The following is a 72,089-nucleotide window of genomic DNA, read 5'->3' as shown; positions in this document are numbered from 1 at the left end:
TTATAATAACTGACCCACTGGGTGCTTGCACACCCAGACTTTATTGAGATTATATTTTAATGCCATGAAAAATTCTGACTGATCAATTTAATATTTGCATTTAAGTGATTTTTTTCAAACCTTATTTAACATGCATGTATTTTAACCAGGGCAGTACTTTTCTTATATAGGAGGATTTAGTTACATCTCTTTTTATTTGGTTGCCCTAACTGTACACACAAAAGCTAAATTGTTTACCATTGACATTTTACATTAATCTAATTAAAACAAAAATGTATGCTGCCATGCTTTTGAATAACAGAGCAGGAAATCAAACTGTATGGTATCTGGGCTTTGCATTTTCACCAGAAGACTTGTATCTGGAGAGACACATCAACAGCTGCAGATTCTGTCCTGTTTCTCAGAAGAGCCTTCAACAGAATAAATTATGAAGCTGCAGCCTGCTCTCTATAGGGTAATGGTTGATCTTTGACCATGCTGACAGCCAGACTTCTTGTCATCCTGCTGAGCAGCAAGTCAAATTGGGCTTTAATTACTGTTCAGAGAACAGTGTGCAATTAAACATGCATGTCACAGAATCTGGTATGGGGGAAAGAAGGGACAAGGGATGTCAAGGAGTCACAAGACAAACCTCTTTTTGATGCTTTTCATTAAAGACAATGTGAGCTCTATATATGAAGTAAAAAAAAACCTCATAAAGGTTCACAACATATCATATAATGCCTGGAAAGTGTAATGATTACTAACTGTCTTCCAATAATAAGTAGCTTAAACCATATTTTGATAAAAACTATACTAAATGCTAAGTTAAAGTGGATGATATAGCCCTGACCCAGTCCACCCAATTAAAATCTGTTGTTATTAGCACTCAGTCTACAAAGCACAATTACACTGAAAATTACCCTCTCTCCTAACCTCAGTTTCTGAAAAAAAATTGAAATGAAATGATTTTGTAGATCCTGTTGGCTAAATTTTCAAATATCTTTGTCTCAGTTGTCCCATAATAAATGTTCACACATGAACTATCCTGGGAGAAAACCTATTGGCACATGCAAGCTGGTATTTGTATTTTTGTCTATGCTAATATATAATTTCCACATGCAAATTGTAGGCATAAACAAGGCACCAACCTTGAATAATGTGGACCTGTTATAGAAATGAAGAGTTTTCCAGGAACTCCTAGTATGCACTGTGATTATGTAACCAAACTATAAAAAGCTGGAAAACTGGAAAATCACAAAATGCCAATCAGCTGTAATTAAGGGACAAAGCAGGCAAATTAATAGTAAGCACAAGGTCAAAGCAAGGTGCCCATTTGTAAACAAGATGCCAAATCCATCTCTGGTGTAACTCCATTGTGAGTAATTGAAGTGGAAAGGAAAGTGCTGCTTCACCAGAAATGGGAGAAACTCAAATTCAGAGATGGTGAAGTCACCTTTCTGTGGGAGAGAGGGCTTAAAATCTGAATAATTCCTAAGTAATCAGCAACTCTCAACCATTCAACAAGTGGCACGCCAATCTCATGATATTCAGGGGGCTACTATTGACTCCCAATACTGCTTCTCCATTCTGAGCCCTGACTGCTGCTAATTTCCTAAAAGAAAAGCCTCTGAAACCCACCGTCCCCACTTTAGCCACTACAGTAGCCGTGAGGTATACCCAGTCACCATGGCCTCCAGGACCTGATATGATATGAGCAACTGGAGGAACTGATCACAGAATGATACACCATGGCCTGACTTGTTAGTCCCCCAAAGGCACATGCATACTTAGAGAAGAGCTGGCTGAAGCTTCTAGTTTCTCAGACATTGTAAGCTATATTTCACCATCATACATTTGTGGTGAGACAATATAAGAGACAGATCTCTTATGCAGAAGAAAATACTCAAAGTCAAAACAATCATACCTGATACTTCTATAGCGCTTTTCATCCAAAGAAATCAAATAACTTTCCAAGCATTAATTGAGCTTTACAACACTTCCGGGAGGGACAGGAAAGTATTGCTATCCCCATTTCACAGATGGGGAAGTGGAGACAGAGAGAGAAGCAACTTGCCTGAGACACAGCAAGTCAGTGACAGACTGGAACCCAGGACTCCGGACTACTGCTCTTATAGTCTAAGAATGGTCCCTCTTGGAGCATTTCTGAACAGGGGTGTGGCCAGGCCTCGGACTATCCTGCACACTGAGGTCCCAGTGCACAAGCAGTAAGTCTACTCACAGGTGCAAAGATAAGAGCTTGCTTAAGTGCTTTGCTGGATCAGAGCCTGGAAAAGCTGCGCTGGATGGGTCACTGGCTACATCTCCTGTGGTGGTGAAACAAATCCTGCAGTCCACTTTCCTTGCCTCAGCACCCAGCAGTAAGACATAGTGCATCTCTTCCCCTTCTCCAACATCTCATAAAAGACATAACTGAGCTCTAATTTGGAAGGGATCAGTGGGATGCTCAATGATATTAAACATAGCTTTAAAATTCAACAATAAAGAGAATTAAAAGACAGCCAAGAAGTCAGTTTGACTAGAAAGACACCACCTGAAGTTAAAATGTAGCTGATAAAAAACAGGTTCTGATATCAGAATGCATTAAGGAAAAGTAACTCTCTTTTCAATTAATTAACTTTATAGCCTAAAATTTAGAATATTTACTAAAATCCAATAAAAATTAGACTGATAAATAAGGCTCTGGTAAAACTTGAAGTCAAACATATACATTAATTTTCTGTTTTAAGTCACCACTCAGGCTATGAACATTTGTTTTTATAATGAAGAAAATAAAGTGTTTGTTAATTAAATGCACCACTTAAACTTATTAATGTCTTATAATGCCTTTGAAGATAAAAAATGCTTTGTAAGAATTATTTTTACTACTAAAAGATTATATCTCACATTAAGAATTTGATCCCACAAATTCTTACTCCTGGGAGTAGCACTTTTGCAAGCCCAATCAAACACAATGGGATTATTGGCTTGACTAAGGACTATTCATGTACGGATTTGTAAGTTTAAGACTTTATACACTTACTATTTCCTGATCATTTAACAATGAAGCACAACATTTCTAGAATGTTTTTATTTACCTGACTTTTGCCTTGGAGTTTTCAGAGTAATAATACACAAAGTTGATATATGTCAGCCCTATATTTTCCCTCTCCCCTACGGGAAAGATTGAGAGAACAAGACATTAATGCAAATCCTGTGAAGGACCATAATACACCATAGAAAAAAAAATAAATAAAACTGGGTCTGCAAGTCAAACCATTAGAGTGTAGAACAAGAATCCCATTCAGTCTGATCAAATGCCATCTAAGACTCAAGACAGAGAACAGAGTCACATGATAAAGTGGCTTTTTAGATGAATGCATGAGACATGAAGAAAACTGAATGGATGATGATTAATATTCTCTAAACAATTTGCCAACTTCACAGACATTTGATATTACAGACTAATAATTTTGACCTAAAGGAGAATTCTTAAAAGATCTCTCTAAAGGAATTTTAAAGCTTATGCACACATATAAGATAAAAGTCCGTCTATATAAAAGATTTCATCGACAAATCAATAACTTCCAGAGGTTCTTTTAAAAAAAATGGCACACTAATAATATTAAAATAAATAAAAAACATTATTTAGGCCATTTGCATCATGGATGTCTAATGTTCAATGTTTTAATCAAATGTCAAGTGTTCTCAGGAACTTTGCAAAATCTCTAACTAGTGTAAAGAGATTATAGATTTGGTGAAAAATACATCAATGCAATAGATCCCAGTCTATGCCATAACTCTTTTGCCTCATCAAATTCTGGATATTGCCTCAGTGTCATGTGTTTACCTTATTTAGACTAGAACACACACACAGGAGCCCATTCAATCACAGTGATTCCAGATTCATTGAATATGGTCTTTGTATCTTCACAAGTACAGAATAAGTATGAGTCTATGGGATATAACAGCTGTAGAGGAACAAAATATCACAGCACTAAAGATTGCTTTTGGTGCTAAGCATGTAATAGTCGTAACACTTTCCTCCCTTGAAATAAAAACCAAATATCTTTTAAAGGCATGTTCTCTGTAATACTTTATTATCATAACCTGAAATACTGCAAAGAGAGGGTAAGTTATATGAACACTGGGACTTAATTTAAAGTATTATTTTGCTTTGTCTCTGCATAAAACCATAATGAATTTAATCCAATTTAATGTTATGTACTATCTTGGCATTCTTCTAGCTGGAAACTGCAAATCTTCAAATTTAGCAGAGAAAGGGGATGCTGTCTCACGGACTTGTGGTTCTTGTGGCATTCCCTTTAAATCACCCTCTTAGATTTCCTTTGTGTTTACCTCAGGAGGTGGTCCATTTTCTTTTTTGTTACATGTATGCAGGAGGAAATTAACATCTTCAGAAGAGAGGAGTTTAACAGGTTCTTCATAATGATTCTCTTAAGATCTGAAAAAGGAAGGAAGGGAGGAAGGAGAAAGGAACCAGGGAAGAAAGCTAATCTTCTAGTTAAGACACAGAACTAAGAGTCAGGAAAGCTGGGGACAAATTCATTGATGGACTCAATGATGCTACCATAGGTATGAAATCAACTTCCAGCTTCTATTCTTGGTTCTGACTTCGACTTCCTGAGAGATATTGGACAAGTCACTTAATCTCACTATGCCTCAATTTTCCCAGTTGGAAGTGATATTTACCTTACGGGGTATTGCAAAGCTAATTCCATTGATTAATGCTCATGAGGCACTTTAACAAAAACCCTTGCATGAAGGTACTCTCTAAAGGGAGGAAAAGCAGCTAACCATCTTCTTCCTGGATGTATGATAAAGTAGGCAGGAAGTATCTACCTTATCTTCCACTGTCTTGTCAGCTTTTTCCTTCCATCTTTTCTGCTTGTAAATTACACTCATTTTGCCCACCCACTGAATGCAAAATGAGTGCAAGGTACTCTACTTTATCACTTCAACACCTGTTTTCTGACCAATTTACAGCTGGGGTGAAATCCTGGCCTTATTCAAGTCAGTGAGACTTTTGCTACTGGTATCACTAGGGTAAGGCTTTCACCCTGGGTGCATAATTTATACAAACGTTTACATCACTGCTGAATTTGCCCAAGACATTTCCATGAGAGTTCCATCTGCTTAATCCAGGGTGAATTTACCCCTGTAAATTTCTTTCCCCTTCATATAGTCACAAATTAGTACAGAGTCTTCATCCCTTATTTTCTTCCCAGGAGGTGAAAATTATTTTTTATAGTTACCCAAAACAGGTCTTGTGGCTTCCAGGCTCATAAGTAAACATCTTACCATCAATAGTTCAGCAGACGTACATTTTGTATAACTAAGTATATTTTGTCATTTGATAAGATAGCAGGAAAGAAGCTATTTTCTGTATAACCTTCTATTTTGCCACACGCTGTCTTTTTTCAGTTGTGAAAAGTACAAAACAAACTAGCTGTTTTGTTTTGTCCCTTTTCAGCTGCATTGCAAAAATTCAGCCACACTGTTTTATTGAATTATTTTTTCAGAGAAAATAGAAATCAGCCCCTTATTAACTCCTGACTTCACACAAGCTCTGTATATCTATATTAAAGGTTTCAGAATATTAAGCTGTACAAAAGGCATCACAATCCTGATGGATTAGGCTTACACAATGCAATAGAGAATGGCATCTTTTCTATAGAATTTTTATACTAGCCTACAAACTTGGGAGTCCCACTGAAGTTATTAATCTAATAGGAGAAGGGAGAGGTAGTCACTTGTAAAAGTCTATATAAAACAACAAAATAATAATGACAGGGGAACAGGAAACCCTGTAGTTGGATATTGAGTGATGCCTTTATGAGCTTAAAACAGAAGCGCTAGATAAAATTGCCAAATAAATGTAACGAGTAGCAAGAGGAAAACAAAGTCACTATGCTGATCAGAAGGGTAGCCGATCACATCAGACTAGATTCTTCAGTGGGTGTTCACTGAAAATCTCAAGACTGTTGGACAGCTTGAAGAATCAGGTCAAAGGGATTCATTCAGCTGTTGTAAACTTGTCTTAATTAGGATTAAAAGGTGTGTTGTTAGAACATGTTGAGTTGAAGTCTAATCTCCCCCTCCAGCCTTCAGCCTGACCTTCAACTTGACCAACTTAAAAGTAAACACTGCCTTCTTTACACTAGAGCTTTAGAACATGTGTGTTAGAAACAGCTAGTTAATATATTCCAAAACTTTTAAAACCTAGTCAAGACAAAGCTAGTACCCTTAAGCACCAAATAAAGACCAGTTTATGAGAGGGTTATAAAGAAACTGCGACTGTGGAATCTGTAAATCAGGGCCAAGAACCCAGGACTGAAATTGTATAGCAGTTTAGAGGGAAAACACATGCTCAGCCTTATCCTTCTGCTACAGATTTTGAAGACACATTATGCAGGAAATGGTACCACTGTTTTAGATCAGCATTTTATCACAGCAGTTCAGGAACCCAGAGAATCTGGTTTTAAATGTTTTAGTTCCCCGATGGATCTGAGGCAACTTATTATCTCTGTATCAGGCTGAGTCATATCAGGACTGAAATATCATGTAAAACTGATCCAGAGCTTATTTTTACAGGCAATAAAGGCAAGCCTATGGAGATATTTGGAATAACCCCAAAGTTAATGACAGCGTGTTATTCCTTTTGTTACAATGGTGGAGACCCACGCTTTGGGGCTGAGGGTTCTATCCCTGCTGAGGTCCAAAAAGTCCAACCTTAATCAAGTTCCTTTACAATACTAGTATTTGTATAAAAGACTGTATGATGAGAAAATGCTCATATAAACTAATGCAGACTATATAAGGTCAATGTGAGAGGTACCGCATATTAAAACACAGCAGACTACAGGTATACTCATTTTGAACAGGAAGTGCCAAAGGAACTACATGACCCAGCTGCATTGTTCCAACTATCTCTGAAGCCTTCCACTTGGTGCAAGTTGGAGCTTGAAACAACTAACTGACCACATGGTAGAATCTCCACAGTAAAGATGAGGGGGCTAGTTCTCCACTTTGTTACATCAGTATTATGTTGGTGTGACACCTGAAGGCTCAAAGATGGGTTTCAGATATACTGTAGAATTCTACTTTAAATATACTCACAGTACTGTATATTAACTTAATAATGAAATCATCTTTGTTTGTATTATACTCCATATTCTTGCAATTGTGCTTAAGTTAATATTTCTTGTCATATTTAGAAATCTACAAAAAAAAACATACTAAAAGATCTCAAGACTCTGCTGCTCAGACAAGGTATAAATGCTAAGATTTTCCCCATAGAATAATGAAAGGTTCAAATGCACATTGCATGAAAAATATAAGCATACTTGTTTGCAAGAAATTTTAGAGCTACTCTCCACACATCACAAATCAAAAGGAGAAACCATTTGAAAACTCAGATGTTAGTCAAGACAACATGTATTTAGCAGGCATAATATGTATAGAAAACATCCTCCCTTGAGTAATAAAGGCTTTGGACAAAGACTATATTAGAAGGAAACTTGATATTTATTTGGTTAAGAGAAACGTCAAAGATAGAAATTTCTATGAAAGTTGACAGCCCTTAAAGTTTACAAATTCTTAATTATAAGAAATTAATCCCATACTATGAACTGTCGAATAGAATAAAGAAAATCTCAAATTAACTACAGTATTGGCTCCAGCAGATACAGGAACAAATAAGAGAAATGTGATTTACTATTCTGCTAATCTGACAGACTATGAAATTGAACCAGACAAGAAAACAAGATTTTTTTTTCTTCTGTTCATATTTCATTAAAAAGGAGAAGCTAGCTAGCACACACAGCCTATTTACAGGGCCCACAATGGAGATGAGAGAGGAGGTCACTGGATATTGAGAATTTATAGTTTACTCCCAATGCACATTCTTCTTTCTCTGAAACAATTGCAAATCACAATAGGCTAAATTCACTATGCTTTGGGGAAAGTCAGAAAATTCACAAAGAACATTTACCATGTTCCAATCCTCCAGTTACTTACTTTAGATGCCAACTGAAACACTGTTTGAAACAGTTTTTCATCTTTAATGAAGATTCTCTGTACAGAATGTTAGTAACAGTCTTAGTTCATACACTGTGAAGAACTGATTTCATAACCAAATAGGGGTTGTTCTACCCCTGCTTTTAGTCTGGGAGCCAAACTGTATTATCTGGTTTTTGCTTTACATTACTCTGTTTATATTAATTCATTATCATGGAAGAGTTTAGGAAAATATATTTGTGGACTTCTAAATTATGCTCCGAGAGGATCCCTTCCATGGTGATAAAAATCAAACAGAATGATCACAAATTAGGTGCAAAATAGAACTAAAAGGAGAGGCCAAAGTTGATGGTGCCGATCAGATACAGCCAAATTGCCATGACTGTTGTTAAAAGCAAAGGGGCCACAATTGGCCTTAGGAGATGCACCTACAGCTCCCAATGTCTTTCTTTGGAGCTGCACATGTATATCAGAGAACAGAATTTGGCTCAAGATTTGCAGTGACTTAAGATTAAATAAAAACTTGTTCTTGAGCCTTACGCAGCAGTGTCACAAACCACATTATGTAAATATGTAAATCTTTTTTCTCCTTCTCTAGAACACCTCAGAGTGAGCAGTGCTTCCTGTTATACAATTTGTCGAATCCTCAAGCATGTTTCTGGCTGACAATCAGATCAAAACAGAAAAGAAACTCCAGTTTTAAAGAAAGATGAGAGATTAATCAAGTCCAATATATTTATGCTGGAATGGACCTTAATATAGTTGTGTAACATGCATCTCGAGGAGAATTACTTTTAAAACAGGATGATCAGGATCAGTTTCCATGCCAGTCCTAGAAAAGGGACATCCCTGCTCAAAGGTAAATGCAAATGCATCCAGGGCCAGATCCTCAGCAGGCATAAATCAGTGTATATCCATTGAAGTTACCAGCAGAGAATGTGAGGCTTGGTCCAGCAAGGTGCTCATCCCATTCTGGAAAAGTGCTTATGTTACTAGCAGGATATTCAGTGACTATTCAGACACTTAAAGTTAAGCACTTTACTGGATCGGGGTGAGAGCATTCAGCACTCTTCTGGATTGAGCACCTAGCCACCCACGCTTATTAAGAACCTGTTTCTCCTTCACCGAACTTCAGAGAAGGGCTGTATCATCTGGCTACAGAAAGGTACAAGAGAAACTCCTTACCTTTATCCACAACTCAGTGGAATGCTTTGAAATGCCCTCATCCGCCAACTGAAGCAAGTGCACTTTTCTGAGAAAAGCAAACTCAAATAGAATTTAAATAATCATCATCTTTCATTTAAATGAGCCCCAGGTACAGTGTGTCATGCTTTAGACTGTGGCCATTATTTCCTGGAAAATACCCACTGACTGGCACAAGGGCTTGTTCTGAGAACATAAGAATGGTCATACTGGCTCAGCCCAATGGTCCAACTAGCCCAGTATCCTGTCTTCTGACAGCGGCCAGTGCCAAATGATTCAAAGGGAATGAACAAAACAGGCAATTATTGCGTAATCCATCCCCTGTTATCCAGTCCCAGCATCTCACAGTCAGAGACCAAGATCATGGGTTTGCATCTCAGACTATCATGGCCAATAGCCACTGATAGACCTATCATCCTTGAGGCATTGCTTGAAAAGGGAAGATTGTACATGAATAGAAAATACTCCAATTTAATGCATGAGCCAAACAGTCGTAAGTTTGTAGACAGTTTACTTCACAGGATGTTCTGTGTTTTTTATCCTTAGATATAACTGTTCTGGTCTCTAGCAGGTGAATGACCTAGCCGAAAAATGTCTGGGTCAGTAAATGCCCTTTGATGTTGTTAATTATTAAAAACTGCCAGAACAAATCATCAAAAATTTCTGATAATGCACAACGTACATCTCGTCCAGATAATGTTCTGTCTGCACACAATAGTTCAGAATGCGGGAACACTGCCCCTCCTAGTCTCTGCCTGTGGCACATAGTAGTCTACTTTCCTGTGCGCTGCAGTATTTTAGCTTAATTTCAGTTGTTGGGTTTAGTGAGCGGGTACTGGGCTGTGTTGGTGACCCATGATACACAAAAGAGGTCAGATTAGGTGATTTGGTGGCCTCTTCTGGCTTTAAACGTGGGCTCTTGAGCTCTCTGTATAATTTTCTAATAAGTATGGGTCAGATCAATCTCTTTTGTTGAAAGCCCACAGCAGAGGACAAGGGAGGGAGGGCGTTGTACCTCCTGCTTCCCCTCATGGGAAGACAGTTTTAAAATCTCCTGGGGAATCCCATTTAGTGAAAGATGCTACAAAGCTGCTATGAGTCAGCATGTCCCCCACATACTCCAGCCATGTCCCCTCACCAGCCAGGTTTTTCACTTGTGGCGCAACGAGCCCCAGCAGGGGGTTCTCCTACCAGAGGCCCAGCTCCTACAGTGCAGGCCACATAAACCAAAGATGAATTTAGCCCATTATCTCTTTTACCAGGAGTGAGAGACCTACTAGGAGAAACAGGTTTTCTAGCTGTGAGGTCAGGTTTGGGTATAATCATGTGGTTCTCTGTACTCTAGTAGAGACTGTACAGTGTAGCTTCCCCTTGCTGGTGGTCTGCAGGGAGCTGGCTGTTCATAAAGTGCTAGCTCCTCCTCCTTGATTCCAGCAATTCCAGCATTACAAGACAGCAAAAAGCCCACTAAATACTTGCCTAAAATCATAGAATAGCCACAGGGACGTTATATAGTTAAAATGGGGGGAGAGCTGGTCTCTGCAATTGTGAGTGAGAGGGCAGACGGACAATCACACTCCCTCTCTCTCTCTCAAACCCACCCCCCCAAAAATGATAGAGGTTTATATCCCAGCAACGTGATGAATAGTGGGAAGACAATGAATAATTGTTAGTCTCTTAAGGTTGCCTCAGAACTCAGAGCTACCATGCAGATAAACGACCACAAGGTCAGGAGGAGGTATCTAACTGGATAGGGCCAGTAATTGGAACATTATTGTACAGAGCCTGCCTGCACTGTGTCAGTCCTGTAGAAAAATAAAGGTTTCCTGTGTTGTCTTTCTCTGTGGGCTCAATTGTGCCCTGCATGGGGGTAGTGTGAGCTGTATTGCCCCAGGCAAAGCACTGGGAAGTTCAGAGAAGCAAAAAGACCCCCAGAGTGACCTGGTGTCCACTAAGAGAGCTCCCACTGCTACATACTGCAAAATACTGTGTGCCAGTTCCACTCCTGCTCCCTACCCTAATGCAACGGGGACTAGGGCAATGATCTTGCCCACTCCTCTTCTCTTTGGAAGCATTGGGTGCCCCTGGAGCATCCCCACCTCACTGCACACCCAAGTAAGGACCATGTTTTGTGAGCCTAAACAAAACACACACTATTCAGGATTGTATTCCACCTTCAAATTCTTGTGCATATGTTGCAAAACAGTTACTGCACCTTCGCATGTAAATACAGTACTTAGCAAGGGAAATCCACAGAGCTGCAGGCAAGATTAAGCCCGACAGCCAAATTCTTCTCTCAGCCGAGATTAGTGGAATTGTGCACATGTACCCAAATGCATAATTTGCCCCGCATTGTTAGAATGCGAGGGTTATTTACTGTGGGGACTGAGTCTGCTGCCACAGAGACAGAGTTGCACTAATTTAATTAAGGTATGATATTAATCCAATTAAACTAAACCAATTGGGTCAGCCTGCGCCAATATATATAGGGTTTAAACCAATGTAAGACTGTCCACACGCAAAGAGGCACTGTTTTAAAGTGTTGCCAACAAGCGCAGTTTTGTCAGGAGTCTCACAAAATGTGGAATTTTTCTTAAAGCCCCACCTAGTAGAGTCAAGTGATTTTCTGGGGAATGTCAGTTTTTATTCCAAAAATAAGGTAAGTTTCTAGACCCCATGATTGAAGAGAAAAGCTTGAAAATGTGACCCCAGTGTAACCCTAAAGATCCAAACACCTAAAGAAAATTAAAAAGAACCACATTTTACTATTTTGAAAATCATGAGATCTTTAAAGTCAAGTCTCATGTTGGGGGAGGGGGTGGCTCATCATTTTTTGAATGCTTGGGGTTGGCAAAGCTGGGTTTGGCCCCTGTAAACAGTGTCTTGCAGCATACCTGGCAAGCACAGAAACCTCATTCTGCCCACCATCTCTCCTGGGACTTGCACCATTCTTGGGGATTGATCCGACTAACCGTTACTCATCTGAATAATCCTCACACACACGAGCAGTTGCACTGATATCCATAGGATTATCCATGCAAATAGAGATTTGTGGGACTGGTCCTTTACTGTGCAAATTCTGAAGCCCATTTTGGATTTACACCTGGGAAAATCATTGTTCTGTGTGTTTAATGTTCACCTTTTTGCACATCCATCTCTGGATTTGACCCAATGGCTACATAATAAGCTCACGGCAGCAATAATTACAAATCCTGTTTACACTTACTTCACTTGTACTCAACACTGCTCCACCCAGCTTTCTTGGGAACAAAGATTAACCATTTTTCATAACCTACTTGACTCTCAGTAGTTCAGCTGGCAGAGCTCTTTCTATGACAGGCTAGACAGCAATTTGCCCTCTGCCTCCCTGTTACAAATTAAATATTTTATTCCCACCAGAAAACCGAAAGAGATACATTTATAGAAAAATAATTATCTCCTGTTGTCACCAAAAGGCAGAACAGATCTGAGCTGGCTGTAATTGAAGGTGGCTCTACGTTCCCTTATAAAGCTCCATCTTAAAAACAGTTCAGCCATTTGCTTCCACTACTCCTGTTGGGATTATATGACAGGGTTGCCTGTGATAGCAGTGGGCTGGACACAGTGTGCCAGGATGTCCCAGTTCTGTGTTTCTATGTTCCCCGTTTTGTTTATAGCTGGTTGACACATTTGGCCTAAACACAAATTCTTCTAAGCAATGAGACATCTCTCACATGAAAGCACAGAAATCAACAAATACCACAGACAGAGCTGGTCAGGGGGATATGCAGAGAGTACTGTCACTTACGTCACTCCTTGATCTGGGTTTCAGCTGCATGTGGAGCCAAAGTACTGGGATTGGGAATGGTGGTAATAAAGTGACTCTTTATCTGTTACACAGGAAGTAGATGGATGGTGTAAGGGTGATAGAAACTTTATCAAGGGATGGGAGGTGAAGGCAGGAGGCAGGAAGGGGTGGGGGAGCTGAAGAAATTGTCCCCATGAGCAGATGTCACACTGCCTTTAAAAATTGTGCAAGAGCAGCATTCCCTGTAGGAGATCTGATCCTGAAAGTTTCTCATACATACAAAGAGAAGGATTAGGAATTTATTGCATTTCATTTCATTTCAGCTGTTTTTCAGCAGAGCATTCTCGAGAGCAGCCATGCTTGGTTGGTGGTCAGTCTGAGCTGGGTGGCCATTTATTTTCACATCTGGATCTGGGCTATGTAAGTTTTATCTCTGAATGGCTTTCTAGCAGAATGACGTTTCATGTATCGGTTACTGGAATCAGTTCTGATTAAGCCCACTACTACACCACTCTGAAATATTCTAAAGGGTCAGTGAAGATATCTGCTTATTTCCAAAGATCTAGGAATACAGGGTAAAAAAGCACTGGGAGATTGTATATTTCAAACAATGTTACTATTTAACAAGGAATCTGGTTTTGGACAGTTGCTTCGGTATTCTTTATAGGAAGTGAAGAGAGAAAAACAACATACATTTTTCCTTACAAGTAGAGCTGGTTGAATATTTGTCAAATACAAATTTCAAGTACTTTTGCCTGTTTTTATGAAATAGTCTGACAATTAACTTTTTCAGTATTTAATCATATCTACTTATAAAGTGTCACACAAAGTGAAAGCAAACAAACAAAGTATTTCATTAAATACCATAGTTCGGCGCCAAGATTTAGGATCAAGAGGTGACATCAAGCAAAAGAACTGTAACTTAGTCTGGGCCTGATTCTGCAAGACTGACTCATACAAGTAGTCCTTACTCAAGTAAGGAGTCTTGCTGAATTCCAGGGGAGTGCAAAGGTGCCATTAAGCCTTGTGGATGCTTTCTTACGTCTCTGTGGCCTCAGCTTTCAGAGTTCAGCCATTTTCTCTGGCTCACCTTGAGCCTTACTATTGTTCCACATAGGGCAGCAAAGGAGAAAATACTGGCCAAAGTAAATAGAACAAAGCAAATATTACTAATAATGTATGGACCAGTACCAATGCAAGCCATAAATATATGTGTTTGGCAGCACATGAATGGAACTGCATGATCCAGGTGAACAGAAATGAGCATGTAAAATCAGGAGGTATTCCCACCCTATTCCTATCACAGTTCACATAGACTAGATATGGTACAATCTTACCCCTTCCTGGGGTTTCCTGTGTTGTTAATGCAGGAAACAAAACAAATTTCAACTTGAGCTTGGCTCCCTGCAGGACCAATCTGTCCCTGCCCCTGATATTCCTTCGAGTAGTAGAAATAAGCTATACTTCAAAACATTCTACAGAGCATAAAGATACTTTTGATATATGGAGGTATGATATTCAGTTAGCAGTGGCATTTCTGTAACACATTATACTCAAAACGCTTGAAGGATTATCTTAATGGGGGGGGGGGGGGTTGACAGCATCTGTTGATGTGTGTGCGCATGCACATACACACACACATACACACACAATCTAGCAATTAGAAACTCATTGGATCATACATACATACTTCATTTTCTAAAATAATTGGTGTTGGGTAAAAGATTTGTGCACACATATCTTCTCAAAGATGTCAAAGCCACATGAATATCGAAGGCATTATCAAACTGAGATGACAATGACCCCACATCATCCAATTCCCAATGCTGTGGCTCAGTGAAACCTTTTATATCATATGTCAGATATACTTAAGTAATCTGTGGAGCATAATATAGATGACATTCTTTCCTTCTAACACCAGACCTCCGTTGAGGTAGTGTTGGATTTACTAAGGCTATGCGAGCGGGTAGCTGAGAACGTGGTGCTCAGTGGATTTCACTGTGCCATATCTAGCCTCTGTTTATAAAAGCTTTCATATATTTGTTGCACCCCGGCTATCATTCAAGACGAACGTACATTTAGTATAGCAGATGATAGCAAACAACCATGTGTTGCCAGTGTCCCCAGTATCAATGCAAAATTAGTAGAGGAACTTGTTTTTTAATCAGTGCCAGATGACCATTAGAGAACTAAAATTTGGGATTGCCGTTTAATTTCATAGCCATAGGAATTCTATTAGCAGGCAGCAGTATTTGTTCACTTCCTGTGGCCCCACCAGAATTGCCAAAACAGCAATTAGTAAACAAGAAGAAAAGGGGGGGCACACGCACCAGTATACTCTGACTGTTTGGACCATTCAAGATATGCAAAGCAGCCATACATTTCATTTAGTTAGTCAGCCAGTTTACTGCTCTTTCACATCACCAGAGCAGCATAAAGCGGCCAGATGTACCAGGGAATCTAGTCCCAAATAGCATTTGAAATTTTAAGGTGACCATTTCCTTACACAAGCAAGCAATAACACTCCAAGACACATGGGGAAGATTTTACATAGCTTTTATTGCTTTTTGAGTATATAGAGGGCCAGATCCACCAGTGCTTTCTAGCTGTTTTGCACTGTTCCAACAAGGCAAAGCAGCATAAACTGAGCTCAGCTGACCGGTTAAACTGGATTGCTGTTTTGAATTGCCAAAGCAGTGCGTACAAGCTGGAATATACTGGTGAATATGGTCAAATGTATCTATTGTTTTTAAAGTTACTTCTGAAACGACTTCCTCTGGAAAATACTGCTTCTAGAATGAAATTCAGCACCTGTAACTCTGGTTTTATTAATGGCACTTACAGGAATTGCATCAAATCATGCTTGCAATAGGGTATAATTGGTCAAATGTCTTGGGTCATATTAATAGGGTCATATTTTCTTTTTCATTGTGCATTACAATGTATCTTTATTCTACTGTTTTACAGGAAAAGCAGAGCAGAAATACACAAGGAATAGCCAAGAAGATAAGGCATAGCATTTTCATGGTGCTAATTAAAATGATAAGTTAAAAGTTAAGAGCAGAGCAGGAAAACAGATGTGCGTAAGATGTGAATATTGGCTAATGAAATACACATCTTTAGCAACAGTCCCATGCAAACAGGGGAACATAGCAGTACTTGTTTATATAATGTCACTTTGAGAGCACATTCCTGGGTGATTATGCTTTGCCTCTGCAGCCAAACTTAAATGAAGTGGCAGTTGCTCATTAATTGTATTTGATAAGAATGTTGCTGTTGTAAGAAGCTTGTTTTCTTTCATGTTTCAATGTGTTCCCAAAGGAAATCATGACAGTGCGCTACTTGACAAAATTTCTTGAGACACTTGATAAGAACTAGAATTGTTCTGTGTAGAGGTCCATCTTTCTCTAGCTGTGACTGACTCTGAGGATGCAAGGTTTCACTTTTGTTCTTTTTCTTGGCTAGTAAAGCTTAAGACTACACAGAGAGTAGCCACTGTCTAATGCTTTAGCACGTATTCTGTTGCTGTTATTTCTTAGGAATTGTATTAATTGCATCATCATAGTGTTAACTTAATGGCATGAGACTTTTCCACAGACAAGTATGAGGGGGAAAGCAATAACATCAGTGGTGAAGGTGGGAGTGGGCGGGATTACAATTTAAGGCCCTGATCTTGCAAAGACCTAAGAACATGTTTAATTTTATGCTAGTAAAGTAGTTTCATTGATTGATTTTAATAAGACTGGGAAGGTATAAGGGATAGTATTCCTCTGGGGTGAGAGGCCTGCAGCTGGCTGGCTAATTAGCCCCACCCACTGCACCTGGGAAAATACCAGCAACTTAACTGGCTGATCCTCAGAAAAAGAGGAGCAGGGTGTCTGCACTATCTGCCAGAGGCTGGAGCAACTGCTGTGAAGAGCAGCTCCAAGAAACAGATGGACAAAAGGGAGACTGGGGAAAGTCCTGTAATATCACAAAAAAAGGCTCTGACGTATAAGCCTGGAACTTTTGGGGTGGTGAATTTGTGAGGTGAGGGACAGACTTGAGGGAAACAGACTTAACCTGTACAGACTTTATGGGGAGAGGCTGTGAAGCACTGGTCCTTGTTTACATTAAGAAGGCTTGAAATAAAATACACAGCAATTAATCTGACTGGAATCTACTCTCCCTGGATTCTGTGAGAAGGGCCCAGACAGGATTTTCCCAGGGCGGGAACTGGCTCCACAGGCACAAGCCTGGGTCCAGCCAGAAGAGGGTGATGTAACTTAGGCCCCAATCCTTTACAAGGACTATTTGCATACATAAAGTTAAGCACAGGCATAAATCTTTGCAGTTTCAGGGTCTGAGTCTATAACACCATATAAGTGTCCCTTGATCAGACAAGCAGTCTGTCCTATAAGAAGAATTCCTAAACATTATGGGTCTGATCCTGGATGTTAAGCATTCATATGGCTCAGGCAGTGCTCATGATCAGGCCCATGAGGACAAAGATAGATGATGGATTCCAGTTTAAAACATAGTCTGGTAGTAATTCAGAGGCAATTTCACATCCCTTGAAGGGGTTTTGGCCACAGAAAGTGGACAACTACTGTGCAGCAAATTTCCTCTGGTACTGCTCTTCCTCGTGTCTTCCAAAGTTTTTCTTTTTTTAATAGAAAGTATAACTTGGAACAGGCACAACAGTGTCTCAGTTGCTACTTAAAGTTGATGTGTCCCTGACAGGAGGCTTGAAAATAAACCTGCCTGAAAAATAAGACATGTAGAGGAAATATTTTATCCAATATCTGAATTTTCATTGTAGCTCAATAAATCATCATGTTATTTGCAAAGGATTTTTTTTTCAAAATGTGCACCTACAAGCATATTACCCATGCAATTACATGTTAATCATTACATAGTGCAAACTTCGTGCACGACTACCCAATCTGTTTGCACAGCAGAGAACAGAAGTTGGTCCAGGGTGCTCTTTTTCTAAAAAGTTCAATATGTCTATTTTAAATAAAACTATGTAGGGTTCACCATTGCAGGGTGAAGGACTCCCTCTACCACTTCTCCTGGCCAACATGCGGAAGTGTTTGCAGCAAGAGCTCTGGTACCTTTGACAAGGAAGGGTTGGCAAAAGAGTTAAATTATTAGCCACATCTCTCTTCAGAGCTTACCACCATGATTGCACTTGTCTCATATGGCAACCCATATGGCACGTCATTATCCTCCCTCCCTGCAGATCTCACCTCTCTCCTTCTTGTTATTCCCCTTGCTACATGGGCCAGCTCACTTCATGAAGACAAAACATCCACATGATTTTTGTACAGTAAAGAATATTTTAAAACAGAGATAGTAAAGTTGCAACATGTTGCAAGGAAAAGCCACTTACCTCTGGCCCTGTCGGCATTCTGTGGTGGCTCTAAGGTCATCAGGATAATATATGGCATGACATGTCCTGGAGCAGGAACTGGCAATATGTGACTGGAGATTTAAAATGAAAAAAAAAAGTCACAATCAATTGTGATAGGTACCAAATACCTTTCCCCTTGTTATTTAGGATCTCCCTAACTTGTTAGTTACCTTAAAAAAACTTCTAATCACCTTAAGTTAATTCTTTTGATAGACTTATTACAATTTCTTATCAAATACTTAAAATTCACTCCTATACTTCACAAGCTTCAAACCAAGTTATGTTTATTAAAAACAATGTTGTTATGAACTTGACAAGACAGTGGTGTTTAAAACCCACATGTTATTACAGAGTGATACTGTACTCTGGGGGTGTGCACTATTTGGCAGCTGGGTGCACTCTGCTTTGTCTACTGTGTTCTCTCTTGCCCTTAGACTCTGAAAGCACATGCTGGGAGCTTGCCTGCAGATTCCACTTTTGTTCATTTATAGGGTGCACTCCAAGATACACAACAGAATGCAGCTGGAGGCAACCGCCTGGAACAAACTGGAAGGAAAAACACTAATCCTTGGTGCATGTTGTGTCAGCTTAACTGCATCCAAGTAAAACAGTACTCTGAATGGGCAAATCCACTCATCTGCTATGTGGATGCACTAGTGGAGAAGAATATGTAAAGGACTGATGCCTGCCCTTGCTCCTGCCCATCCTAGGCAACAGAATGATAGATTGCAACTTAGGGTTTGTCTACACTGCAATTAGACACCCGCAGCTGGCCTGTGTCGGCTGATTTGGGCTCACAGGGCTCGGGCTGCCAGGCTGTTTAACTGCAGTGTAGACTTACCGGTTCAGGCTGCATCTCACAGGATCCTAGACCCCAGGCTCCAGCCCAAGTCCAGAAGTCTACACTGCAGTTAAACAGCTCGCTAGCCCAAGTTCTGCAAGCCTGAGTCAGCTGGCACAGACCAGCCACGGATGTGTAACTGCAGTGTAAGACATCCCTTCGTGTTCCCAGATAGCTAGGCAAGGGAACCAGATGCTGGAAAGCCCTCTGTGCTGGGAGTATTTTCCAGGTAGGCCACATGGATGCTTTGTGCCCACTTTGCACCAACATAGCTGACATAAAGTGTCCCAGTACCCATGGCAATCATGAACTGGCCACTTAAATACCACATTGGGCCTGATTCACCACTGCTTTGCATCTTTGCTAGTCATTCATACCTGTGTAAAGTCACATACACGTGTGTGTGTGTGTGTGTAAATAGTCACCAAATCAGTATGTAATTGACCTTTTACAAGGCTGTGGAGAATCAGGCCCATTGCATCATCTATAGCTCAAATGTAATAGTTTCAAGGGAGCGCCCACTCTGATTGCAAGACAACTGCAGATGGACTGAGACTAGCTAAGCAAGATAAAAGACATGGACTCACTTATGCTACATGTAGAAACACATGTTCAGGATGATGAGAGGATAATGATTTCTGAGTGACATGCCAAGTCTGTGTACTTACAACAGGACTGTACTGTTTTGGGAGTGGGATTACAACACAAACTTGTCAGTTGGATGCAGTCTCTGGGAAAAGGAACAGCTAGAAGAGCACTTTGTATGCTGTTTAACAAAAAATGCTCTCTTTTGCTCCGACTTTAGAAGTGAGTGGATATTTGGTGAACTTTGTTGCTGCTTGCACTGTTAATCCATCTTTACTCCGTAGGGTAATAAGCGATACGTGCACTAGGCTAAAACATGAAAATCTTAACACAGTTTTTCCTCAATCCTTATGCAGAACAATTCCATCAACTTTTCCTAGGATCTTTGTTTGAGTTTTGTGTAAAAACCGAGTAAAGGCCTCATGATTTGTACTATTCTTAATAAAAATGGACTAAGAAAGAATACACTGTATCTGTGTCCTTATTTGTCTCCTGTCAGTGAAATAGCCCATGCCAGAAATCCAAGTCCTTCTTGACCGCTTGGAAACCAGGACAATATCTACATAGAAAGAAAACAATAATCTAGCCTCTTAAAGGGAATAACCCTTGAAACAAAGAAATCAAACTGAAATACAATAAGTATAAAAATATATCTGTTACACCATTGCTTGCCTAACACAATACAACTGGCTCAAGCTGAGTTATGTAATCTAAAATAGTTTTGCTTTATTTCCTGTCCTAGGTCTTGAGTTTTGAAGTGCCCTTAATTCCCACTAAAACCAATCGGAGCTGAGGGTGCTCAGGACATGATCAGACCATTAGTTGGCCAATAGTTCTTTTGTTTGTCTGTCCACCCATTGGCTGAGACAGGATAACATGACTATGTGTCCACAAATGTTGCAAGCATCAGCACAAGTTATAACGAAGGGTTCGAACCTGCAAGGCGCCTAGCACTTTGACCCCAACCCAGCAAAACACTCATGCGCTCCAACTGAAGTACAGGCTTAAAAATGTGATAAGGGCCAAAGAACTCAGCACAGGCAAGATAAGCCCTAAAAATGCAGTACAGTTCCAGAGGGAAAACTTTATGTGGCACATGTAAACCTACTCCAGGCTTACTGATGTATCTGGGGCACATCTTGCTCTTCCACTGCTTTCAGGATTCTCAGCCATGCTGTCAGCAAAACAAAAATTGAGGGAAAAGTAGAATGAAAATGAAAGCGCAGTAAAATAAAATACTTTTAAACATTCCCAGAAACAGAAGGTGCCATGGCCAAACAAGGTTAGGCGTAATTACTTTTTTGCCTATGTTGTTGTATAAAATAATCTGGAGGGTGAGCATTAGCTATAAAAAAAATTTTTTTTTAAAAGTCCTGTAGATAACTGTACGTATCCTGTATCTATCTGTCTAGGCATTTATACTATGTTTTTTGGCATGATATCATAGCACTGTATCTGATGGCTGCTAAAATTATTGGTAGAACTGTGCTCTTAGCAGAAAGGGATGCATGATCCATTAGCTAAAATGGAGGTCTCAGCAGATATGGAAAAAAACCGAGTAGGTCATCTAAATTAATCCCTTGCCATTGTAAGATTTTCTCCCTACATCACATTTATTAGTACTACATACTTTTTTGTGGATTGGTCAACATCCCTTTGGTGCATTATTTCTGCAACTATGAAATAAACTGAGAACTATTAAACTGATTGTAATGTAGATGTGTGTGGCCTTCTCACCTGCACTCTGCCCACACATCTAAACTTGCTGAGAAGCTAATTCTAACTCCAGTCCTGGCAGCAGATTTCAGATCACCATCATAAAAAAAAAAAAAATCTTTGAGAGTTGTTTTCCATCTCCTTTCTCTGTTGCAGCCTGGATTCAAGAAGATCCATTTATAACCAGGACGCAGGAGAATTGTGACGCCAAGGAGGATGTGGGTTGCTTCAGCCCAACCTAGACCTCTCCTGAGCTTCCTTCAAACTAGCTGGAGAGAGAGCTGAACGCATGCTATTCCCTGAATCTCTTAAGCCAAGAGATGAAACAGGGCCTGTTGAGATAATGAACTTGGAAGGAAAGGTGATGAGGAACTGGGGGAGAGAGGAGAGAGAATGGTTGGGATGAAAAGTAGGTGATTTTGGTGGGTTCCTCATTTCATACTTTAAAGAAAAGACATAACATTTTATAGATCTTTTTAAGTTGTCCAATTCACCCTCTGTTATGCCAGAAGACTCCAAGAAAATTGAGTTACTAGCCTCTCTCCCTGTTCCTGACCATTTTGAATATGGAAGGAGAGAGAAGACAACCCAGCTGGTCTTTCCTTCGGTCAGAGAAGAAGAATCTGGTTCGTATACAGCAAATGTAGGTGAGGGAAAGAGAATGACTTCCTGCCTCAGTTCATTGGTGAGAGGCTGAAGAGATGGACCCAAGGGAGGAGAAAAGAATCCAGACCATTAGCGCTCATATAGATCCAAATTAAAAACCAAATGCAACCCAAACTCAAGTGTGAAAGAGTGATCACACTTATAAAATATCTACCTGTCAAAGATGTCAGTGGTATTGCCTATTGGATGTACTGGAAATCTCCCTCAAATCAGTGAAAACTTTCAAATCAAAAGATTTCAAGTGTGACCACTTTAGGGCCCTGTAGTGGTGTGATTCACCTCTCACTGTCAGGTACAGCTGCTGTCTCAGTTTCCCTCTTCTTGCGAGGGTAGCTTAGGCTTCTGCCTAAATCAAAGTTACTCCTTCCCCTTCCCAGGTAAATAAAGTTTCAAAACAGAGTTCAACAAAAATATAAAGCCTTCCTCTCAGTGAAGGGCTCACTCTTTTGGTCCAGGACCAACAAGAAGTTTTTATTGCTGGGCTTCTTTCATGGTCCTTTGGAGGAGATGTATGAGCAGCTCCTGTTCTCTCCAGGTTTTCTCCCAAGTCTCTGTCTTTCTTGCCCAGAACACCATTCTTGTGGTACTTTCTTCAGCCCTTTTGCTGTTCTTCTGGGCCTCTTCCTAAGCTCTTCCAAACCCCTTCCTGTGGAGAAGAAGAGAGATTCAACAACACATCAGATTTCTCACTGTTCTGAGGCAAGGCTACCTTTTATATCCCCTTGGCAGCCTTCCCATAATTCCTTGCTGTATCTACAGTGCCCAGGGTCCCTCTGGACTACAGCCACTAGAATCCCTCTAATCTGGGAACAGTCCAGTAACAGGAATGTGCTGCTGGATCTGGGACGGGCCTTAAAGCATCAACACACTCTGACAGAGTCCCAAATCCAAATTTATTTGACCAAATGACAACTGTTGCAACACAGACACATTGCTAGAAATTGGTTTATTGTTAGTTGGTTAGATATTTAAAATTTCATGTTACAATGACCTGCAATAGACTTGCCAGTCACATTAAACACTCTAACCTCAAACATGGGAGTCAACCCTGCTGAATATTTAGAGAAGTGTTTTCACAGCAAGTACTTGGCAAACCTCAAAAAGTTCAGCCAAACTACCAGAAGTTTGAATGATTATCCAAGGCTGAACTTGTCCAAAGCTCTTTGTGCTTGACAACTTTGTGACATTAGTCTCTTTCAAGAACTTCCTGGGTTTGGCCAGTGCAAAAATATTGTAAGAATAGCAATTTCTAGTCCCAGCTGAAAGCAATGGCCTGTAACCAATTTTTAAAACAAATAAGCAGATTTGTTTGCTTAACCTTAGAAAAGGTTTGAACTCACTTCCATCTGAGTTTTAAGTGAAAATTCTGGTTGGTTCTCATATGATCCCATCGCTTAGTTATATAATAAAGAAGACTATAAGGAGGTGAATCTAAAAAGCAGTTGGGAGCCAAGAATACAGGTGCTTCATGCAAGGGTATGTGTTCAAAAGAATTTATACTATTGTTACATTGAACTTACATCTTTCTGCATATCATAGATAAACATATCAAGAAAAAAAGAGGTAGAAGGGGGATGAAGAGAAAGGAATGAGAAGAGAAAAGACAAAGACACACAAAGAGGGCAGAAAAGAGAGGTCTGAGCACTAGGGTTCAGTAGTTTGAGCTGTAATCTCCACTCTTTAAGTTATTAATATCTCTGCCTCAGTATCCATCCTTAAAAAGAGGAAGAGATGATCATACCAACTTTCACCACTGGCACGATGTTAGAGTTAAGTAGCATTTTGTAAGATGGAAAGTAATATTGAGCACTTTATATCTTTGAAAGACTATGCAAATATTGACTAGTTTGTCTAAACTAATTTCAAAGTACTAAGTAGTATGATGATTATTTTAGTAGACCACAAGCTGCCAATAAAAATGTTTCCCCCCCATGTGTAGAACATGTCATTTGTATAAAACAGAAACTGCCTGCTATGCTCTTTATGAAAACAACAGCAGTGCTTCAGACAATGCAGCTGAGGGTGGGACTATTAACAGTTATAAATACAACGTTAACAACGTCACTGTATTTCCCTTGACTTCCACACTAGAATCTCTGGGGAAATAAAGGCCCTGTTACTTACTAACTTGAATTCCTGTCATTGTACTTTGGGCATCAGTTGCTCTAGACTAAAACCTACTACGTATGCCCGAGGTTATCATCTTTGGGGTCATTCACAAGCACTGATGTATAGCTGAAATAAGTGGATTTTTTCCCCAAGAGTTTTGTCATAGATCAGGGTGAACAGCACACTGAGTGGTGGCAGAATGGGAGAGAATTCCCACAGGAATTTGTATTAAATATAACAATTTCACTGCCCTTGGATAATTGTAATTGTTTTCTTAAGTTTCTCAACTAATCCAAAGTGACAACATGTCAAGCTTTACAAAAGTTCCAGCGCTATCATTTCCTTCCCTCTTCCCCACTCACCTATTTTTTTTAAAAAAAGCTGATGAGAGCAAAACCAACAAACTTATACACTAAACTTCCAGTCTAGCTAAGACCAGTGAGTGTTAGCATTTGCTAAAAAGTGTCTCTTTATAGACAGAGATATATTATTGGGATCATTCTGATATTTTTCCTTCTAGCTTGCCCCTTATTCTGCAAATACCTATTTTTGTTAAGAGAAGGTGACAGATTTTTTTTGGTTGGGTGGATTTTTGTTGCTCATGAACGTCTACGATTGAAAGCACTAACAACACTTAGACACTCTGTGAGTAAACAAGGGATGGGTAAATCAGTTCAGACAAAATAACGTCACAACACAGCCAAACAATCTTTATGAATCCTTTCTGGAATTCCAAAGTTGTCTCAAGCAGGGACTGTTTCTTCCTCATGATTGTCGTTCAAAACATTCTAGCAAACATGCACAAACAAGCTGTGATGCTGGCAGACCAGGTGCCAGCTTATGCCAAGGGCCCTAGGCCTCACTAAACACTTACAACCGCACAGCTGGAAACCAGTCTTGCTTACCTGCATGGTAGTATTATCAGAATAGATATTAGAGTTATAACAATGTGTTTAGACTTTATGGAATGCTTGTAGGGTGTACATGTATTAGTCCTGCTTATAATATAGGTAATTTTCATTTCATGCATCTGAAGAAGTGGGGTTTTTACCCACGAAAGCTTATGCTCAAATAAATCTGTTAGTCTTTAAGGTGCCACCGGACTCCTTGTTGTTTTTGTGGATACAGACTAATACGGCTACCCTCTGACACTTGACTTATAATATCTGTATCCCATGGTATAAGGTAATGTTAAAATTTTTGCTCCATAGGTATAAAAGTGTTTAAGGCTAAATTCCCCCCAGTCAGAGGAGAAACATTACCAAGCATGAAATATTAGTTTACCCCATGAGGTGTTATCTCCTGCTCATCAGGAAGGACTATTGAATCCAAATGCGCCAAGCAAAGACTTTGTCGCTAGCTCCCCTACCCACAGAGGAAGAGGTTACATGCAGGAGTTCTCGTCCCATCAGCTGTGATTTTGGGATGAGGGGGATAAAAATCCCTGACAAGGAGAACTGTATCTTTTATGCTGTCAGGCCTCTGAGGGGCAAAGATACCTAAACATAAGCAGGAGAACCCCATCCAGGTCAGCCCTAAACATATAAAGCTGCTTATTATAGAAGCACCAGGAAGTGGGGAAAAGGCTGCCTAATTTACAGAGACTGACTGTGTAGAAGAGTTCCTGTCCACCTTTGAGAGGCTCTGTGGGATCCACAAGGTCCCAGAGGATAAGTGGGCTGCCCATCATCTTGACCAGATTAACTAACAAGGCAAGACAAGTTTTAAATGATATGGAAGAGGGTGATGCTATGGTATATAAGAAATTTAAAGAAAGTGTACTGAAAAGGTTTAAGATCACCCCTTAGTCCTATCAATTGAAGTTTAGAAATCTTAAAATGTTTGACAGTATCACTCATCTTGAATATGTGCCTAAAATGTGTAATTTTATGAGAAGATGGATAATGGGGGCAGGGGCTGAAGATGATTATGAAAAATCTATTTGATCTGATGGCCCAAGGAGAAATTGTCATGGGTAGTTACAGATGAGGTGACTGTAAGGCAGCCATCTGTGACAAAAAAACCTTCCAAAGTTTTTGAGGCAGAAATTGCTGATGAATATGTTAAGTCAAGGGCTCGTGGTGGGCGTAAATCCCAGGGAAAGAGAAATCCCTCTGGCCAGCAGGGTAAGTGGGAGGAGGGGTCTGGCAATAAACCTACCCCCAACTTTAATAAAAACACCCAAGAAAGCCCAGGTTTTAAAATCCAATTCCCAAGGTAAGGCAGGTAGTCTGCCATCAATGTGAGACTCCCAGCTATATAAAATCAAATTGTCCAAAACTTAAGGTCACATCATAATCCACACACACAACCCTCAATGGGAATGCTGCTACCCTGGACCCTGAGATAGCAGAAGGGGATGTGAAGGACCCAGTGAGCTATTATAGGACTGAGTCTTAGGAAAGAAGTGAAGAATTTATTAAGGATGCTAAGGTAAGTGGCATAGATTGTAAGGGCTAGAGGGACACAGCATCCCAAGTCACTTTGGTCAAGGAAAGTTTGGTAAGGGAGGAAGACAAACTCCCTGGTAAGAGTTTAAATATATTACCTTTGGCTGAATTCTCTGTAACTGTACCTCTGGCTAAGGTCCATCTCCAACTGTAGGATTTTAAGGGAGATGCCATTGTGGGCATCAGAAACCTGCTCCCTGTTGATATTTTAATAGGTAATAATATTTTAACCATGTCTAAGCAGGTTAATGGCATTACCCACAGCCAGAAAGAATATGGCTCTAACTCACCTGCTTTGTCTGTGGAGAGCAGGGAGGGCTGCAGGATGGGGAGAATGACTGCAGTCCTTTCTAAGCTGAGAGTAGCAGTTTCTGCTTAGAGGAGGAATACAAATATTCCACTGATTTGCAAGAGCCTGCTTTCAACTTAAGTGGGACTCAGAAGGAGTTTATTGAGGGTCAACAGGCTGATCTTTCCCTGGACCAAGGGAGGGTTGCAGCTCAGATGGGGAAGGGAAGGGAAGGGTTGATTTTTTTTTAAATTTTGTATTTTTTTTTTTTTGTAGAAGGAAGTCTGTTGTACAGAGAGGCTCGGGAAAAAGAGATGTCTTGGTGAGGTTTGATGCAAGTGATTGTGCCTGGTAAGTACAAAACAGAATTGCTGCAGCTAGCCCATGATCGCCCATTTGCTAGACACTTAGGAGTGGAGAGAATGTGTGACAGGTTTAAACAGAATTTCTATTGGCCTCATGTTTGAGACAGTAAAAAATTACTATCAGAGGTGTGTCTTATGTCAGAAGCGTAAGAGATTAAAGGTACCTTGAAAGGCACCTTTGCAGTCATTGTCCATCATCAAAGAGGTGTTTGCCAAATTGCCTATAGATATGTAGAACCCCTCACTGGACCTTCCAGGAATGAAAAGAAATATATACTTGTGGTGGATTCTGCTAGCAGGTACCCTGAAGCCAAAGCTCTATGTCATATAGAAGCTGAGACTGTGGCTACTGCCCTATTCACCATTTTTAGCAGAGTAGGTTTTTCCCATGGAAATCTTGTTGGACCATGGTGCAAATTTCATGCCTGTAGTTTTCAAAAAGTTATGGGAGTTGTGTGGAGTGAGGCATGTAAAGGCTGCCCCTATCATCCAGAAACTAATGATGTGGTGGGAAGATTAAATGGTACATTGAAAGCTATGCTGAAGATATATGTTACCAGGTGAGAGAATGACTGGGATGTGTTGCTCCCCTATTTGTTATTCACAAATAGCAGGGTTCCCCAAGAATCTACTGGCTTTGCTCCCCCTTTGATCTTCTTTATGGGAGACATGTGAGGGGACCCCTACATTTGACTGGAGGCTCATGGAAGGGTAATACAGAGGAGACAGGACAGCCTCTAGGCAAGTATGAAACTCATTTAAAAGAGAATTTAAAGGCTTTGATGGATTTAGTACCGCAAAACAATGAAAGGAGTGAGGTGATCCAAAAGGTTTGGTATGACAGGTATGCTGGAGAAAGATCTTTTGACATAGGTGATTTGATGTTAGAGTTTATTCCAGTGCGAAAGAACAAAATGCAAGATTGGTGGGAAGAACCTTTAGAGATGATAGAAAGAGCGAATGAGGTCACATATGATGTAAGGAAGCCCCATGGTTGGGGAGCTCTGCAAACGGCACATGTCAACCGATTGAAAGCTTACCATGAAAGAGAGATGGGAGTGAATATGATTTGTTGTGCTGATGAGGGAACTTGTACTGTCCCCTTAACTGATTTGGTCAGCGAGAGTAAGGAAGAAATTTCTCTGGAGAGCATTGAGACGTGAGAGGGTTTAAACCCCACCCAAAAGCAGATGTTAGCCCTTTTGCAGAATCACGGGCAGGTTTTCCAACCAACCAAATTTAACTGACAAGACTGTACATTCCATTGAAACTACAGAGCCCCTCCCTACTCCTAGCAAAGCATATCATACTATAGGAGAAATGCAGAAACAAATTCACGAGGAAGTAGAAAGCATGCTGGATATGGGGGTGATTACTAAATCAAAAAGCCCCCGGGCATCTCCTATTATGATGGTATCTAAAAGGGATAAAACCATGAGGTTGTGTGTAGACTTTAGGAAGTTAAATGCTATCAATCAACCTGACTCATACCCCACACCCTAAATTGATGACTTGCTGAATATATTGGGGGGTGCAAAATTCATAAGCACCCTGGATTTGACTCAAGTGTGTTGGCAAATTCCCTTATATACTGATGTCCAGGAAAAATCAGCATTTGTAGTGGAATCTGGCCCATACAAGGTTAAGAATATGCCTTTTCGGATTAATTAATTCAGGGGCTACTTTTCAGAGGCCTGTCAATGAAGTGTTGCAGGGATTACATACCTTTGCCAGGGCTTATGTAGATGACTTGGCTACCTTTTTGACCCCTGGCAAGACCACTTAAACCACATGGGAATTGTGTTACAGAGGCTTAGAGAAGCCAACCTCACTGTCAGGTGTCCATGTGCAAGATGGGGGCCGCAGAGGCATCTTATCTAGGACATAGCATGGGCAGTGGATTTGCTCGCCCTCACCCTTTAAAAGTAGAAGCTACTCAGGGTTGGGTTGCCCCACAAACCAAGAAGCAGGTCTGGCCAATTATTGGTCTGGCCAATTATTACCAAAGGTTTAGTGATATTGTGGCATTCCAGTGTCAAAGTTTGACTCAGACTCACAATTTATCAGACCACTCTGTTTTATTAGCAAAGCTGCTCTGCTAATACATTTAGAAGTGAGCCCCCCGAGTGGGGCTTGTGTCTCTTAATTTATACAGTTTTTTGGAGAACAAGTTACAGAGAAGTTACAGACAAAAGAAGAAAAAGATTTTTAGTCACCACCCTTCGAGATCCCTGAGACCAGTCACGTATCTTCAATTACCTGCCACCCTTAACAATCTCCTTTAACAGCTTCCAGTTAACTTAACTAATTGCCCTTCACACCTTCCATTCTGATGCCTGCTTCTTAGACGTGCTGGCTCTATCTTAATTGCTTCTCCATTCAAAAGCTAACTGTCCCTACGTGTGCTCCCTCAGATACTTTGTAACATGTTTTGGCATGCCCTCTCATATACAATGTATCCAGCATGTCCCCTTATACGACGTTATACTTATACAATGTTATACTTCCACACCAGTCTATCTTGCCACCAGGCAAGCTGGACTATTTCATAGATGGTCACTTTACACCAAAAATCACAAGAATATTCAGGTTACTCCCAGTCCCAAAGGAGTCAGGCAAAAGACCAGTCACTTACCCCAGGTCAATTGTACTCAGATCTCAAACCAAAGACAATCCTGCAATAAATTACCGAAGGTTTTATTAACTAAGCAAAGAAATTTATTTACAAGGTTAAAACAGGAAACATACATACACAAATGAGTTACAGTCTTAGATTAAAAAAGGTAATATAAGCTGCTATAATAATCACCTCTATATTCCCTTTTGGATGGACCCATGCAAAGGAGCAATTATTCTTGGCCCTGGGGCTCCCTATCCTGTGCCCCTCACCCTATGCCTAAAAAGAGGACAGGCTTCTCTACCGTCACTCCTCAGGTCCCTCCAGACCACAGTAGCCCTCAACCTCCTCTGGCTCATAGTCAAGAGGAAGTGGAAAGCACATATGGGTGCCTGCCCGGGTCATTCTGCCAACAGTAACCCCTCATGGTTTACTCTCTGGGCGCATGTGTAGGAGCCAGTGGGCATATGGAGTGCACATCTGGTGGAGGAGGAATGTCCAACTGTAGAAGGGAAATAAATACTGGGTAGGAGTAGCAACAAGCACAAGGCAAACAAAGGACTCCATCCTATGGAAGCCTATTCCAGAACTCAACTACCCTAATAGATAGAAAGATTTTCCTAATATCCAACCTGCAGATTAAGCTGATTACTTCTTGGCCCATTTTCAATGGACTTGGAGAACAATTGATCACCATCCTCTTTATAACAGCCCTTAACATATTTGAAAACTGTTATTGGGTCCCCCCTCAGTCTTTTTTTCTCAAGACTAAACATATCCAGGTTTTTTTAAAAAAAAATCTTTCCTCACAGGTCAGGCTTTTAAAACCTTTTATCACTTGTGTTGTTGTCCATACTGTCTCCAATTTGTCCACATCTATCCTAAATTGGAGAGTCCAGAGGAAAGCAACAAAAAAATGGCCCTTCTGCACCATCTTTTTTCTGGACCCTGTAAACTTAGCTGGGACCCCATATTTTCTTGCCCAACCAGATCCAGGAAATGGAAATTTCACCACAGAATGTGTTCATATACCAGATTTGTAATTTAAATTGTAGCCCAAGAGAGGTACAGATGCTACCCCAAACCAAATCCTGGAAATTTGTTCATCAGTAGAAGAGCAATTAGTTCTCACTTGTGTTTACGCATCTCAATCCTGGCCTACACACACCCCCAGTATTTCACACTGGACTTCTAAACCAAGAATGCCCCTTAAGCTAAATTCATCCAAACTGTAATGTGGATTTGTTATCTTGACAAATGTCCAGTACACTCTAAATCGGTGCCAACAATGAATTTCATTTGGGACCTAATCCAGGTCACAGCTTAGCTTTCCAGAACTTATCAGATGTACCCATTTCACTAGCTAGCCCCCAAACATTTATCCAGAAACCTTCTACCACAACCGCCTAACCCATATTTAGGCACCAGAATAAAAGCGAGCTGAGTTTTACAGGTGTTGAGCCCTCACAGCTCCTTCTACAATCAAAGGGAATTGAGAACACTAACTCTGAAAAATCAGAACACTTATTTAAGAAACAATGGCCTTGATTCGCCCATCTCTCTTCTTGTAGGAAGCTGGTTGCAGCTAAATAATTCAGGGCCACCTAGCCCCTATATAATTTAGGGCATGTCTATCCTTGCCATTTAAAGTGGAAAAAAGTCCCCTTTTTGCGCAAAAACCATGGGAGCATCTACAATCGCCAATGACTTTTTCCAGTGAAACAAAAAGAAAACCACCTCCATGAGAGACATACAGCTCTTACCAGTGATGCTTTTGCGGTGATGTGCAAGTGAAGACACGTTCTTCCTGTTTACCCAGCTTTTAGCCTCCGGAGGATATCCCGCAGTGCCTAGGTGACCACTCTATCCAGCAGCTTTGCTGCTCTGTTGCCAGGTAAACAGACATCCACCCCTCCCCCTGTAAAGCCCCGGGAACTTTGAAACTCCCCTTCCTGTTTTCTTGACAAGTGCTCACTTATCTGACCAGGTGACAATGCCTGCTCCATGGAGCAAATGATCCCCTGCTTGGAGCAATGCTGAGCTACTGGAGCTGATCAGTGTTTGGGGAGAGGAGGCTGTGCAGGGACCCAGGATGCCCCGCGATCACGCCTCCTCCACTTCCCACAAGACCCATTGTAAAACTGGAGAGAGCTGCACTGTGGGATAGCTGCCCTAGAGCACTGCTCTCATCCGCGATGGAAGTGCTGCTAATGTAAAGAGTCTCTGATGCCTGAGGAGTTAAGTCAGTACACAAACCAGCGCTCTACTTTCACCAGTTCCCGATCACTGGTGAAACTTACAGCGAAAAACCTGTGCAAGCGTAGACATCGCCATTACTTGACATAGCCATTCCTGGGTAACTGCAGTGAAGCCAATGGGGTTAAGCGAAGTAAGGATTTGGCCCACCACATCTAATTTGTGGCCGAGAGAACAACTCAACCACAGGCGTAAGTTGAAGCCAATGGGAATTGCATATACGTACACAAGGGTTGAATTTTGGCCAGTATTACAATTAGCCTGGATAAGAGAAAAAGCAAATACAAATGAAACTGAAACAAGTTCCAACACTGACACTGAAATGAAAATCAAAGAGAAGTTCATGAACCAAATCTGAAACTTCATTCAACACCGGCAATGGCGCTGTTTATATTTCCAATTCACTATGTCAGCAAGTTTGAGTCAAAACTTGCATTCTTTGATCACAGGGCCAGCAGAGACTATAGATAATTCCTCAGGGAGTAAAGTCTGCTCCCTGTGCTGGGATTACTCTCCCTGGCATACCAGAGTCACAACAGTGAACAAACCTATACAGACTATTAAATACCTGCCTTAAAAAAGGAAAAAGAAAGAAAGAAGTTACTGAACAGCTGCTCTCAAGAGGGAGATCAATACAAATGAAGATGGATTTTGTGGTTGAAGGGAGCTCAGCACCTTTCCTCTATGAATCTGTCCTGCATAAAATAATAAACTTCACCTCATTCAGAATGAGCTAGATTTCTCTCAGCAGCCTGATTGGCCCAAATTTTTCACTTTTTTACACTGGTGTAACCCCAGTGCTTTCAAAGGGATTTCACCAGTGCATCTGAGAGCAGAATTTGGCCAATTGCCCCCAAAACTGATATAAATTGTCATGTCTTATATCGTTAACTATGGGCCAAACTGTGACTAGCCACTCTAAGGCAGCTGTGCAAGGGAATAGGAAGTAGTACGGATTCCCCTCCCTGCCTCACACAGCCATGTTAGACCCACAGTTTAGCTCTATGTGTGGGATGCTATGCTCCAAATGCTCCCTCTAGGGAGCACTTGGGTGGGGAGTGGTCAAAAGTAGGCTACACAATGGCTCCATCCCACTCCCGACAAGCTGACCAGCAGAACTAGTTGGCCATGCAGCGGAAGACCAAGCTACATACTGAAAACATACTGGTTGCAAAATACACTCTTCCAGTGCAACAAGGGAACAGGCGACACTAGGTGTAGCAGGTTAGCTCTGAATGACACTGCCTCCTGTTGATCCACCCACGATAGCATGCCTACGCACTGCCCCATACTCAGGGCTGAGCCTATAGGTTCAATCTAGCCTTACTCACATGAATTTAAAAGTTCTTAGGTCCTCAATGCCATTTGTGCATTCCCAGTGAAGGCAGTTTAATAAAGGTCGTCAAATTCATTCCACTTCCCTTCAGTGCCAGAGCCAGAACTTGTCTGGATTTAGTGATGGCGGTAGGGTAGCACAGGTGAAACTGTGGGTGGAACTTTCCCCCATGTGTATAATTATAAATACATCATACATTTGTTACTCGACACAAGTCTATCCACCAAACGTTGGGCCCAAATGTTTCCAGCCTTTGGAAAAGTCCAAATCTGGATCCAAATTTGTGTCTGAGGCCCATCTTTAATTATATATTGTCCCATAATTGTACCAAATAGCTAGAATTATATTTTGGATTTTTGACGTACTATAAAGAAACACGGCTATTAAAACACAAGGGCAAGTGCTACACATATGAAAACAAAAGAAGGGAAAAACTTCCCCAAAGTCCCATTCAAGTCAATCAAGCTTCCTTTGGGTCAAAGTGCATTTTTAAATTTGTAACTGCTTTGAAAACAAACAAAAATATCAGATGTTCGACTTAGTTTCAATATTTTTACATTTCTCAATCTTTGGGGGAGGGGTTTTTTTTTTTGTGGGTGTTCAAAATGCAACTGATGTCTTCAGCATTACTTAAACAACCACAGTCTAGCAAAAGATAACATTACAATTTTTTTTAAGTATTAATGTCTGGCAAAACATCAAAGTTTGTTTCCTTAATCTAGAGAATCCTTTACTTATGAGTTATTTATTATATCTGGCTTTTCTCCAGAAGTTATGTATCCTACACTGATTTACTTCTTTTAGCGTCACTGTTTTTAACTGTAAGAGAATGGAACTTGGCAAAGCCATTTCATGATTAAGGACCCTATTCCGTTCGTCAGGAAGTCAATGTGATGTTCCCATTGACTTCCGGGGGAGCAGAACTGGGCCCTAAATAACCTGAAATCAAAGCCAAGAAAGAGTCGGTTGTTACCACACACACACACAAAATGGAGATCAGAGAAGTGTTTCCTCTTGGTCATGAACTGGGAATATTAACCCATTTGAATAAAAATATCTGTTATATTCTGCATCTGATTCAGGAGATGGAACCAGAATTTGGATGTTGAAGGCAGACAAGCAGCCATGGTCTGGAGTCAGTGATCTGAATTCACTGGTGGCTTGAATAGTGGTGCAAGATACACACTGGGTGTTGATTAGGTGACAGATGTAGGTGGATGAAAGTGATAAAATAGTGTAACTTGGATGTATCTGGCATCCCATGGGTATGCAAGATTAGTGCAACTTACACGCCAAGGGGACAGAAGAAGGTGGGGAGTATCAGGAAAAGCAGCTAGCAAGTGTAAAAAAAAAGCTGCTCCCTCTTTCAACTTATGCATGCACTGTCCCAAACACTTTTAAGGGTAAATTCAGTCAGAGAGAGTCCCCTTCACGTGTGCAGGGGCTGCCACGGCAGCCCCTCCCCAGCACCGCACAGATGTCCTCCAGCAGGTGTTCCACGACCAAGGAGCTCCGCAGAGTTCTGGCAGCAGAGCCAGAAACGAGGGACTGGAGCCTGAGAATGGACACCTCCCCTACTCAGAGCTATACTAATGCGTGCTGGGTCCCACTAGGTACATGGAAACCCAATCATTGGCAGCATGGGTACTATAGGAGCTCCTATAGACTCAGGCTGCCAGAGGGAGACGGGCCATTGGAGCAGCAGCGAGACAACCACCCATTTGGAACCCTTGTGAATCTGAGAAGGTCCCCAAGATCTAGAGAGTGGAGGCACCTCGTTTCTTCCCCACTCCACAGTCCCTGAATCTCTCCTACTTGAGAAGGCAACATACAGGAAATTCCTCAAGGTTCTTGTCCATCTGGCCCTCTCCCATGAGTTTCCTCTATATAAGGGGTAAAAAACAGTACAAACTTGTTTTTATCACTGAGTCAAGCAGCTATGACTCAAAATACACACAGGGAGCAGATCTGCTGGTGAATATGTGCCATTGTTACACAGTCACTCTTCAGAGTAAAACCACACTGTAAATGTGTCTGGCACATGGACAGAGATACAGCAAGTGGTGTTCATTTTGGAGAACCAACCAAAGATCAGGGTACTTTCCTGAGACACCTTGAACCCACTGGGAATGTAGAAGTTCATGACGTGGCATAAGCAGATGCAACTCCTAATGAAGTTGATGAGAGCTGCAAAACAGGTTGAATTGACTCCCACAGTGGTAAGCTACTCTAATTTAGGGAAATTCAACCCTGTGCAGAGGGTGAGCACAAAGCCTATGCACTACTGAAACCCTATTCTCAAGGCTTAAGTGGAACTCAAGAGGTACATAGAAGTTGTGTTGACCCTCTGAAGAGAGGTGAATTTCACCAGTTTTGCACTGAATAAGGAACACACAGCAATCTTGCAAACATAATTTTGTTCTGCTTACAACATCTTGCATCTGCACAGTAGTATTATTTAGAGATGTAGGTGTGCATGGTGCTTAGTTTCCTTCCATGCTACTGAAAATCACCACCTGTCATGGGGGAGGAGGGGAGTAGAACATTAAAATTATGCTTAACCCCACCTACATGAAATCTTCTTAAGAAAACATAACTGTACTCAACAATAGGTACGTGATGGAAACCAGACATTTATGCTCCTACTGAAAAAGTTAGAGAGGGAATCTGGTTTCCTAGCTGCACTGTTCCTGTCTGTTCTAAAGGCAAAAAATGTGTGTGTTGGTTTTACGTTTGGATAATTGCATTTGCAAGTCCAAAATCCGAGACGAGATGAAAGCATCATAGTTCTTGGAATAGCCACCGGGTAAGGAATGGCATTAAAGAACTAGACTCTTTTTCTTAAGAGTAAAAGCAAGCACGGGAATAAAATGCTGAGATAAGAATTAGGCCCAATTATGCTGGCAAAAATTTAGGAATAACCTCACTGAAGTTAATGGGGCCAGATTCATCGGTGTATTCTGGTGACACTGAGCAGCCATAAACCCATCTTCACTGCTCTGCATCACTTGGAATGCACTGATGACTCTGGCCCTACAAATTTCTGACACCATAAAACTGGTGTAAATGAGATAAGAATTGGGCCCCATCGACCCGGAGATATTTGGGCAAATTAGCTGTTATTACACAATCACAGCAGAGAAACTTAGAACTACACTCTTAAATATTACGGGGTCATCTCTTATCTTCTTTGGCCTAATTCTCATGGCTTTTATGCCCTTTAGCATAATGCAAGTATGAAAGATATGCACATCCCAGACTGCATTCAAGATATTCACAGGAAGGGTCACATCAATCTGAAGACACCAGGGATTGTGTCAGAAAGGATATAACTTGCAAACTCCTTCATTTTATTAATTTATTTAAAATGTTTATCCAGGAAATTCCCATTGAAAAAAAGCATTTTGTTTCCATTCTGTAGCCAAGAAAGAGGAAGCAGCAATAAACGCTCACGTCATTACAGAAGTCAAACAAACTAATTCATAGGAAGAGAACATGGGTTAATGGGTTATCATTCTTTCACTTTATTTTTAACATATTAGTGACCAGTCAGTTCATACAGATTAATCTGTATGAATGGGGAAAGTGTCTCAGATAAAATGAGATCCTCTCTGACTCTTCACCTCTATTTGAACCAAATCCACATGGAATCTTTTGATTTTAAATTTTTTATTAATTATTATTATTATTTTTCTGTACTGTTTCCAAAAAGAAATGATCAAAGGCTACTATTGTGGCATTTCTATCCCGGCCAAAAGCAGAGTACTGGAAATTTAACAAGACAGCAGCTAATTTTCATGAGCTTCTACGTTTCCAATGGGTTCAAGATGTTTCAGAAAAGTTTCCTAAGCTTTGGTTGCTTACCCAAAATGAACACAACTTTATTAATGTGATTTTACTCTGAAAAGTGACTGTGTAACACTGGCACATACTCTCCAGCAGATCTGCGCCCTGTGTGTATTCTGAATCACACCTGCTGGAATCAGGGACAAAAACAAGGTTGTACTGCTTTTTACTTATGTGAGCACGGCAGAGCCAATTTAGCTGACAGAAAGTGAATTGGATTCTATTCCTTCCCATTCCTGTTCATCTTTCCCAGAATTGTATGCAGTGTAGTTGTAGCCAGGTCAGTCTCAGGATATTAGAGAGAAAAGGTGGGTGAGGTAATATATTGTATTGGAGCAGCTTCTGTTGGTAAGAGAGACACGTCTGAACAAGAGCTCTGTGGAGCTCGAAAGCTAGTCTCTATCACCACCAGAAGTTTGTCCAGTAAAAGATATTACCTCACACACCTTGTTTCTCCAGAACTGATTACTAAGCTCCAATCAGCAACATCTGGTGTCAGCCTGAGTTCATATTGGCTATTCATATTGGCTGAGTTCATATTCTTGGCTCTGAGAACACTTTATTATTTAAACTACATTGCAGACATAGAAATGTGACTTTACAGCTTTCTCTGTTGCAAAGAGTGCAGAAGAAACTGGGGCTGCTGGTAAATTGAGGCACACCCCACCCAGTTTTTTGAGACTGCAGGAAGATTGGCAAATTGGAGAATGGAAGCTGGATGCCCAGCAGTGGACACAGACTGGGAGTGACAGAAGTGATGTAAGACAGGGGAACCCTAAACTAAAGGTCTTTTCTACTTGCAGAGTTTCTGGATCCTGTAAGATGACCTGCTCCTTTAAGAACATGGGAAACTCTAGGTACCTTTATGTGGAAAGTCCTGGGGAAATTAATTCCCTGAACAGAGAGTTTGTGGCACAAGGAACTCAACTGGACTGGACCCAGGGTTTAGGATTCTGTTTGATTTTCAGGGTCTTTCAGAACCTGGAAGTTCTGTCTCTGAAATTAAAGACACAGGCCTCACCCAGGACAGCACCCTTGGCTACAGAAGTACAGCCTATCCTGTGTACAGTGACTGAACCCAAGCAAAGCTCTAGGGACCCCCACATTTGACACGGAACTCAAAAGAGGCCTGGCATAAAGCAAAGGAAAAGACAGGGGCAAGGAAGGGCAAGTACGGAGTTGGGGTTTTGGGGGGATGGTGGGAAAACAGAACACATTAAAAATCACTACCTAGGAAGAGCCTGGACTCTGGGGAAAAATGAACAAGGGGAAGTCTAGGGTCCCAGCAATAAGCAAATCAGGAAGCAGTCCCTGTGGTCTAGAATTAAAAGTGGGAGGATAGCAGCAAAGTTTGAACTCCCATTTGGCTAGAGTAGAAATCCCAAATCTGCTGTCATCCTAGGAACCCATGAATGCGAGGGACTTGTATAGCCTGGTTACAGATCCCTGTCAGACCCAGAAGCCTGGTTTGGGAGCATATTTCTGAGCTGGATAAATCAAGGGTATTTGGAGCAGCAGGTAGCAGAGATAAAAGGGAAATTGGAGGCTGAGGTCAGCAGGCTCCAGAGATTCATTGGAGAGACAGCAAGGTCACACAACCTGGCAGTGGAAACTAATAGATGGCAACTAGAGGCATCTGAAGGCCCCAGTGCTGAGAATTCTGGCCCAGAACTGAGAAAAGGTATGCGAACAGAGCACAGAAACATCTGTGGAGCTGTGCAATAAGGTTGTGAAATCAAGACAAGAGCAATTCTGAGATTGGGGTCAGAAGTACCTAGAGACCAACTGGGTCACTGTGTAGATGTTCAAAGAACTGGAAGGCCACCAATGGAGTGGTTATCAGACAAAACAAACACAGGTGTTGTATGCGTGGTAGATGTAAGAGTGATGACAGTAGCCCCTACAGCCACCTAACTAACCTCTCTAGTTCTTCACTTGGTTGATCTAGAAGAGAAGGTTGCCAAGGCCTACAGAAACTGGGCTGAAATCCCTCATAACTTAACAATTTACAGAGTCAGTTGACACAGTGCTTCCAAGAGCTGGAAGAAACACACTCCTCAAGCGATTAGGTTTTGGCACAAGCCATGCAGACAGAGTAAAAACTGTCCTGCTTCAGAGTAAAGAGAAAGCCTTTACTCTGAAGTTGCTGCAGGCAGATGAGCTGATTAGGTGCCATTCTGAAATCCTCTTGAGCTCTTTACAGAAAAGAATGCGAAGTTGGAGAGCCTTGAGGATGAGGCAGCTATCTTAAGAAAAACAACTGAGCACTGAGGTACTTCAGAAGACAGGGCCTGTGGTGATAGGCAGACTGACCAACCAAACAGAAGAACCATTGTGTGCCTAATAGAGAAGCCCAGGATGATGCACAGAAGAGTTGTGAAGGGAAGAAGCAAGGGCCCCATCTGTAAGCAGGAGTGGGGAGGCTACAAGGCAAAGCCCATCTAGGACACATTTAAGACAGAGATGTACAGAAAGAAAAATGGGTCTGCCCAAGGATGGGGGCTGGCTCAGAATAATTATTCAGGAAGTTGCATGGGTAGAAGAGGAACAGAAGTGGGGTTTGTTACAGGCTACAATGGAAATTGCAAGGATGGGGCTGTGAGTCTTAGTGTTGGGGGAATCCAAGCAATGAAACGGGATATAAGGGATATCCTATACCTCAAAGGCTGCAGGCAAAAGAGATAGCACTGCACTAATTTCATTCTGGTGAAAACCCAGTCTTGATGACTGTAGTGTAAATGAATTGGCCATCCCCATGCCTTGTGCCTGAGATGCTTCTGCACTGCCCTGCTCTTTATTCTCCCTCTTCCGGACCCTTTTCACACAGACTCCATACCACCCTTATGGGGGAGGGTTTTTTTTTTAACACTACACCCCATATTCTTCATAGTGATATTAATACGAGATGGTTATAGCATAATTTTGATCCATTTTATGCAAGATAAGTCATGTGAGGTTTCATTGGAAAAGTAATGATTTGCTGAATATGACTGTCCTATTTGTATGCATGTATCATTTTTGTATCTGAAGTTACGAATATTGACTATGTATCTGTATTTCAAATGTAGTTACACCTGGGTAATGCCCACTAGACAAGATGCTTTCAGTCTAGATAGCTGGTGGGGAAGGGCCTATTCAGGACAATGGGTCATTAGAAAGAACAACAGGCCTTAGGAGAAGCTTATCTCCCACCTGTTGAGCCTTCCTGAGAACATTACAGACAGCCTGTGAGTGATGGCTGCTATGACTCTACAAGGACATGTGACTAGGCCACATGATACTGGACTCCATTTTGAGATGTCAGTATTTTTCCACAAGCTGGTCTGGATACCAAGCTTTGGAACAAAGTGTTCCCGCCAAATGCAAAAGCTATATAAAGGAGGAAATGACATCATCTGGTGCTCTTCATTCGCCACACAAGAAGACTCCTGGAAACATCTGAGGAACCAAGACTGAACTGAGGGAAGTGCTGGACCCAGGCTAAAGGGATTTCTAGCCTGTGTGAGACACCTTAAGAATCTGCAGCCTGCTTGTATCATCTCTTAAGGTGAGAATCTGCTAATTCATATCCAGTCGATCTAGTATAATAAGCTTAGTTTGTATTTTTTATTTATTTGCTAGGTAATCTGCTTTGATCTTTTGTTATCCCTTATAATCACTTAAAATCTATCTTTTGTGGTTAATAAACTTGTTTTTATTTTAATCTAAACCAGTGAGCTTTGACTGACTGCTTCGGGAAAATCTCTGCTTGGTTACCACAAGTGTGCATTGTTCTCCTCACAGTGAGGGAGAGGCGAACTGGGTATTAAACGCATATACCGGCCAGATTTGACCAGGGCACGACAGTACTGCTCTGGGGGTCTCAGGCTGGGAGCCTGGTGGTTAGAAACCTTGTGTGTAACTGCAGCTTGGTTTGTCCCTACCTGTATGAATGCTGGTTAAAGTGCAGGCTGGAAGGCTTTGCAGATTGTCACAGCAGTACAGTATGAGAGGGAGTCCAAGCTGCAGGTTAGGGAGCTCAGTGGTACCCCAATTCCAGGTGGCACCTTGGGGGGGAACTCATCACAGGGTTGATTCAAACAAAATGAACTGAATAGTAAAACAAAGTCCCAGAAGTCTGTCCCAGGGCCTGGCTCTTACCTCAGAGCCTGGAGGAGCAAAAGGGTTCCTTCACAGGGTCTTTTTATCAGTTCTTAGGAGGCGCCCAATTCTGGGGTTCCGCTTGCAGCTGACCTGCTCAAAGCTGGCTCCTCTGCAGACTTCCCAGAGTCAACTCCCTCCAAGAACTGCTTCAGCTCTCTTATAGGGAGCCAGCTGCTTGGCTCCTTTAGCAAGCCTGCTCCAGGCTTCAAGTCTCCTACAGGCAGCTCCCTCCCTCCCTCTGCACTCTCACAATTAGACATTCCTGATGCAGAGCATGTCACTGAGGACTATTAAAGCCTAAATATGGCATGAGTCCAGGACTGAAGATTGGTACCTTCCTTTGGATTTTGATTACCCCAATGGAGATTTAGCCAGAGCGCCAAATCATTTTATATAGTCCTTGGTTAAAATGGAGAGAATGCAGTTCACATGCGACTCGCAGATAGATGGCCAGAAGAGAGATCATCCTTCAGAGAGATGGAAGGAAGGAGGGCTGAAAGCACTGAAGGGAAAAGGTAGATGTTTAAACATCATGTGTCCTGAGCCTAGGCCCTGAGAAGAACTTGTGCGATTCTTTACCGAACCTTCCTGGGCCAGTGAGAGAACCAGTGGCTCACATTTGTACAAATTGCTTTGAAGGTAATGGTGTTGCGCAGATGTAACTAAAGCCTACTTTTGCCTGCAGAACCTTTTTTACTGATGCACATCAGCGAAAGTGCCCAGCTTGGCAGTAGGATCTGATCCTCAGGCATGCCAAAGCAATGTTGGGCACACGTGGCAGAGAAAGTATCAGCCAAGATGGCTTTGACCTATCTTTGTGCTCCCCCGATCCTGTTTGCAGCTGGGGGGCCAGTTCTGGCCCCTGATAAAAGTTAGAGCATCCTCAGGGCTGCTCTAGCTTGTGCTAGCCTATAATAGCCCCCTACTGCTGGGCTTAGCTCTAAACCCAGGGAGGCATGCTGAGGGCAAGTGAGGGTGTGAGCAAACTACACTGGTCTTAAATGACCCTGCAGTCCCCACACACAGAGGGGAATTCCCAGCTGCCTTTAAAGGGGATCTAGTAGAGTAAGTAGCTGCTCCTCAGACTGTATGTTGATTGCAGGGCTAGCAATTAGAGAAAACATCTTTTCACTTGCCTACTGAGAACATTTGCAGTGGAAACAGTGAGACACAATATACATCCCTCTGCCCCTGATGTAGTCTTAAAACCACATTTCAGAATAGACCCACACTTCTAACATTACAAGGAAAACATGTATCATGTGCCTACTAAATAAATGACAATCATAATAGATGAGGGAACAAAGTAACATTTTTTTTAAAATATGACAAAATCCTATCATGTCATAACCACCAAGTAGTAAACAATATTTAGTCTGTACAAAATATATTCTGGTAGAAGTGTTATGTATTTGCAACACAAGCTAATTTTAGAAAAATAATGTAATTCAATATTTTGAAGCCAGAATCATCTTAGTACTGTCAAAAACAAAGTCATGATTTTGAGCCTCTCTCCAGAGGCCATTTTCTATAAAAAGAGCATCTGGAGACAGAATTCCGGTTTCTTTTCGGCTGATAGTATGTATTCCTCTGGTACTAAATATAGATGTGTGTACAATTCACACATGGAGTTGGAGCCTTTACCATATAAGGGGAGAAGTAGGTGTTACTCTATGACCACTTTTTTTTTTTAAATTGGTGGAGACCACGTTGTGTTATAAACCTGTCCAACACCAATAAACAGAACATAATTTTGAAAGAACTAAGTACTGGTCACTGCATGCCCCTGATGAGCTCTTTAGAGGATCTGCAGTGACAATAACTCCAGAATGTCTATGCAGAAGTACAAACGTTCAGAGTCTGATCTTTTAGCAGTATCTTAAGAGATGTTGGCTTTTTAGTTCAAGTAACACTCAACAAGGAACTAAATAAATGTGCCGAGTTTGACAAAGAACAAAAGGTAGGGCTCAGTGCTGATCTTAGACCTCCACATACACAGCGTCAAAAAAGTGGGATGGGTCGATGGTCCTGATTCAGCAGAGATTTGGGGTCCTCCTAAGAGGTGCTGAGCAACCTCAACTCCCACTGAAATGGAGCTCAGGAGGTGCTCAGCACTGCATGGGAATGGCTCCTAAAGAGGTGACAGACTATCACCCCCCTCCCCTGAATACTGCCACCTTCCACAGAGTGCATTACGATAGATACAGAATACATGTATATTGCTAATAAGCTCCAAGACAACAACTGACGTGGTTGCAGCATTACACACAGGTTATCTACATACTCCTGACTGAGACTAACATATCAGGAGTGCATTTTTGAGTGCAATATATGTGCTGGGATATACATTGCAGAGGAGCCTCAGATGTCTGATTAATAGGAAACTGACTGCCCACGTGCAATTTTTACATATTTTAGAGACCTAACAAAAAAAATTGAGCACACAGGGACATCATGAAGGTTTGTGACCCTTTCTGGGGTTTTGTGAACCAATGGATGGCTTCTAATAATCTATGTGAGTAAAAACATGGCGGGTGAGGTTATTGGACCAACTTCTGTTGGTAGATGAGACAAGCTTTCAGGCTTCACAGAGAGCTCTTCTTTGGGTTTGGAAAAGGTAACCAGAGTGTCACAGCTAAATACAAGGTGGGACAGATTGTTATTTTGCTCTGACACTCTGGTTACCTTTTCCAGACCTGAAGAAGAGCTCTGTGAAGCTGGAGAGCATGTCTCTTCCTCCAACAGAAATTGGTCCAATAAAAGATTACCTCACCCATCCTGTTTCTCTCATATCCTGGGACCTATACAGCTACAACACCACTGCAAACACCCATCTAGGTAGCATTGTAAACTGTTAAATTGCATAGTGGGTAATAGCCATTGGGGCAGGGGCGGGCAAACTTTTTTTGGCCTGAGGGCCACATCGGGTTTCCAAAAATTGTATGGAGGGCTGGTTAGGGGAAGCTGTGCCTCCCCAAACAGCCAGGTGTGGCCCGGCCCCTGACCCCTATCCAACCCCCCTGCTGCTCGCCCCTTGACAGCCCCCCCAGGACTCCTATCCCATCCACCACCCCCTGCTCCCTGTCCCCTGACTGCCCCCCACTGTCCCATCCACCCCCTCCTCTCATTCCTGACTGCCCTCCTGGGACCCCTGCTCCCATTCAAACCCTTGTTTCCCGCCCTGACCCCTATCCACACGCCCAGCCCCTGATCACCCCCTCGAACTCTCCTGCCCTCTATCCAACCCGCCCCCTTACCACACTGCCTGGAGCACGGATGGCTGGCGGCGCTACAGAGCACCGGGTCAGGCCGGGCTCTGCAGCTGCGCTGCCCCAGGAGCTTGCAGCCCCCCCCACCCAGAGCATTGCGCCAGCGGCACAGTGAGCTGAGGCTGTGGGGGGGGGGGGGGGAGACAGCCAGGAGCTCAGGGGCCGAGCTGTAGGGTCCCACAGGTTGGATATGGCCTGCGGGCCGTAGTTTGCTCACCTCTGCATTAAGGTATCCTGTGCAATCCTTTTCACTTAAGGTTAAATCCTGCTAATTTACTTGGGTAAGTAATCCCATTAATTATGCAGATTGATCATTAATTCTCCTTCATGGAGAGGAAAGGCACCAGCCATGAGTAGGATTGCAGCCCTGAGTCTTGAGAAGAGGAGGATATTCCCCATTCATCCCCAACAGACATCCCTAGCAAATAGTCTGGCTACTTGGGATTTGTGCTGCATTCCAGGTTTTGTTTGTCTTTAACTATCTGATTTCACTGGGGTGGAATTTTTCAGGAGAATCATGTCAGCTTTATACACTCATATCTATATGACAGTTCTGTTCATGTTAGAATAAGCTTTCTACAACGCTTGAGAAAAGCAGGAATAAGTGAATCATGGTAGCTCAGACATAGGATGTCTGCTAGATTTCACCATTACTTGGTAGGCTCTCCTAAAGTGATTTGTAGGTAGTAAAATAAACAATAGATGGTTGGCTATCACATCCCTTGAGCCAGCTCATACTTTTCTCAGTCACAGATACATTCCCAATGGTTCTTTATGACTGACCTTATCTAGGCTTCCAGGAAGAAGAAGATCCAATCTTATGCTGCATCTGGAATTCAAAAGTAAACATGGTCACCTTCATTTCTGAAACAAAAACAGATTGCATTTCAGGTTTTTCAATTACTTTCCATCAAAGATTTAAGTGTGTACATCTTCATCCATGTTGTAAATGCAACATTTTAAACAAGACAACTTAAAATTAAAATGTATAAAAGTGTGCTGGCTGCATTGATTTTAAATATCAGGGGGAAAAGAAAAATAAACGTTGTAATGATATATTGAGGGGGGATTGTTCCCCTAGGACAGGGATTGGCAACCTTTGGCATGCGGGATGTGCTGGCTGCCACTTCCCGCAGCCCCCATTGGCCTGGAGCAGCGAGCCGCGGCCAGTGGGAGCTGCAATCAGCCGAACCTGTGGATGCGGCAGGTAAACAAACCAGCCTGGGCCGCATGCCACAGGTTGCTGATCCCTGTACTACATAATCATATGATGTTACATGCAGAGACAAAGTATTATTTTTATGCCCACACCCAGTTCATTTAGAACGTTTCTTCTCTTTACCTATTCATTGGCTACCTAAGACTTTGGGGCAACATTATGTCTTTCATATTTTTCTTTTTATTTCCCAAGTTTTCTATCCCCTGTAAAAATAGCCAGGAAGAGGAGCAGGGAGGATTGTCCATTTAACAACTCTTGCTATGTCTATCCTAGGATTTTTTTCACCGAACATTTCCCAACATTGTTGATTGAGCTCCACTAGTGATAACAGCAGAAACCTACTGTAGGCAAGGTGCTGGCGGCCAACAGCATTTTAAGTGCTATGCCATGTAATGATGTAAACCTCCTCTGAGCAGGACAGACCACCTGGTGCTTAAAGTACCAGCAACTGTCTGGAATCCTGGCTGCACTAGCAGATAGGTTGGTAACTTGTTGAACTCCACAAATTTGAGGCACAAATAATGAAGTTTGTTAACTTGCACAATACAGTTAACTTGCAGGGCACAGGACTGCCCAGTGAAAGATGTGGTGTAACTCCATTGATTTCAAAGCTTCTGTAGAGTTAATACAAATTTACACTGGTGTCAATGAGAGTGGAATTTGGCCTGTGGTGTTATAACTGCAAAATACAAAATTGTGATTTGATCCTGAAAACCATTACTTTAGTGAATCCTGTCCAGCTGGGCCATATGCTGCTCTCATTTACACTGGTACAAATCAGAACTGATTCCTGAGACTTTATTTTACAACTGATATAAAAGAGGGGCTGAGCAATCAGTCTGAAGCCAGACTATGGAAAGACTTTAAAAAACTCAGTTTATACAGTGTTTCCCTGACACATCATAATTTATGTGAAAGCCATGAGCCACTTACATAAATTACAGTGTTTCCACACACATGCTGATGACAACAGAATTTGGCCTTCAGTGTGATTTAACTGAGATCCTAGATAAATAAGTACTGATGTTAGAAAAGGTTTTTAAATTGAAGTCTCTTTAACCAAACACAACATTCCTTCTAACTTTCAGAGATTGTTTGTGACTTTTGGAAGAAAACATTGCGTAAATCTATATGCCTCCTAAGCTCTAATAATGAGCCCCGTGACTCCAGCCCCTATTTGAGAACAGTCTCTAAAGCTGCCTAAACTGGCAAAGAGCTAATCAGATTAGCTGGCTGTAACTTAGTGTAAATCATAAGAAAATTGCTTTTAATAAGAACATCATACATAACACCCATCATCCCACAAAGCACTTTAAAAACCTATGGTACTAGCCCTGCACTCCTCTCTCTCAGGCAAACCTCCCATCACTTTAGGCTCTTACTCTTACCGGTAAATACTGCTGGGGCAAGGGGTGTTGGACGTGGGGCATGTGACAGCTATTGTAGCACACAATACTACACAGCAATTTAGAACCAAAAGTAAAGGCTAAAATATTCAACTGAAAAGGCAGAGTGAATATCAGCAGAAACTCAAACTAGAATCTGGGCAAAGCTGGAGTCTAGTGATAACATGACCCCTTTTCACTAGTCAAAGGTACAAGATGGTTTTTAGTAATAAAGAATCTCATAAAAAAATTATTATTGGGCTGACAACATGCTCAGGTCATTCCAAGACTCAGATAGGAAGACAGACCAAGAAAGATACATTCAAAGGCCCAGAACAAGGAGTCATTTGATTATTTTGCCCCATAATCTGGTAGACTAGTTGTTACTGTATTTAATCCTTTAATATTAAATATGCATATTTAAGACAGGTTGTCAATATGGTTATGTTAGAACCCAGTTGCAAAAACACAACCTGTTTGGTTTCACCAACAGTGTTTTGCAAATGCAGCAAACAGCCTCCTGGGTGGTGATGGGGGAGAGGGGGAAAGCAGTGGCCCCTCCCTCAGGGCCACCAGCAGTGGTTGGGCCCTGCCCCCCCCCCCCCCCCCCCAGGAGATACACAAGCTGGAGGAACAGGTAGCCAGTGAGTTCCCCACCTTCCTGGGAGCAGTGGGTGGCAGGCTCCAGCCACAGTGCTTCAGGCTCCATCCCCAGGCCCTGTCCCCTGGGCTCTATTCCCTGGCTGCAGGGTGGCAGGCTCTGGGCACGAGCTTCCGCTCTTCCCATCACCCTTGGCTACTGCTGCCTCCCCCAGGACCCCACTGTCCCTGGCCCCAGCTGCCTCTGTACCCACCTCCCCATCCTTGGCTTAATTTGTCCCTGGGCTTGCCAGGGCTGTGTAAGTCTGCTGTGAAAAGTGATATTTGTATGTTTGTTAATATCACTTTTCACAGCAGACTTAGTAGCTAGCAAGTCTTAAAGAAATAAGCAACCAAAAAAGGCAAAAGAAACAAGGAAAAAAAGACAAGAAAATGCAAAGCACCTTATTTGTGTTTCTATTCTATTTAGGGTCAGTAAAGAATAGAGTCAACTGTATATTATTTTTATTGTTGAGTTTGCAAAAAAAATCCTACATAAACAAATTACAATGATTTGGGCATGTATATGTGCATATTTATTTGTTTTTCCTAAAGTTAAGTATTTTAGGAAAAATTATCAGACTGGCCACCAGCAAGAGTTGGCCACCAAAAAATGTGTTGTAAAAACCTCTGCTCTAGGAACCTAGAAGAATTGAATTAACTTTTTTTATTTTATTTGTATGTGACCAGATCATTTTAAAACTCTCTAACCCAATACGAAATCAACCACTTAACCGGCCCATTTAGCTGGCAGGTTTGGCCACAGTTGACCCTTACGTGCCTTTGCTAGCAGGAAACTTTCTGTTGATGCTCTCCAGGCATCTGGGGGAGCCAGGGTCTGGCAAAGGGACAGGACGAAAGTTTGTTGCTCTGTAGGAGGGACTCCGGGTGGAGTCTGGCAGTGATTGATGGGAAAGATGTGACTGAATTTGAAAAAAAAAAAAAACAAAAAAAAAACGATTCGCCTAATTCACTGGATTTAGGCGCACACCAAGAGCAAGGAGAGGCTGCTTTGCTACCGACATCCACTTACTCGTTTCGCAAGAGCCAGTCCCTCCTGCGGCGGCAGCGCCAAGCTGCTGCTCGCCAGGCAGCGTCCTTCGGAGCGCGGGTGCTGAATCGCAGGCAAGCGCTGGGAAGCAGGAACCAGCCCTTGGCAGCTGCTTTGTGCTGGGAGGATTTGAAAGGTAAATAGATGTTTATAGCAAGCTGAGGACGAGCCACTGGACACGCGTTTTCTTCCCTGGGGGGAGAAAAGAAACCTTGGGGCTTCTCTTTGAACTGATAAAGGATGCGGAGGGGCTGAGAGGAACCCCTCCCGAGGGAAGGGGGTGAGGGCTGCAAGCCTGGGCAGCTGAGGCCGGGGGGGGGCGATGCGGTGGGAATCTCCGCTCCGATTGTTTCTCGGGTTTTCCTCTCGCTAGTTGCAATTGACGTTTCCACGAAGGTCGGTGCCAATCGGCATTTCACCGCCTGTATTTCGCCGTTTCCAGACCTCGAGCGCGCCCGCCTCAGGCTAAGGGAGGGAGATCGCGGCTTGCTCCCTCTCTGAAAGGGGCATTGGCCGGGACAGGGAAGGAAGCGGGGTTTCCGCGGGGCTCGGTGCGTTTTGTAAGGGGGGGGGCTGGCGCCTCTCCTTTTAAAGCCTCCCCCCGGTTTGGCAGGAGGGACCCCCTTCTGAGCCGCGTTAAATGTTCCTCTCCCGGCTCCTGCTCAGTGCGGGGAGAAGGGCTCCCCCCTCGTGACCCGGCGAGGGTCCTACCGGAACGTCTACACTGCACTGCACTGCCCCAGCCCCTTCCCCCGAGCCGGAGTCAGCCCGGGCCGGCCGCGGGTGTCTCGCTTGCCGTGTAGACAGCCTGTGGCGGCGGGGCTGGCGCTGCGCCCGGAGACCCGCGGCCGGCCTGATCCCCGTCTCCTGTCTCTCTGCTGCAGGGTGACCCGGCGCCGCTCGGCTCTGCCCGGCTCCCGGCAGCGGCATGCACCGACCCGGCCTCTGGCGCCTCCTCGCTCCCGCGCTGCTGCTCAGCTGCTGCGCCGCCTGGGAGGAGAAGGGGTCCCCGCGCCCGGGGGGCGCCCCGCAGCACAGCCCCCTTTCCCCGGGGGCCGCGGTGACCCACACCGCCCGCACGCCCGGGCTCAAGGGCTCGGGCTCCAACGCGTCCGGCTCGGCTGTGCCCGGCGGCGGCCGAGCCCGCTCGCCGTCTCCGCCCATGTGCACCGGGCAGACGGAGGTGAAGGAGACGTTCAAGTACATCAACACGCTGGTGTCCTGTCTGGTGTTCGTGCTGGGCATCATCGGCAACGCCACCCTGCTGCGCATCATCTACAAGAACAAGTGCATGAGGAACGGCCCCAACATCCTGATCGCCAGCCTGGCCCTGGGGGACCTGCTCCACATCACCATCGACATCCCCGTCAACGTGTACAAGGTAAGGGAGCCTGCGCCGGCCTGGTAGACCGGCTCCCCGGCTGAATGGCCGGAGGTGGGCCGGTAGCTAGCTCTCCCCCACCCGGGCAGCTGAGGCTGGCAGGAGTTGTTCCACAACGTGCCAGGTAGGCAGCAACAGCGTTACCCCCTCTGGGCCGCACGGTGTCCTAAAACCATACAAAAAATAAAGGTGCAAGTGCGTTAACACCGGCTGTCTCAAAGGGACAACTACCATCCTAGATCTAATACAAATCAGTCAAGAAAGGGGCCGCTGATTTTGTTCACCCCCCGTAGAGGGGTAGCAAAAAGAGCATGCATTCCTTAAATGTGCCTGTTGGTCCTATGCACCAGGGTGAATTTCAGCCGGAGATGAAATGGGGAGGGGGAGGGGGGGTTTCAGGTGCTTAATTTTAAGCAGGTGAATAATCTAATTGGCTTACTTTGCTGATTAGGAATGGGTTTACTCACCTGCTTAAAATTAAGCAACCTGTTAAGTGCTTTGCTGAATGTTGGCTTCCTTCCGGAGAGAAGGGGCAAAGAAAAACTGGCTTAGGCACATAGCAATGGCAGTTGCCCCTAAATACCAGCATGTGGCTCTGGGCCCTGGTTCTCAAATTGGAGGGGGAATGGTGCACCCTTAGCCCTGTAAAGAACTTACCCTGTGCCAAAGCCCAGTGGCCTGGCCTGAGATCTCCTCTGCAGCTTTCTCTTTCCCACCTCTGCCCCAGAGCAGGGAGTGAAAGGCTTGTTCTGAGTGGGACTATTCTACCTGAATGTCAAGTGCTGCTGCCATCCTTATGACTTTTACATAAAGCTGTAATAAAAATAGTAGAGAGTGTAAAAAAATCTTTCTATTCTACCCTGGTCTCTGTAGTGTATGATTATTAATTCATATTACTGGTCCATTCAGAGTCTCCAGTCAAGATCAGGGCACATTGTGCTGGACAGTGATTATACAAAAGATAGTTGCTGTCATCTAAATATCTGAACACCTTACAGAGGTTACTCAAAGTAAACAAGCAGATGTTTTCTCCACTCCTTTCCCCACCAGCAGGTTAGAAGTTTTGGACTTGGATCTTATTTTAATTTGGGAATGCTATGTTGAAAAGATGGGCTTTTAAGTTAGTCCTTGGTATGATTTGTGCTCACTCTGAGAGGTTGTTGAAGGGAATCCCATAATCTTTACCCTTCTAAACATAGAATCATAGAACTGTAGGACTGGAAATGAAGTCAAGAGGTCAGCTAATCCAGTCCCCTGCACTCATGGCAGGACAAAGTATTATCTAGACTAGACTATCCCTGCCAGGTGTTTGTCTAACCTGCTCTTAAAAATCTCCAATGATGGAGATTCCACAATCTCCCTGGGCAATTTATTCCAGTGCTTAACTACCCTGACAGTTAAAGTTTTCCTAATGTCCAACCTAAACCACCCTTACTGCAGTTTAAGACCATTGCTTCTTGTCCTGCCCTCAGAGGTTAGTTAAGGAGACCAATTTTTCTCCCTCCTCCTTGTAACAATCTTTCATGTACTTGAAAACTGTTATCATGTCCACCCTCAGTCTTCTCTTCTCGAGACTAAACAAACCCAAATTTTTCAATCTTCCCTCATAGGTCATGCTTTCTAGACATACTGGAGTATTCTTTCAGTGGCTGTTGTAGACTTTAGAGTCAAATTCATTAGAATTATACCAGGGATGAATTTGACTCAGTGTTTTAGACCATCACGGCACTGTATATTTATCGGCCTTTCTACATAAGGGGGTGGTAATTTTCTGGCTGCAGGTGGTGTGTGTTAAACAATAGGTGTTTAATTTTTTTAAAAAACTGCTTTGAAAAGTAAAAACGATGAATGGACAAAATGACAACTACCCTGTATAAATCCAAGAAAAACTGTCAGTAACATGACTTTTTGGTACAGGAATTTGATGTTCTAGTGACACTGACATTTTCAGAAATGAAAAAACACCTGGCAAGGGCTGTCACAGCTTACCCCACCCCATCCCCCAAGCAATAATATATTATTCTTATCTTGATTGACTTTTCATGAAATATATTATCATGTGGGAGGACAGAAGGGTCAGAGAGCATACTAAGTTATACCAAGCATATTGCACATTCAGGACTTGCCATTTCAAAAAGGTCCTACTATTGTCAAGAGCTGCTCACCCATTACTCCATGCTTTGTAAGCAAGCTCCCAAACTGAAGTGATATTTAATTGATAATATTTAAAATTATATTATAAACACATTTACCTGTATTACTAATGACTTTAGAGCATTAACCCCATGGAGAATTTTTAAAAATCCAGTTTATTCTTCACTATTTTGTGTGTTTGAATGCTTTTTGCTGTCCTCTTTCATCTTGGGCACTGAAGTCAGTTTCCCTTTAAGATTCTTGTGGCCACAGCATTTGCAAACACCTCAGTGTACTGTTTATTTGTTTAAAACAACTGAATCCAATGGAATTTTAAAATGAATGCTAATGGAAACATACATTTCTATTAGCCTGAGATTTGGTAAAAGCTTATTTTACATAATGTAAATTATGTGCCAAATTTGAGTTGACAGTGTCCATTTACCAACTTCACAATCCTGTTAATTCAGTTGCAGAGATGAGCCCAAAAAGCCTTATAACATTTGAGGCAGATTATAGTGAAATGGCCTGTAATCAAAATCTCCTGACACTTAGTGGAATGAGAAAAGTAGAGGCTAACAAAGTGTTTCATTTTTGTAAAGGCAGCAAACTCATCAGTTTTAACTCATGATTTGGAGCAATTATAATACCACTGACCCAGACCTTTAGAGTGACATTCAGAGAGGGCACCTATTTGGAAAATAATGTGAAGGAAATTGCTGTGTTCAAAAACCTACCATTGCTAATAGCTTTCTTAACAATGCTTACAGTAGCCAATGTGAAAGTGAAATACCACCCTAGTGCATGAAAAGAGTACCTAGCAGAACTAGACAGATCCACAATAGATACTTCAGAGTTTGCACAAAGCACAGATTTTGTGTGAGCTGTTCAGCATGATGAATTCAAGATACTGTTTGCAGTGTTGCTGTAGCTATGTTGGTCCCAGGATATGAGAAAGACAAGGTGGGTGATTCTGTGATTCAGTTCTGTATCTTTTATTGGACCAACTTCTGTTGGTGAAAGAGCTGAGCTTTGGAGCTACACAGAGCTCTTCTTCGTAACCTATTTCCCCTTGTTTTTTCCTCCCCCCCCCCCCCCCCCAGACGTTCTTGTTAAACCCTGGATTTGTGCTGGAAATGGCCCACCTTGATTATCATACACATTGTAAGGAGAGTGATCACTTTAGATAAGCTATTACCAGCAGGAGAGTGGGGTGGGGGGAGGTATCTTTTCATGCTTTGTGTGTATAAAAAGATCTTCTACACTTTCCACAGTATGCATCCGATGAAGTGAGCTGTAGCTCACGAAAGCTTATGCTCAAATAAATTGGTTAGTCTCTAAGGTGCCACAAGTACTCCTTTTCTTTTTGCGAATACAGACTAACACGGCTGTTACTCTGAAACCTGCCCAGAGGTGATATTTTGTGTTTTATCATTTCTCTGCGTGAATTCATTCAAGAGTGAATGATTGGTTGATTTCACCCACGTAGATGTTATGGAGGTATTAGTGCACTGGATGAGGTACACCACATATTGCGATAGGCAGGCGTAGAACCAATGGATCTTAAAAGGTGTGTTGTGGGGGGTGTTGATCATCATAGCAGTGGAGATATGTCTGCAAGTTTTGCATCGGTTGTTATGGTAGGGTCTGGTGCCGCTTTGAATTGGTGTGTCCTGGTTTCTGGGGAGCTTACTTCTGATGATGAGCTTGGTGCGGTTAGGTTGAGATATTCTTGTCTAGTAAGTTCCTAAAAAGCCAAAAAGTTCAGACACCTGTGCCTGTCTTGAAAATTCAAATCACTTATCCTGAAGCTATCTAAAGATAATCAAATATCAGCTAAGCTATAAGACAAAATAACATGTAATGGGTAAAAAGCACTTATTAATATATTGCACTTGATAATAGAATATTGGCTAAGTTTTTAAAGTGGGGCATTATGAAAAGTGGAAAACATTGCACAGCTCAAGCAAACAAGAAAATATGCACAAAAAATGCAGACGGGGGATTTGCAGGACCCGGGGAACAGTAAGGCTGTGGTTGCAGATCTACTACCGCAGAGTACAGGGAGGCTACCACTGCCCTATGCAGCAGTTTGGCCTTTTGGAACTATGGTGTGCCAACCATATCTCTTTTCCATTTTCCAAAGTGCCAGGTGGAGCCCTCTGGAGATGTCCTTCTGCATGGTCCATGAGCATGACACAAACACAGAAGTTTGGGGAATTACAGGGCCATTTAAAGTGTGGGTCATTGAGTGTTATGAGTCCCCCTCTGTGCTCAATCCACAAAGGATGAATCTGACAGCTTTCAGCCTAAGAGTGTAGTTTCGGAGGTTCCTAGGCCAGGCGCCAGCATTGGCTATGATGACAGCTATCAGATAAGCACTCTTAGATAAAATTTTTTAAAAGATGCTAAGAGAACATTAAGTGAAAAGTGGAACACCCAAAAGTCTACAGATTCCATACTTATAGTTGGATGCACAACGTTAAGTCTACCTCTTGTGTGTATTCATTATGATGTTTAATTACATAGATACCATTTCACAAATACCATAATATAATCTCATACAATTTCTTCTACAACTTTCAATACACATGTGTTGTAGTTTGTAATATTCATTTTCTTATACTTACATAATATTATTGTGTTCCATTTGATTTTATTGATTTAGTCTTCCGCACAGGGGCCTCTTGTGCAGCTTCCTGGACCTTCACTCTTCACGACTGCTACTTTCCCAGATCACAAGTGGGTGGGGTGGGGTGGAGCCTTGACTCTGCCCTCCCCAGTCATGCACTGGCTGGCAAAACTGAGCCAACATGGGGAGGGGGGAAATCTGCACCTGGCAAGGGACTGTCACAGATTACTTCCCCCCAGAACAAATGTGGGGGAAGAGTAGAAAAACAATTGCCACTCTTCAGTCACAAGTACATTCTGGGGCTCTTCCTGGGCAGCAAAGCTAAGGGGCCACAAGGCTTACTACACAAGCCAGTGAGCCAAGGCTCAGTCTGGCCTGGTATATGATAATCCTCTTTTCTGTGATTATTTTAGCACTCAAAAGTTAGGAAACACCATGCTTATAGTTGCCGTACAACTTTAATTTGGCCCTATGTTCATCCAGTCTGTTCACGGAAAGACACAGGGGTCATATGGAAAATCTAGTATGTGATCATGTAGTCAAAAATCATAATGCATGTACACAAAGAGCCTAAATTAAGGTTGCCTGGGCGATAATCAGTTTGGCATTTCTTAACTTCTCCAAGCCAAGGTACTTCTCGATAGTGAGGACTATTACCATTCCAAATTTTAGCCCCCAGTCATTTCAGCTGTAGAAAAAGTTGTCATTTTTTTCTATAATGGGAAATGCACAGTATTTTCACTCTTTGCAGTGTCTGCACCAATTCTGTTGAGATTTTGCAAACCTCAGCTCTAGACAGAGACCAAGCATGGAAAACTTATGCCCCCAAAGACTACAGTTTTATGCTGCTTTCTCTATAATATAGGTATTTTCATAAGAGCAAATTAAGGGCTTGAAGTGTAGCTGCTCAGCCCCGGGCTTCTTGATGAGCTCATGGGAGGTTTTACCTGTGGCCTGGTCTAGGCGGGGACATTGACCAGAACAGCTATGGTAGAATAAATTATTTTGAAATAGCTATTCTGGAATATTCCCCATATGGACACTCTGTCCCAGAGTAAGGGCTTGTTTACACTACCACTTAAGTGAATGTCAGTTATGTCCCTCAGGAGTGTGAAAAAGACACCCGTCGGTGTGACATAAGTTACTCTCTCCCACTGACATAGCTTCTGAGGTGGAGTAATTATGCTGATGGGAGGGTGCTCTCATGTCAGCATAGCATGACTTCACCAGATGTGCTCCGGCAGCGCAGCTACATCAGTTTAGCTACAACAGATTAGCTGCACTGTAGATTAGCCCTAAGACTGGCTTTAGTCTGGAGTAGTGTATCCACATGGGGAGCTGTTCTTGGACAGCTATTCCAGAATAATTTATTCCACAGTAATTATTCTGGTCAATTTCCCCATGTAGCAAAGGCCTATTTGTGGATGCAAAATTGGGTCCTATGTCTCTAACATATCAGATTTGGGACATTTCTCCATGCAGTGTATATGCCATTTTCCAAGGAACTTAATCTGGGTCATTTATATTTGTAAAATATCATTAGATTTTGTAAATTCAGTGTAAAGTTTTTGTCAGCTTATCTGTACACTTATTCACTCATTACATATGTGCCTGTGACCACCACCACCACCAATTCTCATCTCCTGCTTAGCCTTTTGGCTTCTCCTCTTGTGTTTGTGCCTAATGGCAACACAACTCAATGAGAGCCAACACATCCATCCATGCTTCTTGCCCAAGAGTGCCAGGGGAATGTAGGTTCCACAACTGTTTACCTTTCAACACCTCTCCCTAGAGTTTATGGGGTTCTTTTCTCTTTGGGGGTGTCTGCATGTAATTACCCTTAGAGTAATGATCTTAACACAAACAAGAATTATAAACAGAGAGAAAATGAAATTAAAACAAAAGAAATGATTTTCTGAACATAACTAGATTTACATTTCTCATAAACTAGACTAAATAAGACACCCTCATCTTGGTTAGAGAAAAAGAAACCCATCTATGTCTAAAAAGCAAGTCCTGGCTCCCAACAGCTAAATAAATCTTAATAAACTTAAAATATTAAACAAGTGCTTCAATTAAATATTGTGTAATTCATCTCAGTCATTAAGAATAGTTTATTGGCAAAATCTATAATTTGAAACACTTGTTCCTATGAAAGACTGAAAAATCCTTTGCCTTCATTGTCTATCTTGGTATTCAGTACATCAGGTGGAAATATATTAGCCTTTTCAGATTTATGCATGTACATGGATTGTGAGGTGCAATTTTGTTCATGAATTCGGCACACAGGTGCATGCACTTTTTTGCACATAGCTCTGGGCTTTTGAAGCTTTGAAAAGCAAGTGCTAAATAACTGTTCGTTTGTACCTTTGGCTACCCACCTGTATAAGAGAATAAGAATTCCTGCTATATACAGTCCTGCATGGGCTCATCAGAGCTTGGGTCTAGGTACATAGGAGCAAGCAGGCACTACATATCTGCTTAGCATCCTGCCAGAGAAAGAAGACAGGAATAGACGGAGCCTTGGCACCAACCCCCTAATTGCAGGAAAGCACACCTGAGCCAACATACGGGATATCGTAACCAGCAGCAAATTTCTAACATCCTCCTTCCCACACAGAACAAAGAGGATGCGGGGGAGGAGTTATAACTCACAAGCGGGGCTGAGTCACAATTCCTGTTGGGACTCTCCCTGGAGTTGTGCAGTTTACACATTACCCCCCGACTCAGTGCTGTACCTAAATACACAATCTAACCCTTTCCGAATATGAATGTATTATTAATGGTTTAGATACAAATAAGGCATGTTTAAAAAAACTAGGTTTCTTAGGTATGATTTACATCATTCTGTAATGCATACTCTCCTCTTTTTTTTTGGTATTAATTTATTCTTTAAAAACTATGTGGCAAGCAAAATATCACCACATAAGTTGGGTGAATATAAAGTGCTGGCGGAGACCACTTTGGCATGTAATGGATTATTTTTGTTTTCACTTCAGTTTGGCTCATGAAAATATTTAGATACCTGTATTTCTGTTTCTTTCCCATTCCCAGGAATATACTTCCTATACCCAAACTGTTTGTAGAAGAAAATCTCCTTTAGGAAAACAGTCTTCTCTTTTGTAAATATTCCATTTTGAATCTTATTAACATTTTATTTATTACAGTATAAAACTTTTAGTGGAGTAAGTACATATAGGGCTCTACTTTACTAAGAATAAATACTGTTATGTACAAACATTATTCTCCTGAATAATGTTTACTCTGGATTTGAGTTAAGAATAATTTGATCCCCCTATTACCACAAAATTTACAAACTAGAATGCTTCATTTATTCCCTGGTTATAAGCCTAATTCTGAAGGAAACATCCCTAACTCTGCAACTCAGTTGAGAGAGAAAAAAATAACGGAGGGATGTAATTCCTTGTTGGCAGTGACTGCTTCGTGTTCCTGAGCTTCTGTATCTTGTAGATCACAATCTACAAGAGGCCCACAAGACATTTGTAGATAGTTATAAATATTAGACCTGTTCAGAAAGGATTCAATAACATGACTACTTACCCAATCTCAAAGAGTCTCTTTTCCTGTACACCCTCTGTCACTATCCTTTCTGGTATTTCCTCTATTGTGGATGGACTTGCTTCAATGAGGATTTGAAAGATTTGGCTCATGCTATGACATAAATCTGGAGCATCAGTCCAGCTTACAGCATAGTATAGTGGTTTTCAATCTGTGGTCCCCAGACCCCTGGGGTCCACAAAAAAGGATCCGCAAAAGTTTGTCATTACCATAGAACAGTGGTTTTTCAACTTGTGGTCCATGGATTCCTGGGGGTCCACAGACTATGTGTAAGATTTCCAAAGGAGCCCACACCTCCATTTGACATTTTTTAGAGGTCCGCAAATGAAAAAAAGGGTGAAAACCACTGATATAGTAGATACATCGGGTCATGTTAAACTAAAGTTGCAGCAAATAGCTCATCAGTTTCAGCTATGTTGAAAACGCTCTCTGAATCCATGAGCTATTTATTCATGTAGTAGGCCTGTTCTTCCCAATGACCCTAAATGTGCCCCTAAGATTTATTATGACTGATGTATGTAACAAATAATCCTCTCTAATATGACCTGGCAGGAAATTTAAAATATATCAAAGTGTGAGACCCAGGAAAGCTACCAAAACAAAAATCAAAAACCATCTCTGTTATCTTATTCTAAATGTACTCTTGGAGATGGTGTGTTGTATATACAGTCTCACTGGAGAAATGTTCAACAAAAGACCACTTGTATCTGGTGATAGAACTTTCTGAGTTATGATTCATCTCAGATTACTTCCTGCATTTCTACCAAATAGGGATTGGTCCTGATCATTTGCAAGAGGGAAAGCAATGAACACTCAAGCCAAATAAGGAGCAACATCCCAAGGTCCTTCTCTACCAGCAGGATGATTACTATTAAAAATGAAGTTGGAGAAGTTAAAACAGAAGGATAATGAGTTGGATCCTTGAGGCTCCAGTAGGTCAGGGCTGAGCCCTCAATGCACATCCCAGTCAGCAGCACCAACATTCTAATTTGTCGGGTGGGGAGGCAGCCCTCCCGCGAGTGCACCCCGCCCCGCTCCTCCGCACTCCCCGCAGCATCTCCTCCATGCTGTGGAGCTGTTCCGCAGCAGGTGGGAGGTGCTCGGAGGGCTGGGGAGGTGCTGATCGGTGGGGCCGCTGGAGATGCTGGGGAGTGCGGGGGGAGCTGGCTGCCGATGGGGGCTCAGCACCCACCATTTTTTCCCCATGGGTGCTCCAGCTCTGGAGCACCCACAGAGTCGGCACCTGTGATCCCATTCTCCAATGATGATTCATGCTAATTCAAACAGAAGAAGGAGACGCTCAGTTGAGACCAGCTAAGCACAGCTCCTATCAAGACTGCCAAGGGAATGTACCCTTTGGATTGCCTGGTAGAACTGTTGCATAATGATCATACAAATCTTGCTGGTATATTCTAAGGCAGAGATTCCCAAATATATAAGTTCCCTTTCCTAAAGGGCTTCATTGAACGTTAAATACACTAAGAGAAAATCATCCCAGAGAAATGTTCATGTTACATTAGCAATTTCAGTGTTTATAATTACATTAATCATACCTGGTATTTTCTTTTCGCAGCTCCTTGCAAAGGACTGGCCCTTTGGAGTTGAAATGTGCAAACTGGTACCCTTCATTCAAAAGGCATCAGTGGGCATCACTGTGTTAAGTTTGTGTGCCCTCAGTATTGATAGGTGAGACCTGTTTCATTGTTACCAACTCTATATTTTCTTTTAAAGTCATTTAGATAATATGAAATACAGCCAACTTCTGCTCTCTGTTCAACTGATACGACAGCATTGACGTGTTTATATCAGTTGAATAGAGGGCATAATTTAGCCCTTAATGTAATAAGTGTCCACTGTTGATATTTAGGTATCGAGCAGTTGCTTCCTGGAGCCGCATCAAAGGAATTGGAGTGCCAAAGTGGACTGCTGTAGAAATTGTATTGATCTGGGTTATGTCAGTAGTCTTAGCTGTTCCTGAAGCTATAGGTTTTGATATGATTGTTATGGACTATAAAGGAAAGCATCTTAGAATCTGTATGCTTCATCCCACACAAAAAACATCCTTTATGCAGGTAAGATATTTTCTCTTTTAAACAAGTCCTTTCTCTTAAACAATATCTGTATCTAGTTTGCTCAACGGTCTAAAAGTACAAAACTTACTAAGTTTTACTTCTATTAATTATTAAATTCAGTGTTTAGTAGCAGGGTGTACAGAAACTCTGTCACTGACTTATTGTGTGGCTTTGGGCAAATTCCTTAATCTCTCTGTTTCCTCATCTGTAAAAAGGGACAATAATACTTATATCTCATTCGTGCTGTTAGAAGGATTAACAGATAGTTAATTCAGGCTTGCAAAATGCTGCACATTGTTCCTGTATAAATGTTCTCTTTACTATACCCCAAACTGAACGCCTAACACTTCTGATTGTTTCCCCCCTAGTTTTACAAGACAGCTAAAGATTGGTGGCTATTTAGCTTTTATTTCTGTTTGCCGTTGGCCATCACAGCACTTTTTTATACTCTGATGACCTGCGAGATGTTAAGAAAGAAAAGTGGAATGCAGATTGCTTTAAATGACCACTTAAAACAGGTAAAAATATGCACATGAAAACACTGCTGAGTTTTATATGAGATTACAGTAGAAGCTTCACTAATTCAAGCACCACATAATTAGTGCACACTGAAATTGCAGGCTTCACCTTGCTTCTTAGGAGACATTTATGAGTAATATTGCCAACCCCAACTGTTCAAAAATTGTAAATCAGGCCTCAAAAATTATGAGATTGTCTTAAAAATCCTGAGACTTTACTCAATTTTGAGTTGTTTTTGTCTTTTGTAGTTAGGGTCTGTAGGGTTCACATTTTTAAGCTTTTTTCTGCAACCGTGAGGGCTAAAACCTTTTTTATATGAAAGCTGAGATTGCAATATGTTCACATGACTCCAGAAGTTGGGATTTAAGAAAGACACCAAGTATTGTGGTACTCATGATAAAACTGTGAGAGTTGGCAACATTGCAGTGCTGTAGTCAGGTATCATATTAGCAAAAATCTTCATTCCAAAATACATTACACAATGTTTACTAGCGTACTATGAAGAATTATAAGTAACTAAACCTAAACTACATTTTAAAAATAAAATATATTTGAAATTTTTGCTTTCTTCATTGTTTGTTAACTTGTACACTAATTTGCAATGTCATTAGTGTAAATAAGAAAGGTTCACCTATATGAATATATTTGTAATTTATGTCTCTTGAGATCTTTAAAAGCAGACCAGAGAGAAAAGCACTAGATAATATACAAGTGAAAAATATCTGTACTTTAAAGGGGGATGGACTGGATAACTAACCTCTTTTCCACCTGTAACTTAATTGAGTGTGTGTATTGACCCCTTGAATTTTCACAGTTGATCCATGAACATGATCAGGTATGTTATAGGTATGATTAATTTGTGAACAGCAGCTACAATAGTTAAAGATCTCAAAATTAATTAAAATTTTTAAAAAATTACAATGTTCTAAATGTCACCTAAATTCCCTCTAAGCTGTGCGGCCTCGCAGCTGCCTATTAAGCCCCGCACAGGGGCTTAGGGCTGTGGTGGGGAGAGGTGCCTCTCCCCCAGCACGGACCTACCCCAGTGGGGAGGGGTGTGTCTCCCCCAGGACGTACCTGCAGCGACACGGAGAGGCACCCCTCCCCACCTGCCCCAGCGCAGACCTGCAGCAGCGGGGAGAGGCGCCCCACTCCACCTGCCCCAGCACAGACCAGAGGGTCCTCTCCCCCAGCCTCGAGCTCCTGCGGCAAGAGGACTGGCGGGGAGGGGGTCCTCTCTCCACACCGCAACCCCGGAGCAGCCTGCATCCCAAATCCCTCATCCCTGGCCCCACCCCAGAGCCCGCACCCCCCTGCACCCCCAATCCTGTGCCCCAGTCCTGAGCCCCATCCTACACCCCAAACTCCTCATCCCCAACCCCACACCAGAGCCTGCACCCAGAGCCCTTATCCCTCCACACCCCCAATGCTCTGCCCCAGCCCTGAGCCCCCTCCCACACCCCGAACCGCTCGGCCCCACCCCCACCACATGAATTTTGTTATGTGCACCAATATGAAGGTGATGTGTCACACATCACCTCCATATTGGTGCACATAACAAAATTCATTCCGCCCATGGATGTACAAAATTAGAGGGAACACTGAACTTCACCTATGTACCACATTGATATTTATTTTTGCACTTCTATGGTATCATATATTTTGGTTTTAGAAGCGAATAATAAAAGATCAAGAGAGACACTTTAACCCAGTTCCTTTCAATTTTGTTTCCAGAGACGCGAGGTGGCCAAAAATGTGTTCTGTCTGGTGGTTGTCTTTGCCCTGTGTTGGCTCCCCCTTCACCTAAGTAGGATTTTGAAGCTCACTATATATGACCAAAGAGACCCCAATAGATGTGAACTTTTGAGGTAAGACTGTTATGGCTGAATAAGATAACAGGCTTGTAAGGAAAATACCCACCCAGTATTAACTTTATGTATTCTCCCTAAGCATGCTTTTGTATTTGGTTTTCCTGATGAAAGGATTTTCTCTCAGTGGCTGAAGATCCCTCTGCTTTACACCCTACATGCTGGACATTTTGACATTACTATTTTTTCCTGGCTTATAAAGACTGGAGGGAGCTCTAGTATTGCTGACCCCAATGGTTCACATATCATGAGCCAGGCCCTTCAAAGTCATGACTGTCTTAGAAATAAGGGGATTTTATAAACACATGACATTTCCAGTTCTGTTGATTTGTGTTCTGGTTTTTGAACCTTTGAGGCACGCTTGAGTCACATATTCAAGCTTTTCTCCACAACCCTGAAGACTAGAAACTTCCCTTCAAAAAAAAAAAATGAAAGCCAAGATTCTTATATATTCACATGACTCCTGGAGCCAGGGTTCTAAGACAAGAGCCAAATATCATGAGACTCACAATAAAATCATGAGCTGTCAACAGTGAGCTTCCTTGAGAGGCCTTACTCATTTCTCTAATAAAGCCGGAGGAGTCACTCATGAGCAACATGAAGCACTCCCTCCTCCCTCAGGGTAACAAAAGACTAGGCCCAGGATTTGAACCTAGGGCTATGGCTACACTAGAGACCTTACAGCAGCACAGCTGTACTGCTGCAGCTGCAAGATCTCCCCTACAGCTGCTCTATGCTGATGGGAGACAGCTCTCCTGCCGGCATAATTAAACCACCCCAACAAATGGCAGTAGCTCTGTTGGCAGGGAGCATCTCCCACTGACATAGCGCTGTCCACACCAACGCTTCTCTTGGTGTACCTTATCTCAGTCAGAGACGTGTTTTTTTCACATCCCTGACCAACAAAAGTTTTAACAGCAAAAGTGCTTTTGTAGACATAGCCTAGGTCTTTCCTATGACCTAAGTTCCCTCTAAGCTGTGTGGCCGCGGAGCAGCCTATTAAGCGCTGTGCAGGTGCTCAGGGCTGCGGCAGGGAGAGATGCCTCTCCCCCAGCCCTGGACCTGCCACAGCAGGAGAGGCATCTCTCCCCACTGGCCCCAGCCCAGCCCTGGACCTGCTGGGGACGAGGCACCTTCCCCCAGCCCCAACCCAACCCAGGCCAGACCTGCCACGCCCCGCCGGCCCCAGTCTAGCCCCAGACCTGCTGTAGGCAGGGGAGAGGTGCCTCTCATGCATCCCTAAACCAGCCCTGGCCCAGACCTGCCAGGGGGGTGGCACCTCTCCCGTGGCCCCAACCCTGGAGCTGCCACAGCGGGGAGAGACACGCTCCTTCAGCCTCGTAGCTGCTGTGGCCGGGGGAGAGGTGCCTCTCCCCCTGAGCCCAAGTGATGCTGCAGGGATAGAGAGCTGGGGGGAATCCTCTCCCCACTGTAGCCCCGGGGCAGCCTGCACCCCAAACCCCTCATCCCTGGCCCCACCCCAGATCCCACATCCCCAGCTGGAGCCTTCACCGCCCCTCATCCCCGGCCCCATCCCGGAGCCCGCACCCCCAGCCGGAGACCTCACCCTCCCACACTCTGAACCCATCAGCCCCACCCCTGCCACATTAATTTTGTTATGTGCACCAATATGGAGATGATGTGTGACATATCGCCTCCATATTGGTGCACATAACAAAATTCATTCTGCAAAATTAGAGGGAACACTGTCCGTGACTGTGCAGTGCACTGTTACTAAGCAGCCTGGCCAGCGGCATTAGACGGGCAGGCTCTGGGGGAGGGAGGAGAAGAAATGCTCCAGTGAACTGATGATAAATATAATCCTTTACTTCATAGTTAGAGACTGACCCTGTCATTCTCAGGATCCATATGTGAAGGGGTCTGTCTGCCTCAGTGGCAGCACTCCCCCACCTGCTTCCCCAGGAACCTGCAAAGGGCATTTTGTCAGTCCAGAGATCCATGCAGAGGGACAGGGTAGGCTGGGTTTGGGATCAGGGAGACGCATATCATCCCCTCATTGCTGCCCTGAGCTACTGGAGGGTGAACTAGTGCAGTCCAAGGCAGAAAGCAGTGCAATTCCCCCTTTAAGGGGAGTCCTCAAAGAGGAGTCCACTTTTTGCAGAAGTTCCCACAGGACAGCTTCACTACAGTTGTGTATTAAGGTTGTGGTGAGGTACGCCAAGGACACAGCGCCTCTACACAGATGGCCCTAATCAGTGGAATCTATACTGTAGGATTTGTGGGCCTTATTACTGATTCTGCAAGGCAAAAACCCTGCCTCCCCTTCTCTTCCCATTAGAACAACTGGGAATAAATCTCCATGAAGAAAACCTCATGAAGATTTTCTCCTCCACATCTCCCTCTGACAGGTTGAGGTGATCAGGCCCTTTGTAATCACCATAACAAAGACTGAGTCCTCCTATCCAAAACTGTGCTTTGAGGCACAATATTTTCCTCTGAATAACCCATTCACATAGTTAGCCAGCATTACTGTTACCATACTTAGTAGTAAATCATGCCAGGGTTGAGCCTGATGTTTACAACTGTGACCCTTCAATAAGCATGATCAGGAAGTAGTGTATGAATCACATTTACTTTAATTTTCACACAGCTTTTTTCTTGTATTGGACTACATTGGTATTAACATGGCTTCGCTGAATTCCTGCATTAACCCAATAGCCCTGTATTTGGTGAGCAAAAGATTCAAAAACTGCTTTAAGGTAAGAGGCCGTCTAAGGCTGCTTTTCACCACATTAGAAAAACATGTTCTCTCTGCATGAAATTCATTCCATGCAGAGGGACATGTGCCAGGACTTACCCCTTCAGATTCAAACAGAACTTTAAAAGATGCACAGGCCTAGTACAGGCGTTCTGCATAGGACCTGATCCTGCAAGATGCACCTTGTTCACGTGCTGCATTTCACCCTTTGTGAACTATAAATTATGGTCTATTTGCCCTTTTTGAGCTGGAGCAAGAACTCACTCAATAGTTTGATGTGGGTTTCATGCATGGTAAATCATTTTCTTAGGGCAGTTCAGGAGTGTACGCTTTGGTCTTTATTCCTGTCATACAGAATGAGCCTTAAAACTTCATGAGTCCAAAGACAAATTATTAGGGCTGGTCGGAAAACAATTCTGTTTCATGAAAAGTTTCAAGGTTTCGAAAAATGTCAAGGTTTTTAGTCATATGGGGAACAAAACAGAGCCTTTCAAAAACTGTGTGTGAAAGAGAGCAACCCACCTCAGAATAGCCACATGGTTAGGGCATCTCACCTGGAATGTGGGCAACCTAGGTTCAATCCCTGTTCTGCAAGTGAGCACTCTAATTACCCAAGCTACTGGGTTTCCCACATCCCATGTGAGTGCCCTCATCACCTGGCTATTCTTACATGGTCTCTAGTTCTTTCCCTGTTTTCTTCCCCTTGCCCCTCTCAGACCAAAAAACCTTGTTCATAACATTTTAGTTTGATGAAATTTCATTTGGTCAAACAAATAACAACCCACTCTTGTCTCATTTCCCTCCTCTGATTCAAGAGAATATAATGTCAGATACTCAGTGGTTTGAGCATTGGCCTGCTAAATACAGGGTTGTGAGTTCAAGCCTTGAGGGGGCCATTTAGGGATCTGGGGCGAAAATTGGAGATTTGGTCCTGCTTTGAGCAGGGGGTTGGACTAGATGACCTCCTGAGGTCCCTTCCAACCCTGATATTCTATGATTAACTGTCATTATGTCTTAATGAGATTTTAGTGTCAGACTCCAACTGTCTTGTGGTCCTATCTGTAATGATGGCCCAGTTCTGAAAGCTCTCCCCACAAATGGACCACCCATTGAAATTAGGAGCATGCAGCATCAGAACAGACTTGTAGGATCAGGTCCTAGGTTTGGAAACTGCTGGACAGTGGGAGAGAAAAGTTCCATGAGGCAGGGAATTCTTCACGGTTTACAAGTTGTCCCCAACTCCCACAGACCAATCCTGCATTGGCAGAAGGATTGAATGGAATAATTTCTCTTTCCTAGCTTTAGATTGAAATAGAAAGGGGGAAATCACACAATTTTTGGTAAAAATCACAATCAAGTGTGAGAGGTGCACTCAGGTCTTATAACAGCCGTAGGTATAAAACTAAAAGAAGAATTACAGGAAGAATGAAAATACAAAATCTCTCATTCCATTTCCAGATACATTAAAAATTGCAGGCCACGTTCAACCCAGGCTTTTAGGGGGCTGCATATTGTTCTTCCTACTGTACAACAGTTATAATGGCCCCTAAATTCTCAGTCGAGGCTGGGTAATAGCAATATTTCAATGCATTGTGCAAAAATGTGCATAACAGAAAGATGTAAAATGATGATTCTTTTTATTTAAAACAGTCATGTTTGTGTTGCTGGTGCCAATCCAAAGACATGCTGTCCCTGGAGGAAAAACAGTCCTGCTTTAAGTTCAAAGCTGATGATCATGGATATGATCATTTCCGCTCCAGTAATAAGTACAGTTCATCATAAAAAAGTGTATCCTGTGAAATTAATTTCAGTGCCTTTATTTGAGTCTGAGTGACAATTGCTGTTATAGATTAAGATAGTAGAACTTTTGAAAAATCTAGTTTTCTGTTTGCACAAAAAGTAAATAAAAAATTGATTCCCCACAGTTACATAACATTCATAATTATGCATGGTATCATTAGCCACTTGCAAAACACGAAGAACAGCAGCAGAAACAACAACTAATTCTTAAAGCACTTAAATTCTTTGGAGTCAGCAATTCCAGACCATCCTCACTTCCGGTATATCAGTCATTTGTGTTCATTATAAACTCCTTAGGAACTGGAGTCACAATTCTTAGTAAATAGCAAACCATATCTTTTGTTGGATCAAAGCCAATATTGTATATAACTCAATGTATTATCTATGTAAAGCAGATTGAGTGTCTAAATTGTTTTTTAAAAAGTCAAATACAAACTACTTCATAGCAGCGTTCAAACAAAAAAAAAAGTACTTTTATCAGGAATGTTACACTACTAGCTGAGAACAATACTAATGGGATACAGTCAAGTTAAAAATCACACTTCTCTCTAAATATTTTTATCTACTACAAGTAACATTTAAGGTTACGACAAATCTTGTTCTCCCGTATCAGTTTGCTTATATCTTGAATTTGTGGCAGCACTTTTAATAGTCCATTTCACTGTTTGCCCAGTTATTTGATATAGTGTTTCACATACTAGAGGAGAAAAACATCTTTAAATGGAGGAAAATAAGATTGCAGAACCACAGAAATTCTGCATAGTAGCTGAAATTAATGATTTTTTAAATTGATTAGATCTCAAGTTTACAGCACCCCTTTTAAATAATGGGCCTTTAAGTAACTGACTGTAGTTTAGCCAAGTTTACTTTTCTAGAGATTACAAATGAAATTGATTTGTCATGGGAAAAATCAGAAGCAATCTAAATGATGCTTGGGGAAAAGAACCCTTAATATAGCAGATAGTACAAAATGCAGCAGAGGTAGACAGAGCATTTGGGGTTCTAATTGTATTTAGTTTTGCTAGGTCTTTAAGAAAATATTCACAAACTGTACTTAAAAGGCTAGTACTACGTCATACAGTAATTCTTGACATTGTTATAAAATGATTTTTCTTTCCATGTGTTAATAACATGTGTGATTAGTTTCTATGTCTGTAAATATTTTAGTGAAGTATAATTAAATGTAAAATATTAAAATATGGGCAGGACCCTACAAGAATATAGAGATAAAGATGCCTGTGGTAAACAAGATGTGTATTGCCAGGAGCAGTTCACATTTTGTGTATGCATAGCAGACTAATGCTTGTCTTTTAAAATATTTTAATCCAAGCAACTCATGCGTTAAATCTTTTGCTAGTACAAGTTACCAATATTAGGCTTAGTAAAAGCATTACTCTTTGGCTTTGCATCTCCAATTGATTTGTCACAGATTCCCCAAAAAAACTTATTAACACATTTCAAGCAGCAAATCATGAGCATTTCCTACAAATATCAACAGAAAGCATTTTGAAAGTGAGAAATGTTTTCAGCACACACCATACTTTATTATAATAGAGTATTTGTCAAACTCAGGAATTTTCCTACCTTCAAGAGTAAGAATTCCTTGTACACCTTGTCCACAAAGTGCCTTAAATCTTCTCAGGATAAAAACAGTTTGGATCAGATCTTCAACCTGTGTAAATTGGTGTTGCTCCACTGGAAACTACTGGAGTTATGCCTATTTACACCAGCTGAGGATCTGGGGGGTGAGTGGGTGGGGTGTACCATCATTAGGTAGCTGTTTTCATCACCCTTTGCCCATAAACCCAACTACCATAAACTTAATGGAATGAACTACATGGGGGGTTATTTCTTTAAACAGAAACAGAAGTCATTCAAGATGTGTTCTGCCAATTCCTAAAGTAGAAAAATAGGTTTTTTTAAAGTAAAAATAATTCCTTTTCTTGTGCACAAGAAGTCAATAATTTGACTAGTATACCATGTAAATATTATGAATGTTCAACACACTGTTTATTTTATCAATTTTCACATTGAGACGTGAATTAATGCAAATGAAAAACAATTATTTCTGTGAAATGCATTTCATATATTAAAAATGGGTAACCAACTAAATCCTAAATTTGATACTGGTCAGTGTTATTTTCATAAAGTTATATCATTACAATATTGTACATGTATATTATTTTTATTTCTGTGTGAAATGTAGCTGTTGTATTCTACAACTGTGTAACATGGGTTTTTTTTTTGTTTTTCCTGGACTAGTTCCTAGTTAAATTGAACCCTCATAGGCCCAGACATTTAGGTATTGTAGACAAAGGGCATGTGCACTGCCTACTTTTCAGAAAATAATATATACTTAATAGAAAACTTTTTGTAACTTCCAGTATTTACAAAGCAGTATTTTTTCCAGCAACTATATTTTCCCTGTAATAACAAAACCTGCTGCTTACATGGGTTAAAAAAAAAATACAAGGGAAAACACAAGAGAATCTGTTCTAGCTAGAAACCAAGATATGAAGGATGGGATTTTCAAGAGTGCTCAGTGTTGGCAAGTCAATGGAAGTTTAACTATTGGCTTCGGTAAGAGCAGTTAGGCCACCACTTGGAGCTTTTAAAGTATCCATCTGCAATTTGCTACCTGTCCTATCATCCTTGAATAAATAGTAAATGCAAATTTTGTTTTCAAGCATGAAGAGTATCTATATTAGTGATGAGGTGAAAGGAAGTGAAATTAGCTCTAGTGTAAACATCTAGGCTGGCAGAAATCTCATGTATCCTCTATCAGCCATATGGGGCACCTGTACACCATTAGGTACCATGGAAAAGGTCTGTGCACTATCCCGGCACAGCCTGGCATAGCAGGCCAACATGACGGGGAGCCAGAGAAAGGATCCCAGATCCCTCAGCCCTGGTATCCTGTGCAATGTCCACAGAGGGACTTAAAACTCTATTTCAATCCCTAGGCTAGATTAACAGCCTCATGGGTGGCAGGTGAACCCCGCTTCAGGGAGGCTAAGCCACCAGCCCTACCCCTTCTGCCCGCAACACCCCCTCCCTACAGCTAGAGACCCGAAGCCCTCCCACCCCCAGTGGCTGGAGGAGCCCTACCCCAGCCACCCCGAGCCCCAGGCCACTGGCCAGCCCCAGCGCTGGGCCAAGCCACTGGCCTGAGCTCCGGCCACTGGCAAGCCCAAGCTCCAGGCTGCCAGCTAGAGCTGAGCCATCACCGGCTTCAAGGGAGAGGGGGAGAAAGGCAGGGCCTCACGGCGGAACATGGGTAGGGCCATGGCCTGGGGATGGGGAAGCTTAGCCTGCCCTGGCCTTTGATACCAACCACCCATGGGAGCTACGCAGGAGCTTTGTGCTTTGGCCATGAGTTAGCGGTTGTATTTCACCTCCTCATCTTCTCTGCACTCCATCCACATCGTGCCTTATGTGAGTGAAGTGGGTTTCATGCTGGGTCAATTGCACTGATACACTGGTACTGCATTCAGGAAAAATCAAATGCAAATACAGTGTTAGTACATAGTCTCCATTGTATGTTGTTGGTATTTCACTATCCCAAACAGCTTTTAATAGACATGTACTGGCTATACCAAGACACAGATGGTTAGCAGTGGAATGTTGTGTGTACCTGCATGAAAATGTAAAATCATTTTTTTTCTTTATTGCCGTGTTTAACCATGTAAAATAATTATATATTTTGCTTTTTATGGTCACTAAAATAGCAACTTTTGTGGTTGCTACAGTGTAAACAATCTGAATTACCAATAAAAATATTTTAATTGCTTCACTGACGTTCTTTGATCTTTCTTTCTTTACAAACACTCATTTATCAAGCTGGCTTACAATGAAATTGATGTCAAAAGAATCAAGCATTTCAGAGTTAAAAGTCAGTGATCTCTAAGGAAGGGTGAGGTTATTCCACTAAATCAGTGGTTCCCAAACTGGGGTTCATGAACCCCTTTTACCGGGGGTTCGCCAGAAAAAATTCACTCATGGCGGCCAGAGGACCCCAGGCTTTGGCGGCAACAGGTGGGTTTTGCTCAAAAATGTCAATTGCAATCTCTTCCCATACATAGCAATAAACTTGTCCTGTGTTAGGAACATAGCCAGGTTGAAACTATAAAAGAAGGAAAGTTTTACTTCGTTATCCTCGATGGTGCAGCATTCAAGGTGGAAATATAGCATGCATTTATA

At 42.2% G+C, this 72,089-nt stretch overlaps 1 protein-coding gene and 1 long non-coding RNA gene across 10 annotated transcripts; one reads left to right on the top strand and one right to left on the bottom strand.

The window, feature by feature from the left end:
* Positions 1–15,607: 15,607 nt before the first annotated feature.
* Positions 15,608–50,558, bottom strand: LOC141992961 (uncharacterized). 9 transcript variants are annotated; one of them, XR_012640716.1, is made up of 6 exons: positions 49,169–49,975; positions 45,676–45,721; positions 30,061–30,100; positions 22,367–22,858; positions 18,384–18,475; positions 15,608–17,752 (listed from the first exon to the last, which is right to left on the bottom strand). It is a non-coding gene; the product is annotated as an uncharacterized LOC141992961 (long non-coding RNA). The 9 variants fall into 9 exon arrangements; XR_012640706.1 differs by lacking the exon at positions 30,061–30,100 and adding an exon at positions 20,939–21,004 and having other exon boundaries at positions 15,609–17,752; XR_012640713.1 differs by lacking the exon at positions 30,061–30,100 and adding an exon at positions 20,950–21,004 and having other exon boundaries at positions 15,609–17,752.
* EDNRB (endothelin receptor type B) lies at positions 48,777–71,655 on the top strand. Its single transcript, XM_074962300.1, has 8 exons — positions 48,777–49,322; positions 50,071–50,567; positions 60,485–60,597; positions 60,779–60,983; positions 61,352–61,501; positions 63,237–63,370; positions 65,982–66,090; positions 67,740–71,655. The coding sequence occupies exons 2-8, from the start codon at positions 50,115–50,117 to the stop codon at positions 67,869–67,871; spliced, it is 1,296 nt and encodes a 431-aa protein (XP_074818401.1). The 5' UTR covers positions 48,777–49,322; positions 50,071–50,114; the 3' UTR covers positions 67,872–71,655.
* Positions 71,656–72,089: the final 434 nt, after the last annotated feature.

The sequence above is a fragment of the Natator depressus genome, chromosome 1 (genome assembly GCF_965152275.1).
Source record: "Natator depressus isolate rNatDep1 chromosome 1, rNatDep2.hap1, whole genome shotgun sequence".
Lineage (NCBI taxonomy): Eukaryota > Metazoa > Chordata > Testudines > Cheloniidae > Natator > Natator depressus.
The sequence above is the reverse complement of the archived record's forward strand: the minus strand, read 5'-3'. Positions and strand labels throughout refer to the sequence as shown.

Excerpts from the sequence above, each read along its gene's own strand:
- EDNRB (XM_074962300.1), top strand. The coding sequence starts at position 50,115 with ATGCACCGACCCGGCCTCTGGCGCCTCCTCGCTCCCGCGCTGCTGCTC. Across the intron at positions 61,502-63,236 it reads TAAATGACCACTTAAAACAG|AGACGCGAGGTGGCCAAAAA; the intron begins GTAAAAATATGC and ends TTTTGTTTCCAG. Across the intron at positions 63,371-65,981 it reads AATAGATGTGAACTTTTGAG|CTTTTTTCTTGTATTGGACT; the intron begins GTAAGACTGTTA and ends ATTTTCACACAG.